The sequence below is a fragment of the Ovis aries genome, chromosome 23 (assembly GCF_016772045.2).
Source record: "Ovis aries strain OAR_USU_Benz2616 breed Rambouillet chromosome 23, ARS-UI_Ramb_v3.0, whole genome shotgun sequence".
NCBI lineage: Eukaryota > Metazoa > Chordata > Mammalia > Artiodactyla > Bovidae > Ovis > Ovis aries.
The window spans coordinates 4,329,327-4,400,908 of NC_056076.1; the positions used below are offsets into that span (position 1 = coordinate 4,329,327).

A 71,582-nucleotide genomic window follows, 5' to 3' on the forward strand; every position below is an offset into this window, starting at 1 on the left:
AAAGAGCTGCTGAAGTGTGTCTTGTGCATGAGTGGCAGGAGGAATTAGAAAAGGAATAAAAAACGTAATGATGTTTGCTTATTTTGGCTTTTTAGTAGAAGAGTGAGTGCTTTCTACAGTATATTTCACCTGAGGAACTTCAGGAGTAGAGTTGGTTTTCTAAATGTTTATTAAAATTTCTTTGCTGGAGGGAACATCAGGAAGTTTGTAAATATCTGAATTCCTTTTAATTTCTTAGATTTGTTTCTAAGTTTGCCTAAATTTACTTCACCTTGGTGGAGATGGAAATGATATCCCACTCCAGTTCTTGCCTGGAGAATCCTATGAACAGAGGAGCTGGGGATTGCAGTCCATGGGGTCGCACAGAGTTGGACACGACTGAAGTGACTTGGCACACGCTTCACCTTGGAGCACTTGCCATGTAGGATGTTTCCTTATACCAGTGTTTTAAAGTAAGGAAGTCTTGTTTGATAATAGCATTTGCTAAAATCTGTTGATTGCTCTTTTTGTGCCAGACCCTGGCTAAACATTTTATAAGCAATGGCTTAGAGAGTTAACTGATTAGGTCATAGTCATGCATCTGATAGGTTACTAAACCAGGAATAGGATCCAGGTCACGGGCACCAAAGTTTTGTTTTAACCACTTCTGGAGTTATTCAGAACTGGCACTGAAATCTGAAACAGTCTTGACATTGGATTATAGAGGCAGTCGTCACTGACACACTGCTCTGCCAGAGTCATGCGGAGATTCAGCAGACCTGGGAACTGTTAGGGTACTGGTATACATAACCTGATTTACTGTTTTTAAAACATTTGGACAATTATAACACTAAATGCATGTATTTGAAAAGAAGAAAAATCCCAATTCAATAATCTAAACTCCCACCTCAAGAAACTAGGAAAAAAAAGAAACCCAAAGCAAGCAGAAGGAAAGACTCAATAAGGAGCAGAAATTAGTGACCAAAAAAAGAAAAACAGTGGAGAAAATCAGAGGCCAGAAGTGAGCTCTTTAAAACAAATCAGTAAACCAACAACATTGTAAATTAACTATACTTTTTAAAAATTTATTATTTTAAATTATTTATTTTAATTGGAGGCTAATTACTTACAATATATGGTGGGTTTTGCCATACATCGACATGAATCAACCCTGGGTGTCCATGTGTTCCACCATCCTGAACCCTCCTCCACATCCCTCCCCACCCCATCCGTCTGGGTTGTCCCAGAGCACCGGATTTGGGTGCCCTGCACCATGCGTTGAATTTGTACTGGTCATCTATTTTACATACGGTAATATACATGTCTCAATACCATTCTCTCTTATCGTCCCACCTTTGCCTTCTCCTGCATAGTCCAAAAGTCTGTTCTTTACATCTGTGTCTCTCTTGCTGTCTTGCATATAGGGTCATTATTACTGTCTTTCTAAATTCCATATATATGTGTTAATATACTGTATTGCTGTTTCTCTTTCTGACTTACTTCACTCTGTATAATAAGGCTCCAGTTTCATCCACCTCATTAGACCTGACTCAAATGCATTCTTTTTTAATAGATGAGTAATATTCCATTATGTATATGTACCACAACTTCCTTATCCATTTGTCTGCCAATGGACACCTAGGTTGCTTCTGTGTCCTAGCTATTGTAAAGTGCTGCAGTGAACACTGGGGTACATATGTCTCTTTCAATTCTGGTTTCCTTGATGTGTATGCCTAGCAGTGGTACTGCTGGGTCATATGGCAGTTCTATTGTTTTTTTTATTTAAGGAATCTCCACACTGTTCTTCATAATGGCTGTACTAGTTTGCATTCCCACCAACAGTGTAAGAGGGTCCCCTTTTCTCCACACCCTCTCCAGCATTTATTGTTTGTAGACTCTTTGATGGCAGTCATTCTGACTAGCGTGAGATGGTACCTCATTGTGGTTTTGATTTGCATTACTCTGATAACGAATGATGTTGAGCATCTTTTCATGTGTTTGTTAGCCATCTGTATGTCTTCTTTGGAGAAATGTCTGTTTAGTTCTTTGGCCCAATTTTTGATTGGGTCATTTATTTTTCCGGTATTGAGCTGCATGTGTTGCTTGTATATTTTGGAGATTAATTGTCAGTTGCTTTGCTATTATTTTCTCCCATTCTGAAGGCTGCCTTTTCACCTTGCTTGTAGTTTCCTTTGTTGTGCAAAAGCTTGTAAGTTTAATTAAGTTCCATTTATTTATTTTTGTTTTTATTTCCATTATTCTGGGAGGTGGATCATAGAGGATATTGCTGTGATTTATGTCAGAGAGTGTTCTGCCTATGTTTTCCTCTAAGTTTTATAGTTTCTGGTCTTACGTTTAGATCTTTAATCCATTTTGAGTTTATTTTTGTGTGTGGTGTTAGGAAGTGTTCTAGTTTCATTCTTTTACAGGTGGTTGACCAGTTTTCCCAGCACCAGTTGTAAACAGACTGTCTTTTCTCCATTGTATATTTCTGCCTCCTTTATAATTTAAAAAGCACATTGGAAAAAAAAAAAAAGAATTACATATCATAAGCAAGTAGGGCTTATTCCAGAGATGCAAGGCTGGTGCAGTATTTGAAAACCAAAGCATTCCATCATGTGAAATGGATAAAGAGTATTTGGAATGTTTGGGAACTTGTCTTCTTGGCCTTGCATTCCTACGGAGGAGGTAAGCAAGGGGGTAGGAAACCAACACTAGCAGCAGCGAGTGGAAAGAACTGTGCTGTTTCCTGGAGGATGACCTACATGTGTAATCCATTGTGTCGTTCTTTTTGGAAGTAAATACCATTGCTGAAAAAGGCCTTAGCAAAAATCAGACTAATTTTTTTTTTTTTTTTTTTACGTGCTGGAATTCTCTCCCCCGCCTTTTAAAATAGAACATTTGTAAATCTTCCTATGGATGCTCAGCTGGGGAGGTACTGCTCCAGACTCTGTTCCAAGAGCTATCAATCATTTGGAATTTACCTTAAACAATATACTGGTGAGAAAAGACAGAAGACACTAATACAAGTACTCGCCTAGTCAGGGGTGAAGACAGAGTAACTTCAGAGCCACCGACGTCCTCAGAACCTACACTTGAGGCCGCTTTTGCTTTTTTGGAACAGTTCCCGGGTTTTGTTTTGTTTTTCTCCTGAGAGAATGGGGCAGTTCTGGGACGGGAGGGGATGGGTCAAGCAGTCCTCCGGGCAGCACACTCGTCCGGCGACGTCCACCAGGTTGCTCTGCATGTCTGAGGCCCCTACACTCGCTGCGGAAGGACTCTGTTACAAATTAACGAACGCCCAGGTCTGACCGGATTGGGAAACCGCGGCGATTTTGATGTGGGGTCGCTGCCCTGCACAAGGTGGACTCTGCGCGGGTCACCCCGCCTGGTCCACGCGATCCCGGACGCCCAGACCCCGGCGCCACCGCCTTCGGAGCAGACGCGGGGAAACCCCGCCCCCCGCGCTCTCCTAAGCTGTGATTGTGAAGGGCATCTTCTGCAGCCAATCAACACCCGCTCACTGGGCGGGGCCCACCGGGTTGGTGGAGAGTGTCGGGCGGGGGCGGGGCCCTTGAGCGACAGGAATTCTGGCCAATCGTCGGAGGCCGTACTTCGGCCACTCCCCTCCTCCGTGAGGACATTCCTCCCCAGGAGCCGAGCCCGGCAGCTGGGAATGTCCCAGGGCGAGTTCGCAGAGACGCCCGCTCTTCTCCGTCCCGCTCTTCTGCTGCTTTTAGGGCCTTAAGTTCGCTGCGTTAAGAAATGGCCGAGGAGTCCAGCAAACCCGTTAAGTACTACACCCTGGAAGAGATCCAGAAGCACAACCACAGCAAGAGCACCTGGCTGATCCTGCACTACAAAGTGTACGATTTGACCAAATTTTTGGAGGAGGTGAGTTGATGCAGGCAGGATGCCCACCGGGGCTTGAGGGGCTCCCTGCCGAGACTTCCCTTGTGTGGCGGGATTGATCTGCGCACGACTCCGCGTGCACACCTGAGTGTGCTCACCCGCGCGGGAGCACCGGGCTCTGCACACCTGGGAGCACTCCCCTCATCCGCACGCCTGTGTCTCTGCCTCCCTCTGTGTGTGCGCTGCCTGAGTGCACACCTGGGAGCGGACCCCGAGTTTGTACCCCTGAGTCTGTGCGCCCGCGTTGTCACCGGAGGCTGCACCTCCGTGTGCGAACACCTGGGGGCGACCGGAGGTGCATAGGTGCTGCGGCCAGGTGAGCCAGTCTCGCAGCCCGCGGCGCGCCCTCTTGGGGCGGGAGCCGCTTCCCGGGAACCTGCGCGGGCAGGTGGGAGAGCCCCGCTTCGCACTTAGTGGGGAGCAAAGTCGCACGTGGAGTTGAGGGCGCAACTACGGGAGGACTTTTGAAGGTCCTTTTTATCTTGAGTTTGCATAGGCCAGGTCTTCATCTAGGACCAGGGTCGTGCGACTTCTTATTCCTGGAGTGGATTCCTAATTGGAGCCGGTGCCACTCCACCATCCACGCCCAGTCACCCGCTGTTCACCTAGAAGGCGCCCAGTGATATTTAAGGATGAGGCGCAGTATTGGACTCCTGCGAGGGGCTGGGGTAGGGGTCGGGGGTGGGGGTGGGGGGCGAGTGGCAGTGAACAGACAAGTGAAAAGAGCCAGTGCGACTTCACCCTTAGGCAGCTTTGGGAATTGTAAAGTAGCTGGGTAACTTGCAGGAAAACAATCCTTTGCCTTGATTCTTTGCATTGATTATACTTTTTTGCAATAAATTCTAAGGGGTTTTTGTTTGCTACCTCTGACTGTTTGGTCACTGTGTGGGTGTGTTGGGGGGAGGTTCAGTCATAAAAATTTTTTTTAAACAATTTTTTACTGGAGTATAATTGCTCAATGTTGTGTTAGTCTCTGCTGTACAACCAAGTGAATCAGCTATATGTATACATACATCCCCTCCCTCTTTTCTTAAATTTATTTTTACTTGAAGGATAATTGCTTTACAGAATTTTGTTTGTTTTCCGTCAACATGTAACACTCTCCTTCATTCCCCCAGACAATAAACGGGAATGTTTAGTGATGGGAATTCTTTACTTAGTTTGTGAGAAAAATGAAGATAGAGGCTTGATCTGAGCTGGATCACAATTTGTATCAAAATACATTTGTTTGGCAGAGAATGCTTAATTTTTTTAAAGGTTGAAGTTGTCTATTAGTAACATATTTTACTGTTAAATTGTTACCAGGTGATGTACCAGAAGATAAAATAGTGTCTTGATGTGGTTAAGAGTGGTTTATAGCAGAGGGTCAGATCTGTCCTATCCCTTCTGCTGAGAAACAGAGCTTATTTGCTATTAGAATTTCTTAACAGTCTTGTATCGTAACATCAGGCCTAATGGATGCCAGATGTCTACTTACAACTGTTCCTTCCCCATTCCCAGGGGATGTATAATCGTGGGATTTTAAAATCCAGTGTGTATGCACTTTATTGGTGTCTAGAAAAAAAATAGTATTTATCAAGTGAAAAAGTGAAAGTGAAGTCGCTCAGTTGTGTCCGACTCTTTGTGACCCCATGGATTGTAGCCCACCAGGCTCCCCTATCTATGGAATTTTCCAGGCAAGAGTACTGGAGTGGGATGCCATTTCCTTTTCCAGGGAATCTTCCCAACACAGGGACTGAACCTGGGTCTCCTGAACTGCAGGCAGACTCTTTACCGTCTGAGCCACCAGGATATTTTATTTAATGAAGTGTTTGCCATTTTTTCTTTTTTGTAGAGTCTGTCGTGTTCATTACTGTCTCACTTACCAGACGTCAGTATCATCCCCACCCCCTCACCCCCTTCCCCAAGACAACCAAAAATGTCTCCAACTCTTGTCAAATGTCCCCTTGGGGATAACAAAGTCACTCCTAGTCGAGAATCACTGCCCTAAGGTATATCTTGCCTGACTTTTTTTATGGATACATTTCTCAGAAGATAAGAGATTATTAAACTGTACTATAAACCATTTACTTTTATATCATTCTTATGAGGCAGAAAAGGAATTGCACAAAGTTTCTAAACAAAACCAGAAGAGCTACAGACCAGCTTCTCAGTGGGTGAATTAGCTGACAGCAAATTCTGTTTCTTAGTCAGTTTTCAAGACTCTCTTTAAAAGGAGCTTGGGGAGAACATCTCTCAAGAAAAAAATGTGATGAATTGCATTTATCACTAATATTTGATAACTAATACTTGTAGCTAGGTAACTCAAAACTACTGTTTGTAGTGAGATAAATAAAAACAAATTTATAGCAGTTCCTGTATACCAACCTTTCTTAATTGCTACTTGGTAAATGCTCCTTCAGAGCGTATTACCTACCTGTAACACAATTTAGTCAGTTCAGTACACAGAAGAACTGTACAAAAAAGATCTTCATGACCAAGATAATCACGATGGTGTGATCACTCACCTAGAGCCAGACATCCTGGAATGTGAAGTCAAGTGGACCTTAGGAAGCATCACTACGAACAAAGCTAGTGGAGGTGATGGAATTCCAGTTGAGCTATTTCAAATCCTGAAAGATGATGCTGTGAAAGTGCTGCTCTCAATATGCCAGCAAACTTGGAAAACTCAGCAGTGGCCACAGGACTGGAAAAGGTCAGTTTTCATTACAATTCCAAAGAAAGGCAATGCCAAAGAATGCTCAAACTACTGCACAATTGTACTCATCTCACACGCTAGTAAAGTAATGCTCAAAATTCTCCAAGCCAGGCTTTAGCAATACATGAACCATGAACTCCCTGATGTTCAAGCTGGTTTTAGAAAAGGCAGAGGAACCAGAGATCAAATTGCCAACATCTGCTGGATCATGGAAAAAGCAAGAGAGTTCCAGAAAAACATCTATTTCTGCTTTCTTGACTATGCCAAAGCCTTTGACTGTGTGGATCACAATCAACTGTGGAAAATTCTGAAAGAGATAGGAATACCAGACCACCTAACCTGCCTCTTGAGAAATCTGTATGCAGGTCAGGAAGCAACAGTTAGAACTGGACATGGAACAACAGACTGGTTCCAAATAGGAAAAGGAATACGTCAAGGCTGTATATTGTCACCCTGCTTATTTAATTTCTATGCAGAGTACATCATGAGAAACGCTGGACTGGAAGAAGCACAAGCTGGAATCCAGATTGCCGGGAGAAATATCAATAACCTCAGATATGCAGATGATACCACCCTTATGGCAGAAAGTGAAGAGGAGCTAAAAGCCTCTTGATGAAAGTGAAAGTGGAGAGTGAAAAAGTTGGCCTAAAGCTCAACATTCAGAAAACTAAGATCATGGCATCTGGTCCCATCACTTCTTGGGAAATAGATGGGGAAACAGTGGAAACAGTGTCAGACTTTATCTTTTTGGGCTCCAAAATCACTGCAGATGGTGACTGCAGCCATGAAATTAAAAGACACTCCTTGGAAGAAAAGTTTTGACCAACCTAGATAGCATGTTAAAAAGCAGAGACATTACTTTGTCAACAAAGGTCCATCTAGTCAAGGCTATGGTTTTTCCTGTGGTCATGTATGGATGTGAGAGTTGGACTGTGAAGAAAGCTGAGCACCAAAGAATTGATGCTTTTGAACTGTGGTTTTGGAGAAGACTCTTGAGAGTCCCTTGGACTGCAAGGAGATCCAACCAGTCCGTTCTGAAGGAGATCAGCCCTGAGATTCCTTTGGAAGGAATGATGCTAAAGCTGAAACTCCAGTATTTTGGCCACCTCATGCGAAGAGTTGACTCATTGGAAAAGACTCTGATGCTGGGAGGGATTGGGGGCAGGAGGAGAAGGGGACGACAGAGGATGAGATGGCTGGATGGCACCACTGACTTGATGGACGAGAGTCTGAGTGAACTCCGGGAGTTGGTGATGGACAGGGAGGCCTGGCGTGCTGAGATTCATGGGGTCGCAAAGAGTCGGACACGACTGAGCGACTGAACTGAACTGAACTGAGTGAGGTGAATGAACCTAGAGCCTATTATACAGAGCAAAGTAAGTCAGAGAGAAAAACAGACATTGATATATTAATGCATATATACTTGATGAACGTGAGTTTGAGTGAACTCCGAGAGATGGTGATGGACAGGGAGGCCTGGTGTGCTGCAGTCGATTCATGGGGTCGCAAAGAGTCGGACGCGACTGAGCCACTGAACTGAACTGATACATGTATATATGGAATCTTGAAAAATGGTATTGATGAACCTGTTTGCAGGGGAGAATCGGAGACACAGACAACGGACTTGTGGACACTTGGGAATGGGAAAGAGTGGGACAGGCTGAGAGAGCCGCTTTGAAACATGCACATCACCATATATAAAACAGATGGCCAGTGGGCATTTGCTCTTTAACACAGGGAGCTCAAACCTGTGCTCTGTGATAACCTAGAGGATGAGGTGGGAGGTGGTAGGGAGGTTCGAGAGTGGGGGGACATATGTATACCTATGACTGATTCACGTCTCTGTATGGCAGAAACCAACACAACATCAAAAAGCAGTTTCCTCCATTAAAAAAAAAAAAAAAGCCTACCTTGACTTGAGTTTGGAACACCACGACCCTCTGGTACTAACATCATTCCTTTTGATCAGTGGTCCAGAATCTGCTGAGTTCTTATTGTGGAGACTGTGGAACTTGAAAGAGATACCATTTCTATTCTCAAAAGCTTCCGTTTGAGGAAGCAGCAATAACACAGTAAACAATGCAGTGGGCAGGGATTTAAGCACAGAAAGCTGTGCTCTATCGGCCAGAGTCTAGTTCAGTGATGGGGAGTGACCCAGGGTGGCTGTGTGAGGTGTCAGGCTTGGGCTCTGGTGAGTAGGGCCTAATGTCAGCGGTAACAGATGGGCTCCCAGAGCTGGTCTGGGTTAAGGTAAGAACCAGGCCAATGGCTGTGCAGCGGGACCTCTCAGAAGGGTGAAGGCGTGCGGTGAGGAGAGAGGCTCGCCAGCCCGTTGAGCTGATCATCGGCAGTGCCGACCTTCCCAGAACTTTGGAGGGGCCAGCTGTTCTATCTGCTGTTATCACTGTTTTCCCTTCTGTGTCCATCTCTGATTAATGCCGTGTCATAGTCTCTGGCTTCCTGCCCCCTAGCCCAGCCATCCTAAGATTCCCGTGACTTCCTGCATCTTAAACACACATCTCATTCAGAAACCTGCAGGGTGCCCTGCTGGTGTTTCACTTCTTCCTCCTCCTCCTGTTCCATCACTTTATTATTCCAGTGCTGTTTAATTCCATCCCTTCTGAAACAAAGAGCCCGGAAGATCTGTTTCTCCCTGCTTGCTCTGCTCCCTTTCTTTGTCATTTAAAACTCCAGAAATTCATTAAAGTTTTGCATGTTAACTAGAGAATATTCTCTGTGTGTGTGTGTTCAGTTGCTAAGTCTCTCAGTCCAACTGTTTTGTAACCCCATGGACCTTAGCCCGCCAGGCTCTTCTCTCCATGGAATTGTCCAGGCAGGAATACTGGAGTGGGTTGCCATTTCCTCCTCCAGGGGATCTTCCCAATCCAGGGATTAAAACTGCAACTCTTGCGTCTCCTGCGCTGGCAGGTGGATTCTTTACCACTTAGCTACATCAAAGAATATTTTGCTTTCCCTAATTTACCCAAATATGAAGGAAGTTTGTTTTTTGCCTTCCTACCTCTAAAGGGGACTTTCAGGCTTTATGGGCTAGATCTCCTTATATATCATAGCTTTATGTGCACGTGTGCATTCAAGTTGAGAAAGTACGTACTGCGATGCATGGAAGGGAGTCCTAGTCTGTGCCTGCGCTCTCTGTCCCTCATGTGCCTTATTTAACATAAAACAGCAGGATCGCGATGGTACCAACTTCTAAGGGTTAAGATGAGAATTAAAAAACATAATGCTGGTTAAACAAACAGCACGACGCAAGCATGTGGTCTGCACAGGAAATGCAAACCCCTGTACCCGCACAAGTCATGTGTGGGCATGGCTTCTGTAGCATCGTATGTAGCTGAGTGAGAATGTGAGATTGTAGGTGAAGGTGTAAATTTGGCACGTGATGTTGAATTGAAACAAGAGAGTGTTATGAAAGTTATACCCTCTGGTCAAGAATACCAGTGAAGCTTCTAAGTTGTGCATTGAGCTCCATCTCCTGGAATAATAGTCTTATAAAGCTGTTTTGTTTTCCAGAGAAGAGGAGACGCCTGAGAGGGCGAACTGGCTCGCGTTTGCTGGCAATCTGAATAGCAGCAGGCGTTTAGTTACTATCTGATACTGGCTACCACATTATGAGCCTCGTTGCCCATGTATTTTGAAGAAGGTGGTTTGTGTTTTTTCAATTCTGATTTCTAGTTTTTGAATTTATATTTGTGAAGTTGAGTCTTGTCATTTCTGATTGTGTTGTTGGCGAGGTTAATGATTATAGAACTTTGGGGCCAGGGAGAGAAATGATTTACTTTTCCCTTTCTGCAACTGAGGCAATAGCATTTATCCAGGTTTTACCAGTACTGTAGAATAGGAGAAGAAAATATGACTTAATAGATGGCAGTAATATTGCTTTCAGTTCAAGTCATTACATGTTTCATTTATAAAACAGACATCTTGAAAAATATTAAGAAGCATAATACTTAGTGTCAAGTTGCCCCCCTTCCTTTACATGATCAAAATGGAAATGTTTCTACAGAATGTTTCCTGGTGAGCTTGGGGCTCTGGTGCTCTGTTTCTGCACCTTAGATGTTCTTTCACAGCTTTCTGCCTCACGGAGCTATCGGCCCCTGACTCACTTCTGCTTTTGGAGTCTTAGGCAGTGTTCTTTATAGCAGGTTTTGTTTTAGGGACTTACTTTTGTGGTTTTCCTCGAATACGGCTACCCACTTTGCAGAGACAAATGGTTCCAAGCCTGGGGGTGTCCAGGAACAGAGTGTGGATGTGGGTGCTTACAATTCAGTGTCTTTAATTTTGAAAAACACAAAAGACCCTACATCTTTACCCTTGGTAGGACTGTCATATTTAATACTAAAATCCTTTGCCTTTTTTCAAGGAAGTTTGATAATACTCTGAATCTTAGACTATTAAAAAGCTGCAGTTGCAAATATGTCTTTGAGTATGAAACAGAAAGGTTATTATTATCCAACATATGTAGTTTAGTAAATAGAACTCAGAAAATGTGAAATCCGTAGGAGGGAAATATAAAGGGAGCCCTGGTGGTAAGGGTAGTGTAGGCTTCTTGGTAAACGGGCATCAGAGCCTCAGCTCACATGGTGGTGTGAGCCTGAGGGCAGGGCCTCCTGTATAGTTTCTGCTTGTGTCTGTGGAACTTTCTGGTTCCTCTGAGAAGAGGACCCAAGAGTGCTTGTGAGGCTACTTTGTTTTGAAACAGTTAAAAAAAAAAAAAAAGGAAACACTTAACATTGTTGACTTCTGGTTTTTGTTTATCTTTAAGATGGATGGAAGTTCTGACTAAGAGAGAACAGATTATGCCAGCCAGTTTAGATAAGTCAAAGAATAAATAATGCTCATTTCTACTTAGTACAGATGTCTATTAAAAGTCCTTGAAAGCCACAGAAGACAGCCAGTAAGTGCCAGTTATTATCATGGAGTCAAAACAGCCCATCGCATTAGACATTCATGGGAAGGTATTTCGAGGGGTTGCGGGTGAGGAAAGCCAGATCTAGTCCTGGTATTATTTTTGAGGTGACCTCAGGCAAGGCAGGTGAATACTTTAAATCATTTTCTGCATTCCTCCGTGGGGAATATCCTGCACCTGCCTGTACTTCAGATTTGTGAACACTGGAAGAAGAATGTGCGTGAAAACACTTGGAAAAGTATGTTAATATTTCACTTAAAGTTTTCTTATGAAATAAGTGTCATAATTACTTTTTGTTCTGCAGTAGGACCAATATTTACTTAGTAGGAACACATCTCAGAATTTACAATGATGTGCTCGCTTCAGCAGCACATATACAGAAATTACAGTGTTCGCTAATAAGTAGAAATGGTTCAAAATGCAAATATTCACTAGGAGTATGTCTTTCAGCGACTCAGTCATGTCCGACTCTTAGGGACGCCATGGACTGCAGCACACCAACCTTCCCTGTTATTCACCATCTCCCAGAGTTTTCCCAAACTCATGTCCGTTGAATCAGTGATGCCATCTAACCATCTCATCCTCTGTCGCCCCCTTTTCCTTGTGCCTTTAGTCTTCCCCAGCACCAGGGTCTTTTCCAGTGAGTCAGCTCTTCACATCAGGTGGCCAAAGTATTGGAGCAAAGTATAGGCCTGAGGTAACAGCAGACTAGCTCAGGATTTAAGAAGCAGCGGCTCAAAGCCACAGTTTTGAAGTCGGTTTTCTTGGAAACATTTGCTTCCCTGTGTTTATTTGCGGGCTGCTTGCGTCTTGCATGGAGTCGTGAGCAGGGATCAGGAGGGTGAGTTGGAGAGGTGGGGCTCAGTCCATGCTGGGCAGGGAGCAGGTAGCCTGTGCTGACGCTGGGAGGATCTGGAAGCTGTGTGGTTCAGGGAGTGGGTGGCCTAACCACCTAAGGCGTCAGGCGTCCCTGTGCCTGGCGTGCAGGCCGGCAGCCGGTGGCCCTTCTGTGGTGAAGGCCCTGGCTTGTCAGTGTCAACCTGCTTCTGCGAGGGCCTGCTCTTGCTAACCATGGGCAGGCTGTTCACTGAGCTTCATGCAACTCTATCACATGGCCAGGACACCAAACAGATCCAGCCTGCTTTCAGAAAGTGTTAAGTCATGCTAGTCCTCAGTGGGTTGATAGTGGCAGAGGGGACACTTCCAAACGTTGGCTGACCCTCAGTGTGTGCTTGATAGAACTCTCAATGCTCCTTGTGTGTACACCTCTCCTTCACACTGATACTTTTACTCCTTGAAACCTTCCTTTCAGGTTGGTGGTGGTGGTCGTGGCATTCACATTTTTAAAGCAGGTTGGTGGTGGCGGTGGTAGTGGTATTCACCTTTTTAAAGGATAGAAAAATGTGGCTTGGAATGTTCAGTAACCTGCTCAAGACATTCCACCAGTGACAATCCAGCCAGGGTTTAAATCTGGGACTAGGACTCCAGTGATTTTGCTAATTCTGTGATTAGGGTGTGAGGACTAAGGTAACTAGTACAGCTTTAAAGGAAAACAGCCATCCAGTTGGTACACAGTCGCTGTTATTTGCTTGAGATTTCCTCCACAGCAACTGCTATCCCGGTGTTCTCCGTAGGAAGCATGGAGAAAGTGAAGGAAAGTTGTGAAAGAATAAAAAGAAAAGCTTTGTAAGTCAAAAGGCAAAAATGTGCTTTTCTCTCCATCCCTGCTGTCATTTTACCATGTCGCCTTCTAGAAGGTGGCGAAACCAGCCATTCCAGGTTTCCTCAGAGGAGTTTTTTAGTAGATTCTGGGAGAGTCTTCAAGGATGACTCCTCGTATTAGGATTTGCTCCTAACAGATGACTTCAGGATGATCTTAAGAAGCCGTATTATCTCAGTTAGGAAGGAGATTGTTGGGCACGGGTGCAGAGGCTTATTGTTGTTCTCTGGAGGCCCTCTTAAGTAACTGGCCTGGAAGGGCTTGTCCTGCATGGAAATCGGATGCGGCTTCTGCTCTGATAAAGCCCTTCTGTGGGTTCAGTGAACACCCTGCCCGCCCCTCCCACCCCCTTGCTGATCCTCTGCGCTCTGGGTGGTGCCGTGTTTCCTTGACCGCCAGCAGCCCCCCAACACACACGTGGCTCCTGGGGGCCTTGGGCAGGCTTCTCCCTCCTTCCTTCACCATTTCCTGTCTTCATCCTCCTTTCTTAGGACTCTATTCTTAGACTGTCTTCCCTTTCGGAGCACGTGTCCTGCGACCCTGGTGGCTCAGTCGGTAAAGAATCTGCCTGCAGTGCGGGAGACCCAGGTTCAATCCCTGGGTCAGGAAGATCCCCTGGAGGAGGGACTGGCCGCCCACGCCAGTATTCTTGCCTGCAGAATTCCATGGACCGAGGAGCCTGGCGAGCTGCAGTCCATACGGTCGCAAAGAGTCAGACACGACTGAGTGACTAACGCTTTCACACTTTCACTTCCATCACATCAGTTGTTGCTTTACGAGTTTTCAGTTCAGGTAATTCTTAGGTTGTTATTATATGAAAGGATGTAATTTCTGGAAGGACATAAAGAGCTTCATTTTCTGGAAGCAGACTGCCCTTTCTCTCCCCGGTGCATGTAGAATAAGGTGCCACCCCTCTCCTGGTGCAGGGATCTCAGCTGTTGCATTACCACTGCGTCGCCCTCCGCGCCTTTCTGTGTCCCTAACAAGTGGGGCTTGTTTCTGCCCAGAGACTTTGCATGGCTTCCCTCTGCCTGGTGCGCCCTCCTTCATCACGCACTGCAGGTCGCCGCCCAGTGTCTCTTCCAGGCATGGGGATTTCCTGCCTCAGCCTGCAGCGTCAGAGAGTCCCGGGCTCTGTGTTTTCCACTTTGCCTCAGCTGACTCAGCCAGGGTCATGACTTCAGCTGTGCTGACAGCTCCTGGATTTCTACCTCCAAGTTACAGAGACCTCCCTCCCTCCTATACTCTGGATTCTTGCCTCCGAAACCCACTTCACGTCTGCACTCAGATCTCTGCCACGCTTCTCAGACCCAGCGTGTTAAAGACTGAGCTGACCTTCCGTCTCACGGTGTGCTCTGCTGCCACCTTCCCCGTCTCAGTGATGATAGGCCCATCTGTTTGCGTCCTGTGTGATCCTTTTGTCTCTCTCACACCCACACCGTTTCCCCGGAACATTCTGTGAGCTCTGCTTGTATAATGAAGTCAAATCTCACTGGTCTGTCTTCTCCCCTGTGCTGTCTTCCTGCTCTGAGCGCCATCACCTCCTGCTTGGCGGCCTTCACCTCTGACTTTTACTGTCTTATAGTCGAGTGCTATTTAAAGACATCAGATCATGTCCCTTTCCTGTTTAAACATCTTCAGGGGCTAATTACACCACTCAGTTTACAACTTTGGATATAGCTGCAATAATCAAAAAAGTGTGGTGCTGGCCAGAGAGACATGTACACAGATGAGTGGAACAGAGTAGAGAAAACAGAAATAGATGCGCACAGATGCTTCTGACTTTTGACAGAAATGCAAAAGCAATCTGATGCAGGAAGGACAGCCTTTTTAACAAATGGTGCTGGAACAATTGGACATCAGTAGTCAAGAATATAAATCTTGACCCAAACATCACACTTTGTACAAGGTAGATCATAGATCTAAATATAAAATTTTTAAAACGTTCAACAGACTTAACGATTAGGCAAAGAGTTCTTAGACATAACAAGGAAAGCATGATCCATAAAAGAAAAAGTGGATAAATTGGACTTCATAAAAATGAAAAACTTCTGTTCTTTAAAAGACACTGTTAAGAGAATGAAACGTTAGAGGCATTGACCAGGAGAAATCTTTTTCTAATCTCATATCTGACAGAAGATATATTTAGAATATATAAAGAATTTTCTAACTTCAACAGTAAGGAAACAAATAATCCAAATAGAAGAATGGCGAAAAAGACTTGAACAGACATTTCCTCCAAGAAGACATATGAATGGCAAATGTGAACGTGAAAACATGTCCAACATCACTGGCTGCTGTTGCTGCTGCTGCTGCTGCTGCTGCTAAGTTGCTTCAGTCGTGTCCAACTCTGTGCGACCCCATAGATGGCTGCCCACCAGGCTCTGCCATCCCTGGGATTCTCCAGGCAAGAACACTGGAGTGGGTTGCCATTTCCTTCTCCAATGCATGAAAGTGAAAAGTGAAAGTGAAGTCATTCAGTCGTGTCCGACTCTTACGACCCCATGGACCGCAGCCTACCAGGCTCCGCCGTCCGTGGGATTTTCCAGGCAAGAGTACTGGAGTGGGGTGCCATCACCTTCTCCGTCAGTGGCTGTTAGGGAAATGCAAATTAAAACCACAGCTACTACAGCATACCTGTTGGATTGGCTACAGTAAACAAAAAAACTCCAGGTAACCCAGATGCTGGTGAGGGCGTGGAACTCCTAAACTCGTCTTGCATTGCTGGTGAGAATACAGAGTGGTACAGACACATTGGAATCAGTGTACACATTTTAAAATCTATGCCAAATGTAGACTTACTATGTGACCCAGCAGTAGCCCTCCTTGACATTAGTCCTAGAGAAAGGAAAACTTACATCCACATAGAAGCCTATATGCAGATCCCAGCAACTAGAACAATGCTGGCACAGAAAGAGGACTCGACACTGATTAATTGAACGAATAATTAAAAGTCGATCAGTATAAATAGATGCAGAATGGCTGTTGGGCTGGCAGCTTTACTTGTAAAGCCCCAAACTGGAAACAGCTCACAGGTTCCTCATTGGATTCCTGGTTAGACTGGTAGATTGTGGAGGGAATACCCCAAACTGGAAACAGCTCACATGTTCCTCAGTGGGTTCCTGGTTAGACCGGTAGATTGTGGAGGGAATACCCCAAACTGGAAACAGCTCACGTTACTTGGTGGGTTCCTGGTTAGACTGGTTGACACGTGGAGGGAATACCACTCAGCAATAAAAAGGGAACAAAGCACCCAGTGGCTCAGTGCTGTAGAATCTACCTGCTGCTGCAGGAGACGCAAGAGATGCAGGTTCGATCCCTGGGTTGGGAGGGTCCCCTGGAGAAGGAAATGGCAACGCACTCCAGGATTCTTGCCTGGGAAATCCCATGCACAGAGGAGCCTGGTGGGGTACAGTCCATGGAGTCACGACGAGTCAGACACGACTGAGTGAATAAACCACCACCACCAAGGCGTCTCCAAGGCCCTGCGTCACTTGGCTCCCAGTTGCACCTGGTTCTGCCTCTGGCGTCTCACCTTCTCTGGCTGCCGGCCCATCCTGCATCACACATGCTGATGCCTTTGCTCTTCTGTGAACTTGTCGGCACCCCTCCCCCATACGGAAGGTTATCCCCCAGATCCCAGCAGGCTTCCTCCTTCACCTACTCCGCGAGGCCTCTCCTGATCCCCGTTTCCCACCAGCCATCTCCCCAGCCCCTTGCGTTCCTGACCCCACCACCCTGCTCTGGTTTCTCTGTTTCCCTATCACCTTCTAACATGTCTAATTTACCTATCGTGTGTGGCTTATCTGTCTCCCTCCACTGGAATGTATACTCGTGAGGGCGGGAGTTTCTTTCTGCTTTATTCCCTGGTTATATCCTAGCAACTGGAACAATGCTGGCACAATAAATATTTATTGACTGAATAAGTACAAGTTTATAAGTGTAAAATATTAGAAAATCAGTGCAGAATGGCTGTTGTTCTAGCTTGCATAATTGCCTGACAGCTTGTTTTATTTCTCTCTTACCTCGAGTTGCCTGCAGTAGCCATTTAAAAAAAATTTTTATGAAAAAAAAATTTTTTTACGCTAGGTGTAAAAGCTAAGTCCGGCCTGAGGGTCTGGAGTTGAGGAGGACTGGTTCCGCCCTCAGGCCCCCTCTCGGTCCACCTTGGGTCTCAGCTGTCGCCTGTGCCGTCCTCTCATCTTCTGGCCGTGGATGGATTCCATGGATTCCATGGATTCCAGGTGGATCCCAGAGGAGACAAAGGAACAGCCCCTTCTAGATCGTGACCCATCTGCCGCTGGGCTCTCAGCCTCAGTGGCTTTGCTTGTTCTTACGAGGAACGCTGGGTTGAGTCAGCTCACCCAGCACGTGGTGTGTGTTTCAGTTCCTCTCCAGGTCTCAGTGTCCCCTGCTCTTGTCCCTCAGAGGCAGACGTGTCCCTGCCCCATCCTCTACTCCAAGATCATGACCTCTCCATCAGGGACTTTACGTTCCCTTCAGGGGCCAAAGGAGTTGCTGTGTCTCCAGTGAACTCACTTAAATTACCGACTGAGACATGTTTAGTGATGGTAGAATTAAAAATATCAGTCCAGGCACACTGACTATATGCCAAGTCACCTCTGATTCATGGTAAACCTGGGGCCACACATTTGCTGTCTCAATGCTAAAAGTAACCATGAATGATTTTGCTTTCTTTTCATTTTTTCAAAGAGAGAAACTAATAGCAGTATATTCCCAGCTCACAGCTGGTTGCTTATCTCTCCTCATCCTGATGACCTTTAAGAATTGTTTCATGCAGAAAATGTTCTTTGTCCTTAAGATACATAGTTTCTGTGAACTCTTGTCATTGGTTCTGTGGCTCAGTTGGATTAAGTCAGTTAATTATTCTGTGGAAATCTCTTGAAGGGCAGGATGGAAAGAAGGGGCCTCTTGGGGTTTGGGGTTTGTTGCTGGACTTGAGTTTGCAGGGTCTGGGTGCTGTGTGAGGTCTGTGCAAGGCTCTTTCTGGTAGCATTGAATGGCGTGGTGAGGAAACGGAACTAAGCTGATGTTACTGGGACGCCAGGCGTTCTGCTGGTTACGTCGTTTAATCTCCGAAGTTTAAGTGGGAGAGGCATTTCATAACGGAGAAAAGGCAGCTCAGGAAGAGCTGGTACTTGCCTGGGTCGCTCTGCCAAGACATGGCGGGGCTGGGCCTTGAATCCGGCTTCCTCTGCTTCCAGCTCAGGCGTCCTTCCGTAGCCCGTACTGCCTGCCTGGGCTTAGGGGCTGAGACAGCTGAAGACCAAACCACAGCCACAGTGCCGGGGCTTGTGGACAAACGGGACCGCGGGAGGGTCTGACTTAACGTTTTGACGAGGGACTTGGGAAAGTGTTACTTATAAAGTGATTGGCAGGTGACGTGCTTGAGTTCCTTTCTAATTGCCTGCACCCCCCCATCCAATAACAAAAACAAATGAGAAGGTTGTCACGCAGGGTGTCTTTATTCAGAATCCAGTTACTTACAGTACCTGCAGTTCCTCCAAGTGCCGCTGTGTCTCTCTCTGGGCCTTTGTGTTCTCCGTTTTCTTTGCATGGACCATCCCCCACCCATTTCCCCTTGCAAAAAACCACCAGAGAACCGTCCACTCCAGAGTGCAGGCGGCCCCCGGGGGCCCGCTTCTCGCCTCAGGTCTAGGAGCGCTCAGCTCTCCCTCCTTGTGTCCTGGCTTGGCACCTGGCGCTTATGCTGTTTAGCTCTCGCTTGTCTGCAGGTCACTGCAGTGTGACTCCCTGAGGGCAGGGGCCATGACTTACCCACCTTGGAAACGACAGAGCCTGGCATGGCGCTTGGCAGATGTTTGAGTGAGCAGGCACGTCTCATAAGCCAGCCGGGTGAATGCAAAGATGGATTTGTATTACATTTCATCTCTCATCTTCAGAGTGAAATGAGGAGAATTACTCCTTGGAAGAAAAGCTATGACCAACCTAGACAGTGTATTAAAAAGCAGAGACATTACTTTGCTAACAAAGGTCTGTCTAGTCAAGGCTATGGTTTTTCCAGTAGTCATGTATGGATGTGAGAGTTGGACCATAACGAAAGCTGAGTGCCAAAGAATTGAAGCTTTTGAACTGTGGTGTTGGAGAAGACTCTTGAGAGTACCTTGGACTGCAAGGAAGTCCAACCAGTCCATCCTAAAGGAGATCAGTCCTGAATATTCACTGGAAGGACTGATGCTGAAGTTGAAACTCCAATACTTTGGCCACCTGATGTGAAGAGCTAACTCATTTGAAAAGCCCCTGATGCTGGGAAAGATTGAAGACAGGAGGAGAAGGGGACGACAGAGGATGACATGGTTGAATGGTATCACCGACTCGATGGACATGGGTTTGGGTAAACTCTGGGAGTTGGTGATGGACAGAGAGGCCTGGCGTGCTACAGTTCATGGGGTCACAGAGACTCAGACATGACTGAGCGACTGAACTGAACTGACTGAATTCAAATGATGTCTGAGCCTCTGGCCTGGGGCTTTGCAGTGAGAAGCTGCACAGAGGACCGGGGCAGTGCGGACCTGAGGGCCGGCTCCCTCCCTAGTCCCCAGGGAGCAGAGCCGCACAGAGGTCTGAGGGTCCCACCAGCTTGAGGGCCATCGCCCTCTACCTTCTCAGAAAAACAACGTCTAGAATTGATAGGGAACATTCAGCTATCTTGTTATTTATTTTCTAAATCTTATATAAATTGATTGCACTCCAAATGATTGTTTTCATTTTTGGCTTAACTGTTGAAGATAATCTCTTTAAATAATTTTTTTTTTTTTTTTTGCCTAGTCATTGTTTATAGATGGTCTGTTTGTGCCACCTTTTCTGGCAGTGTTAAGTGTTTGGATTGAAAGGTCCTGTTTAAACTCCAGAACTGGTGGATCCACATAACATTTACATGGAAAGGGTTTTGCTGCTGTTGTGTGTGTTTGTGCTCGGTTAAGCAAGTCCTGAAATGGAAAGACTTTGACCCAACTAGTATTGCAGTGTGAGTCTACATACCCCGTGGGGCTTTTTTTTTTTTTACTGAGAAAACCTCGCAGCCAGATGGAGCCCTGAGATAGAGGCAGGTCTGTCTTTGTAGACTTCCTTAGTTGGTGAGGCTGAGGATGGTGGGTTCCCTGATGGCTCAGTGGGTAAAGAACCCAGCTGCCAATGCAGGAGACACAGGAGATGTGGGTTTGATGCCTGGGTAAGGAAGAAAGAAAATAGTTACCCACTCTAGTATTCTTGCCTGGGAAATCCCATGGGGAGAGGAGCCTGATGGGCTACAGTGGGCTGTACTGCCTGTGGGCAAAGCACACACGACTGATCACATACTCGGGATAAGGCATGGAGTTCCGCAGCTAAACCAGGCCACGTGTCTTCTTGGTGAGATTCTTGGAACTTTGGTTGTGAATGAAGCTGGTCGTGTAATTTCTGTCAGTGTGGAGTTAACCCTGATAACCTTGCTATCTCTCCTAAGAGAAGCAGTCCCATGAACACTTCAGCTCCGCCTGCACTGAGTACTTTTTTCAGATCAAACAAATTCTTACCAGTGGAAGTATTTGGAAAGAGGTAGGGTGCATGGGATCATGGCTAGTCTGGCTTTGTAAGTGAAGGGTAACATGCTGGTCATCTGGTTTAAGTGTTTGGGTAACTCAGTGCTGTTTACCTGAAAACACTGGTGTGGCACTGTTAATTAAAGGTGAAGTGAGACTCTAAAGTAGCACAACATTGTAAATCAACCATATTTAAATTTTTTAAAAAGTGAGAATCTGAGCTTGTTTCTGTTGGCATTGTGCAAAGGACTATAAATAAGGCTTAATTCATCATGGATATTTGGAGCCCAGTGAAGAAAAGTTTACCAAGTTTATAGTATTTTCTTCCTTTTTGAGTTCATTCTTTAGAAATCAAGGGATACCCCTTTTAGATCATTGAGTACTATACAGACTCTGCCAGGGTCATTAATTCGGGTGACCAGGTCATGGGGAAGGGTGACCTCTCCTTTCCGTTGGCCATCTGTCATATTAACATATTGAGGGTTCCTTTGTCACCTGTCCTCCAACTGGAATGAACTGTCGGTTCCTTGATATTCATTTAACACTTTGTTTTCTGCCTTATTTGCATTCCTCTCATTTTTGTACATTTGGCAAACCCTTGACTTTGATACATCCTCAAATTCAAAAGTACAGTTACAACTATATTATTAGGTAAAGTGTAACTGAAAAGCCTAAGAGACCACTTCCGACCTTTAGTGATTACAAATGGGAGGCTAAAGCCATAAAACATTTGTTAAATTAATGCAAACCAAAGTTCTGTATGAGATGGCAGTTTGTATTACACTGTCATCATAGAGATAAGAACTTCCTACTCTGACCCTGTAATGCCCAAGGTTGGTACAATGGTCAAACAGGTCATTCTTGATCCTGAAACCTGCCACAGAGAACAAGAGTGGTTTGGTCCGTGGTTGTCTTCAGCTGTTGCGGTGGCCTCTCCTTGAACAAGTCCGTTGGCAGAAGCTTTTTCTTCCAAGACAGTTTGGTTTGTGTTGAGCTCCTCCTCTATCCAGCGACCCTTAACTATGGGCCTCCCCACCTTGAAACCAGGCACTGCCATGGCTGTGGGCGCCCCTTATGCCATCGCTTCTTGTATCATCACCATGCAGAGAGGCACCCTTCTTCACAGACGGAGCTCATCTTCACTCTCTGTCACACACACACACACCACACACACACACGATGAGTAAGTGCTCATGTCTTTCACTGCAAATGAAATCCTTTTCAGTTTCCACCTAGGCTGTCCCTGTCTCTTGAAAAATATTTGCATTGTCCGCAGCTACACTTTCTGGTATGATAGCTAATAGACAAAAAGTGTCTACTTAAGTTTGCGCTTAGTCACTCAGTCATGTCTGACTCTTTGTGACCCCATGGACTGTAGCCCACCAGGCACCTCTGTCCATGGGGTTCTCCAGGCAAGAGGACTGGAGTGGGTTGCCATGCCCCCCCCCCTCCAGGGGCTCTTCCTAACCCAGGGATCAAACCCTGGTCTCCCACATTGCAGGCAGATTGTTTACCGTCTGAGCCACCAGAGAAGCCCTGGTTGGTTTAGTCGCTAAGTCGCATCTGACCCTTGTGACCCCATGGACTGTAGCCCGCCAGGCTCCTCTGTCCATGGGATTCTCCAGGCAAGAACACTGGAGTAGGTACCAGTTCCCCTCTCCAGAGGATCTTCCCGGCCCAGGGGTCGAACCCGGGTCCCCTGCACTGCAGGCAGATTCTTTACCACTGAGCCACCAGGGAAGCCCTGCTGTACTGTACTTCCTGATTTTTTCTTCCCCAAATGTGACTTTAAAAAGCCATCTGTCACTCACACGAAAACGGAGCTTTTACCACAGTTGTAACAAAAGACGCGGCATCAGAAGTCAGTTGAGAATTAGCATGCTGCTCTGTGACGTGAATGAAGGGAGCTGGGGGAGCGCTGGCGGTAGCGAGGTGCCCGTTCACTCCCACCTCTCGGGGAAAGGGGTTAACCTCCTGCTTCAGCAGTGATGCTTGCTGCTGCGTGCTTAGGCCCTGTCGGGTCGCTCGGGTCACTCAGGAATAGTCAAAACTCTGAGGCTTTATCAGTGAAGGCCAAGGTCTTTCCTGTTTTTTTTTCCTTCAGCCTCAAATTCATTGTATGCTTTTTCAGAATCCAATCATGTCGATTTTTCGTGTACTTTTGGGTGTCCCACACAATGCTTTGCACATGGTAGTCATAAATATTTTGATTAAATGGATGAACCTATTGGAAGGGCAAGAATAGAGACACAAATAAAGAGAGCAGACCTGTGGACACAGCGGGGGAAGGAGAGGGTGGACACGCTGAGAGGGTCACCTGGGTGTGTGTGAACTAGACAGCTGGTGGGAAGTTGCTGTGCAACACAGGGCTCAGCCTGCTGCCCTGGGGTGATCTGGAGGGGTGGGATGAGATGGGGCAAGGGTGGGATGGGATGGGGCCTGGAGCGGAGGTTCGAGAGGGAGGGGACAATGTTGTTGTATGGCAGAGACCAGCACAGCATTGTAAAGCAATTATCCTCCAAATAAACATTTTAAAAATGAATTAAACAGTAACTGAATATGAAATTACGTGTTTTCTGAATGGTATGAACTATCGTATAGTTCAGGAAAAGGAAAGGGGTGTGAACGAGAAGAGCTGCAGTGGGGAAGCTGTCACTTAACCAAGTTGTATGTACTGGTTCCAAGACCAGTGTGTACTCAGCTGTGCATATTGCCTTCCTTTAAAATTACAGGCATTTCTGTGTATCTGTCAGGTGTCAGGCACTGAACGAGGTACGGGCAACAGTGATGAGTGAGGCAGACAAAAGCCTCCATCCTCCTGGATCCTGCAAGTGATTGATAAAATAGAACATGAGGATTACGAAGTGCTGTGCAGAAAAGTGCAGGCGGGGGCTCGGGACCACGGTGTGGGGGGGACAGGGAGGGGCTGGGGCCATGATGTGGGGGGACAGGGAGGGGCTGGGGCCACGTGTGGGGGGACAGGGAGAGGCTGGGGCCACGTGTGGGGGGACAGGGAGGGGCTGGGGCCATGGTGTGGGGGGACAGGGAGGGGCTGGGGCCACGTGTGGGGGGACAGGGAGGGGCTGGGGCCATGGTGTGGGGGGACAGGGAGAGGCTGGGACCACGGTGTGGGGGGGACAGGGAGGGCTGGGGCCATGGTGTGGGGGGGACAGGGAGGCTGGGGCCACGTGTGGGGGGACAGGGAGAGGCTGGGGCCATGATGTGGGGGGACAGGGAGGGGCTGGGGCCACGTGTGGGGGGACAGGGAGGGGCTGGGGCCTCGTGTGGGGGAAGAGGGAGCGGCTGGGGCCATGGTGTCGGGGGGACAGGGAGAGGCTGGGGCCACGTGTGGGGGGACAGGGAGGGGCTGGGGCCACGTGTGGGGGGACAGGGAGAGGCTGGGGCCATGGTGTGGGGGGACAGGGAGAGGCTGGGGCCATGGTGTGGGGGGACAGGGAGAGGCTGGGACCACAGTGTGGGGGGGACAGGGAGGGGCTGGGGCCATGGTGTGGGGGGACAGGGAGGGGCTGGGGCCACGTGGGGGGGACAGGGAGGGGCTGGGGCCATGGTGTGGGGGGGACAGGGAGAGGCTGGGGCCATGGTGTGGGGGGACAGGGAGAGGCTGGGACCACAGTGTGGGGGGGACAGGGAGGGGCTGGGGCCACGTGTGGGGGGACAGGGAGCGGCTGGGGCCATGGTGTGGGGGGGACAGGGAGGGGCTGGGGCCATGGTGTGGGGGGACAGGGAGGGGCTGGGGCCACGTGGGGGGGACAGGGAGGGGCTGGGGCCATGGTGTGGGGGGGACAGGGAGGGCTGGGGCCATGGTGTGGGGGGACAGGGAGGGGCTGGGGCCACGTGGGGGGGACAGGGAGGGGCTGGGGCCATGGTGTGGGGGGACAGGGAGAGGCTGGGGCCACGTGTGGGGGGACAGGGAGGGGCTGGGGCCACGTGTGGGGGGTTTAGGGCAGACTCTCTGGACGGGCAGCTTGGTGAAGGTCTGTGGAAGGCTGACGTGAGCAGAGATAAAGGAATCTCTTCAAAGTCTGGAAGACGAGCATTCCGCGGGAGGTGGCTTTGAGTTTCTGAGACGGGGAACCGTCTTAGCAAGTCTGAGAGCCAGTCCTCAGGCCGTGCAGCTAGGACTCAGGCACGGCCCTTGGAGGGTGTGGGAAGACGTGGCTCTGTGCGGTGGTGGGGGTGTCATCCTCAGGCCGTCACTACGGTGTCTGTGTGGCTTTTCTCCTTTCCCTGTTACCTCCCGTGCTTCCACTCTGACCAGCTCCCCTGCACTTGGCTAACATCCGAGCATCCTCATGGCATGAGGGCGTCAGGAGAGTGGACTGTGGGAAGAATCGAGGCGCAGCAGCAGCGCAGGCAGGGGACGGTTGTGGTCGTCTGTGCAGGAGGTGCTGGTGCTTTGATCGGCAGTGGTAGCGGTGGAAGTAGGGAGCGGAGGTTAGATTCTCAGTATGCTTTGAAGGTGGCCAACCGAATTTGCTGACAACGGGAATGAGAAGGAAAGAGGAATGAAGTTTGATTTCTAGTTTTTGGCTGCAGCAATCAAATACAAGGGCTTCCCAAGTGGCTCAAAGATAAAGAACCCGCCTGCCGATGCAAGAGACCTGGGTTTGATCCCTGAGTCAGGAAGATCCCCTGGAGGAGGAAATGGCAACCCACGCCACTTCTTGCCTGGGAAATCGCATGGACAAAGGAGCCTAGTGGGCTACAATCCATGGGGTCGCAAAGAGTCAGACACGGCTGAGAAACTGAGCTCACACACACAACTGGATGCATGGTGGCAGTGTTCACGGAGAATAAAGATGGAGAAGGAGTGTGTCTGGGGGCAAAGGACAACATTAAGCTTGGGTTATGTTATGTTCAGGGTGGTCCCTGATGTTGCGTGCATGGGCAAGTAGGCTGTTGCAGGTGGGAGGAGTCTGGGATCAGGAGCAGCCTGATGAACTGCATGTACTGGAGAACAGGTGATGTTCTGGCTGGGAGACCAGGTATGATCACCAGGGGAGCGCGTCCAGATACGAAGGGAAAGCGCCAAGGACTGAGTGCTGGGGCTGAGATTCCAAGAAGGTCAGGAGTGGCCAGCAGAGTTCAAGGGGAACTGGGAGAGCCTGTTGTACTGGATGCCACGTTAAGAAAACATTTCAAGGAGCAGAGATCCCCTGCTGGCGTCCCCAGAAGTACTGATGCTGTGAGTGATAGGAAGCTGATGGTGATTTCAGTTCCGGTAGCCACCATCCTGTTTATCCCACAAGAATTCACCACGTTTTTGTGAAAGTGTCCTTAGGAATGGGTAAAGGTTGTGATAATTGATGTCTTCTGAATTATGGACTATGCCGGTCTTTCATCTTTTAAAGGCTATTTTGTATTTATTTCCCTGCAAATAACTCTTAAAGACAAAAAGGGCGCAAAAAAAACGAAGGCTGTTCTGGTTATTTTATTGATATTCCCTGGTTTGTATCTGGAGATTCTCTTGTGTTATCGGTGCACGGTGGTACCTGGTGACCTGATAATAAGTAGCGATTTTATAGAAGGAGATACAGAGTTACTGGCTCCCCAGATGTGTGGACACAGTGAGTGCGGGGCCAGGGGAGGTGCTTCAGGAAACAGTCCACCCCCTAAACCTGGTCTCCTTCACTCACCATGATGTCTGGCACACCGTGGTGTCTGGCACATGGGGACACTCGGGATGTGTGTGTGGAGTCAGTTAACCTTGCTTGCGTGTGCTCAGTCATGTCCAACTCTTTGTGACCCCACGGACTATAGCCTGTCAGTCTCCTCTTGGGATTTCCAAGGCAAGAAAACTGAAGTGGGCTGTCATTTCCTTCTCCAGGGGATCGTCCCAACCTAGGGATTAAACCCATGTCTCTTACATTGGCAGACAGATTCTTTACCACTGTACCACCTGAATGAACTTTTGTTTATTCAGTCATTAAGTTGTGTCCAGCTCTTTGCAGCCCCATGGACTGCAGCATGCCAGGCTTCCCTGTCCTTCACTATCTCCCAGGACTTGCTCAAACTCATGTCCATCAAGTCGGTGATGCCATCCAACTATCTCATCCTCTCTCGTCCCCTTGTCCTCCTGCCTCAATCTTTCCCAGCATCAGGGTCTTTCCCAAAGAGTCAGCTCTTTGCATCATATGGCCAAAGGATTGGAGCTTCAGCTTCAACATCAGTCCTTCCAGTGAATATTCAGGGTTTATTTCCTTTAGGATGGACTGGTTTGATTTTCTTGCTGTCCAAGGGACTCTCAAGAGTCTTCTCCAGCACCACAGTTTGAAAGCATCGATTCTTCCCATATCCTTAATAGGACCCAAAAGTTAATTAACTCGTGAGTGAAGCCAGCCACACAGAAGAAACAGCAGTCTGTGAATTTGCATAATTTCTGGGTGTAGTCATTTTGTGTCTCCCACATCGTTGCTTCTATACCTCTCAGGCTGTTCAGTCCAGTTCAGTTCAGTCGCTCAGTCGTGTCTGACTTTTTGTGACCCCGTGAATCGCAGCACGCCAGGCCTCCCTGTCCATCACCAACTCCCGGAGTTCACTCAGACTCACGTCCATCGAGTCCGTGATGCCATCCAGCCATCTCATCCTCTGTTGTCCCCTTCTCCTCCTGCCCCCAATCCCTCCCAGCATCAGAGTCTTTTCCAATGAGTCAACTCTCATGAGGTGTTGACTCGCATGAGGTGGCCAAAGTACTGGAGTTTCAGCTTTGGCATCATTCCCTCCAAAGAAATCCCAAGGCTGATCTCCTTCAGAATGGACTGGTTGGATCTCCTTGCAGTCCAAAGGGACTCTCAAGAGTCTTCTTCAACACCACAGTTCAAAACCATCCATTCTTCGGTGCTCAGCTTTCTTCACAGTCCAACTCTCACATCCATACATGACCACTGGAAAAACCATAGCCTTGACTAGATGGACCTTTGTTGGCAAAGTAATGTCTCTGCTTTTGAATATGCTATCTAGGTTGGTCATAACTTTCCTTCCAAGGAGTAAGTGTCTTTTAATTTCATGGCTGCAATCACTATCTGCAGTGATTTTGGAGCCCCCCAAAAATAAAGTCTGACACTGTTTCTACTGTTTCCCCATCTATTTCCCATGAAGTGATGGGACCGGATGCCATGATCTTCGTTTTCTGAATGTTGAGCTTTAGGCTTTAGACTTTTCACTCTCCACTTTCACTTTCATCAAGAGGCTTTTTAGTTCCTCTTCACTTTCTGCCATAAGGGTGGTGTCATCTGCATATCTGAGGTTATTGATATTTCTCCCGGCAATCTGGATTCCAGCCTGTGTTTCTTCCAGCCCAGCGTTTCTCATGATGTACTCTGCATAGAAGTTAAATAAGCAGGGTGACAATATACACCCTTGATGTACGCCTTTTCCTATTTGGAACCAGTCTGTTGTTCCATGTCCAGTTCTAACTGTTGCTTCCTGACCTGCATATAGGTTTCTCAAGAGGCAGGTCAGGTGGTCTGTATTCCCATCTCTTTCAGAATTTTCCACAGTTGATTGTGATCCACACAGTCAGAGGCTTTGGCATAGTCAAGAAAGCAGAAATAGATGTTTTTCTGGAACTTTCTTGCTTTTTCGATGATCCAGCGGATGTTGGCAATTTGATCTCTGGTTCCTCTGCCTTTTCTAAAACCAGCTTGAACATCTGGAAGTTCACGGTTCACGAGTTCACGGTTCACGTATTTTGAAGCCTGGCTTGGAGAATTTTGAGCATTACTTCACTAGCATGTGAGATGAGGGCAATCGCTGTGCCCAAGACTGAAAAGACTGTTTGCGGATGAACAAACAGTGTTTGTTACTGCCACAACCTTGGATTTGCATGAGGAAGCTTCGGGTTGGCTTTCAGACTGAACTAGCTTGCACCTCCAGGGCAGCTTCCCACATCTGAGTAGATTCCTGTGTCCCAGTGGAAGACTAAAATAAGTGTGGAAATGCACACAAGATGTAATGTTGTCGTTTAAGAAGTCATATTAAGGAAAGATAGTCAATGACATTGCAAAGTATTGAACAAAAACGCTGGATAATATTTATTGGTTATATTAACACATACATTAACACTTATTTTTCAAAAATTATATGAGATAAGTACACTATTTTCCCAAGTTCACATAGTAACGCTAGGCAGTACTGTCTCTGTATATGTTATAGTCTCCTTTTTTAATCTAACAAAACTGTATGCCTTAGGTATGATCATGACCTTCTTTTAAAAATTATTCATACATATGTGTATATATCTGGAGGAGGGCATGGCCACCCACTCCAGTATCTTGCCTGGAGAATCCCATGGACAGAGGAACCTGGCGGGCTACAGTCCATGGCATTGCACAGAGTTGGACACGACTGAATCGGCTTAGCCTGTGTGCATGCACATGTATATGTATATCCAGTCTTCTCTAGATGCTGAGAGTATGGGTGATTTAGGTGATTTTTATTTTCTTTCTTGTGCTTTCCAATATTTCTATACTGTAGATGGATAGGTTTTACGAGTAGTAGAGAAAAAATTAAGTAAATTTCTTTAGCACTAGATACGTCTAAATGGTAGGAGACATAGATTTCACAGTAATTGTCCACCTTCTGCAGTCTTTGTGCTTCTGTGCCTTCCGTTAGTGGGAGAGATGAACAGCCTGTAGTCAGTCAGGTACGGGAGAACCCTCTTGTTCTGTAACTGGGCACTTGTGGGTGATTGGCTCAGGGCAGGGTGAATTTGATCTAAGTTTTTACCCCTGCAGAAGTGTTTAGGATGACGTGAGCAAGCACCTCCTTTTCTTTGTCTGGGAGCCCTCTTCCCCAGCCCGAGAGTCTCTGGACATCTCCAGCTGTGTCTGTGACCAGCTGCCCCTGCCAGTCCTGGGTCCCTGCATGGCGGCTGTCCTGGGTTGCACCAGTTAAAGCAGCTGGGCTGCTGAGATTCTGCAGGAGGCTCTTTCCGCCCTGTGCCCTATAGAACTGGGCTCTCTCTTCTTTGCCTCTGTTGTTCCCTGTCAGTCACATGTCCCTATGGTACCTCCTTGAGCAGGTCTCTCCTACACATGTTTGCATTGCTTTTTCTTCCTTCTAGAAAATGAGTTTGTCCAGAGGCAGGGGATCTGCTTGACTGGACGTTGCTGTACTTGCCAGGCATACAGAGCACTTTTCAGAGATGAATTGTCTTGGATGTAGTAAGTCCATGATTAGATGAAATAAGTCAAAGTTGAAGGTATATGAATAAATTGAAAACAGATTGGCTAAATATTGAGAGTCTGCCTGCAATACAGGAGACCTGGGTTCGATTCCTGGGTTGGGAAGATACCCAGAAGTAGGAAATGGCTACCCACGCCAGTATTCTTGCCTGTAGAAAGCTGTGGACAGAAGAACCTGGCGGGCTACAGTCCACAGGGTCACAAAGAGTCAGACACAACTGAGCAACTAAAACTTTCACTTTTGAAGATTGAGAAGAGTTTTATGGCAAAGCAAAGGGGACATTCTCGAAGGATACAAATGTGTACATAATGCTTTGGTTGCCATATGAATAACTGCGAAATGAACACCTTACTGTTGGAGAAAGTTTTTCTGTACTTCCAAGTAGGAAATTGAATGCAAAGGAATTGTTTCATTTAGGAACAAGTTACACCCCCACACTGTCACCTATGGTGGCCAGAATAGCCTTTTTGGTTAAGTGAACCAGCCACTTCCTTTTAACTCATTTGCCTGGAGAAAAATATTCATTTTTCTCTCTCTTCTTCAAACAGCATCCTGGTGGGGAGGAAGTCTTAAGGGAACAAGCTGGAGGTGATGCTACTGAAAACTTTGAGGACGTTGGACACTCTACAGATGCTCGAGAATTGTCCAAAACATTTATCATTGGGGAGCTGCACCCGGTAAGTACCTTTTGGTGGGGGGCGGGGCTTGTTTCTCTTTCAGGCTATGGTTTGACCTTATTCAAACCTTTAGACTTGCATATTACAAAATATAACAAGGAATAAAGCAAAAAGCAATTCCTCCTGACTTTAGAACAACATTTCATCAAAAAGTAAACTGACCAGAAATTTCTTTGCACTCCCTGGTTGCATTTTTCTTGAGCACTCTGAACCCTCTCATCCAGGGTCATGTCCTGGTGACAATGCATCCCAGACTCTGAAGTCCCCTGAGTAGCAGATTTTAGAAAGTGGGGTGTTGGCCCAGAGTAGTGTCATTTTTATTTTTTTCTTTTTTGACCAAAATACCTTTCTTAAGAAGCCCGCTTCTTTTTTTCTTTCTTTATATCTATTTAAACAAAAATTTTAATAAATAAAAGTTTTAAAAATAAAATAATGAAAAATTAAAATTAAATTTTGAAAAATAAATATATAAAAAGAAACTCCTTTCTACTTTTGTTAGTTTGAGGATATTTTAATTGTAAAATGTGATTTAGAAATTTTTTAAAAGATCAGCTGTTAAATGAATAAACCCTGGCCTTCTGTAAAGCCCACACACAGTCCTCATCCTTCTCACTCTACCTGAGACCTTTGAGAACATCTCCCTTGGTGCTAGTCCATGGACTGACTTTGGGAAAACAGAGGCTTATTTCAGCTTTTCTATAAACCCAGGGGTGTAATAGAAGTTGAGGCCCTTGTGCAGCATTTTAAAAGGTGCACGTGTGACTGCGCTCATCCATCAACCAGCGTTGCCAGGAACTTTGGAGATGTGCAGACCTGGAGTGTGGAGCAGGCAGGCGGGGACCCCGCACCTCCGAGAGGGCGTGGATCTCCCCTCTGAGCCTGCCTGTCTCCTCCCCCGTCTCTGGACACGGTACCAGTGGCCCACCTGAAGGGGTGGAGATGCTGCTAGAAGTGGGCCCCAACTAGGAAATAACATAGCAAAAAGCCTCAACCCCAGTGAGCACACCAAGAAACCGTATAAAAAACACCCCGTGAGAATGTGTGTTGTGTCTGGTTGCAGCTTCTCGTAACGGCCGCTGTTGAAGGAGGGTTGAAGCAGGCTCTCTGGGGAGGGCCTGGAGCTGTCTTAGAGAGGTTTCCATTGAGTGGGGAGGTGGGGTTTTGGGTGGTAGGAGATGGTGCTTTGAGAAAGGCAGCTTCATTTCCCAGGAAAGTTTATTCACCCACATGTTTTCATCTTTATCTTCATATTTTCCCGAAGTGATGTAGGTTTATGATAACTGGAGAGGCCTGCCCTTTAAATGCTCCCTCCTGTCCTTATTCTTTCCCTTCCAAAGCTCCAGGGGTTGGAGCAGGTGAGTTTTCAGTCTCCCTTTTGGACTGCTGAAATTCTGTGGTGCTTGACGTCCCACCTGCGTGTTTGCCTCACCTGTGATCAGCCTTTGTCGTTGAGTTGCTAAGTGATGTCCAACCCTTTGCGACCCTGTGGACTTGCAGCCCGCCAGGCTCCTCTGTCCATAGGATTTCCAGGCAGGAATACTGGAGCGGGCTGTAATTTCCTTCCCAGGGCGTCTTCCTGACCCAGGGATCAAATCTTCATCTCCTGCGTTGGCAGGTGGGTTCTTTACCACTGAGCCAATCACCCTTTTAATACACTTTATTTTAGATGGAAGTTTGAGTAGATTATGACCCTACAATTGAGAGATCAGGAATTCACTGAGTATACCTCACAGATTGCACACCCATACACATATATACACACACCTGGAAGGGAGTTTCAGAGGACAGAAAGGAAACATCTAATTAAATCTCAGCTGCTCCCTGAATTACAGATCAGAATCTGAGTCTAATAAATGTATATACAGATCAGCATATAAATATGACTACCACAAACGCTGTTTTAAATTTTGGAACTCTAGATCACAGTATGTCTCAGCACTTTAAATTGTTGTAGTAGGATGGACCAAACCGGGTATTTAATAACTTAGGTTCAACCTAAAATGCTAATTATTGAATAGCAGTTTTTAAAATGTCAGTAAAAGTGAACACTTCAGAAATGGTTTTGTAGATGTTTTTCCTTTCATAATGGGCTTTATTTTTTTATTGCAGGATGACAGATCAAAGATAACCAAGCCTTCGGTACGTGTGACCATCTCTAATATCTCGGTGGCTACGTTATCTTCGCTGTATTTCGTACCTGTCAAACTGGAGGGCAAAGGTCATTTACTTACCTGAGACCAGCACAGGTCTTTCTAAGTTAGATGAATATGTATCCTGTTGGCTCAGCAAAATTTTTGTCTGTTTAGATCCTCAGTATATTTTATTAGGATAGCTTTATGTTCTCCTCATAAGATTGTCAATACTTAAAATAACATTTCCATCATCATTATCAGCAGATGACTTTTGAAGGGCTACTTCTACTTTTTATTTACATAAGTAGCATTGTGCTTCTGAACTGAAACATTTGACGAAAGTCTTCTTTTCAGAGAACTTAAAATCTCAGTAGAGTCTTCATACTTAAACCTATAAGGTGTCTATCAATGTCTTCTTCATCTGCACATCTCTGGGACATAGTAGGTGTTCAATAAATATTTATTGGTTGAATTTAATGCTAATTAAGTAACTTTTTGATGCATTTTTCCTTAGGAAAGGAAAATAATTCCAGTAATGTTCATTTTATGCCCAGGTTCACCCGCCCTTCTCTCTGAGCTGATCAGCTCATTTGTATGACTTAGTACCTTCTTTGAGGCTCCCTTTTGGACTGCTGAAGTTCTGTGGTGGCTGAAGTCTTTTGCTTTTTCTTCAAAGTCTGGCAGGGAAGAAGTGTAATTTCTCCTGTTAGGTGTTCAGTATATTATCTTGGCACATATTATTCAGCTATAGTAAAATGAGGATTTGGTAATGCTCATCACCTGAACTTAGAACTGATATAGATCCAGCCATATCCTGAACCACGATTCCTGCCAGCAGAAAGCACCAGTCCGAGCTAAGGTCTCCCACGCGATTGCTTTACTCCCGAGAGACACGCTCTTTGCTCCTCTCGAACAGACATGGCTTTGCTTACTGCAGAGCAGACCTGGCGGGGTGTGGGGCTGGAACCTGCTGGTTTTCGAGGCCAGAAGCAAACACATGGATACTTTCCTAGATTTACCTTTCTTGTGCTTATAGCTTACTGGAAAAAGAGAGCTCTTTGTTGTGTCTGTATAACTATCCATCTGTTTCCAGGTTGATAAACATACACTGTGGTCTGAATTTTTGTAATGCTGCCTGCTTAAACTGTTTGAATTGTGAAATAAGATGCACCAAAGAGTATTAGCTTGAACCCACGAGAGGGAAACAGATTAAGTTGCCAAGTTAAGGTATTTGTGTTAATAAATACAGAGACAATGCAGTTTTAAGTGAGCAAATCCAGATCTATCAATTTGACATGGAGGATATCAGTAATGGCAATACCTACTGATAGGTTTCTGTGGTTGCCATCTTAAAAGCTTTGCTACATAACTGAGTTGATTGATTCTCAGGATATCATAGGGGAGCTCCTGGACCTACCAGAGAAAGTGTAAAGAATGAAACTCAACCTTGTTCCAAGCTTTGACTTTGTTCAAGGTCACACACTGTGGAACCACTGCTAGCACCCGTTTAAGGCGTGGTGCTTGTGAGTCTCTCAAGCCTCTGTAGGCTCCGATCTTTGCATAAAAGGCATCACTCCATCAGCAGTATTTTTAGGGGAGCCTTCCAATGAAGGAATGGGTTTAGTCAAATGAACTTATAAATGATTTACATGAGCTTTGCATGAGAGCTTATCACGTGTTGATTTCATTGCTCACCTTTTCCTACCTGAAGCTGAACCCCTCAAGTTCACTGTGGGGACAGGAGGAACAGCCTATAATAAAGACTGCAGTCTTTCCCCCGTCTTCTGACAGATCTGTCAGTTCAATACCAAAACCCAACTGGGGCCCAATGCTAAGTGGTGATTCAAACTTGTCTTAACGCTGAAGCATCCCTGGGTTATTATCTAAAATTCGTATTGTCTTTTACAGTGCAGCTCTTTAGAGGATCTTCGTTGTTGCTGGTGGTGACCACACCCTAGTAGTGCATTCCACCCATGGTAGCAACGAAGGTGGAGGAAGGCAGGCCAGCGAGTTTCCATGCAGGGTTGTTAGCACGTTTGGTGCAATGCATGTGCTGGGCGTGACAAAATAACCTCTATTCACTGTTTCAGGCTTAGCTTTCTAGTGTGCCAATAACACTTCACCTTAAATGGACTATTGCATTTGTTTCAGGACTGGTTATGTCTTTGTACGTCTCTAATAGCTAAATATTTTCACGTTGTCCAGTTACCTCTTGTAATCCTTGTTCATTTTATTTCCCTATACAAAATGTGAAAACTAATCTTGCAGTAGTTATGAATACTTTTGTAGTGTCTGAGATTTAATGTTGCTTCAAAAGATAATGACTGTGACGTTTTCTATTTGAATGACTGTGTTTTTCCCTCCTCCTGTGTCAGGAATCTTAAAGGCCATGTCTCCAGGTTGGTGGGTGTCATAACTGCTTTGCCTAATTTTCCCCTGAAAGGTTTCTGCCTTTTTACTGGAATGTCTTTAATGCGCTTTGCTGTATATAGCATTGCCTTGCTGCAGATCACTGAACATTTGCTAATGCTTTTTTATCTTGTGCCTTGGGAAACTACAGCTGCATAATTTCTGTCTACCTTCCTGTGAGGCACTAATGCTTTGCTGGTGTGGAGCTTCAAGAGTGCTTCTTAACAACTTTTCAAGCCCGAAAAAGCTTGCATCCTACTTGGCCTTGGTTACCCCATTGTTTGGGGCAGACTGTGTCTTCCCAGAGCCATCCGCAGCTCATTTTCATGGTATTGATAAGAAGAACCTCTCTCAGAAGGTGTTGGAAGGTAAACCAGGAGGCAGCTGTGAATGCCCCTGGCGTCTGAGGATTTCTTGGTGGGTGACGGTGTGATGTCAGCCTGTGAGGCCGCCAGTTTTTGTTTTTTTCTAAAAAAAAAAAAAAAACCTGCCAGAGTTAAAGAAGACTAGGAAAGGTGGTCCAGACTATTACAATTTAAATGCCACTTCTTTTGTTTTTGTTTTTGCTTTTTTTTTTTGGTTGACACTTATTAAAATAAAATCTGGGTACACTTACTTCTATGAGATTTGATGAAATAACTGATGTATTATTGAACATTTCATTACTGCTTTTGAAGGATGAAGCTGGTCTCCTTAAAGATGATGATACATTTTTTGTATGTATAAATGATACCTGTGTTCAGTTTCTACATTAAGCATTTAAATGTCTGTCACGTACCGAATTAGGTAGCCTATTAATTTTTAACATTTTCTTGAAAATTTTCGAGGTTATGTTCGTAAGTAATTTAAATAGAGACCCTTCTTAAAATTTTTTTCTTCGGAAAAAATGGTGAGTTTGGGTATATTAGTGAAGATTATGATGTCATTTTCCCTTCAGACTTTTTTTTGGAAGAATGCATTGAATAAGACTAATGAATTGAATAAACTGTTGTGATCTTGTTTTAAAGCAGGTTATAGTTAATTGAATGAATGTTCAGATGTTCCCTTTAACTTCCCTTTTCTTGTGTTTCAGGAAAGTATTATTACTACCATTGATTCTAATTCCAGGTATGTGGTAGTTTTCTTTAAAAGTATGACTGATCAGAAGGCTCCTAGAATCAGAGCTGGGCTAGAGGGTCTCTCCTCACACCCAAGGCATCTCTGTTGCTCGAGCTCCCGCCATGCTCCTCTCTGTGGACAGGTCGGGGTCCTCTCCACTTAGCATCCAGACTACCCAGGGCCTTCCTTCCTAAACTGTCAGATGGCTCAGACATTTCAGACAACCCCGCATCTCACCCTGCTGACGCATCTACCTGGAGGAACAGAGCAAACGGTTCTCCCCACTGTGAGCTGGACAACCTTTCTCTCTTGAGGCAAACATTCCATTTCCTTCCTCACTTGATATGTGGCCAGTTTCTTAAATTGTCGTGACTGCATCTCCCTAAGCATGGTTCGGTTTTCCCCTTGTCCCTTTTCTAGTCTGTGCTGAAGTTGAACCCAGTGACCCAAGTATAGCCTGAGTCACTTGTTCTAGGCTCTTGATTTCGTCATATAGTTTAAGATCGTATTGATAGCTCCCAGGTGGCTCAGTGGTAAAGAATCTGCCTCCCAGAGCAGGAGATTCAGGTTCAATCCCTGGGTCGGTAAGATCCCCTGGAGGAGGAAATGGTAACCCACTGCAGTATTCTTGCCTGGGAAATCCCATGGACACAGGAGTCTGGTGGGCTGCAGTCCACAGGGTTGCAGAGTCAGATGCGACCTAGCACGCACAAGATCATCCTGACGTTTTTGGCAGTTCTACCACGCTGACTGATGGACTGCCATCAAATACACTTTTTTGGACCCAAGCTCGAAGCCACACACTTCTGCCTGTTATATTCTGCCCTAAGTTTGCTGCCCCCAGGCTGCTCATATTCTGGTACACTGCCCGCAGTATTTCCTCTTGCTTTACCCTGTGAAATGTCCATCTCCTCCTAAATGGAAACTGAAAACCTACCAAATTATACTCGTAATCCTTTTGCAATTTAAATCTTGATTTCGAACTTGCTGTTTGTGAAGAGTATTAAAGGACAGGAAGTTTATGGCAGAAACCGTCACGTGTGTGTCAGCTGTTACCTGCTCTTTCTCCAGATTCTAAACACCATACATTGATTTCTGTTTTCTAAGAAATTATAAGTTCACATCTGTATTAATGATCTTTCCAGCCCTGCCCCTGATTAATCTGTCGTTTATAGTCGATCAGTGTATTGGGACTGAACAGTATATAAATTAGGGATTTATATTGTGAATTCACAGCTATGGACTGCAGATGTAGTCATTTGGGTATGCTGTTTCTTAACACGTTAAACCTCCTGCGCACAAGTAGCGATTAGATTTTCTAACCAGAATCACAGAATGTTGAGCTGTGGTGCTGGTAGCAACCTTAGTAACCCTGTGCTTCACATCCCTTAGCTTTGCAGCTCGGGGCACGTGATTTGCCCTTGGCTGTGGAGCCTGCTGATGGCTTTCTTTAAATGAGAAACCTGCTCTTCTGCTTCGCAGTTCAGTGCCATTGTTAACTTACGGACGTACCTAGATCAATACCTGTTTCCTTTTCTGAGCTTGTGATATGAAACCCAGAACTGATGTCCTTTGATAAGTCACTAGTCCTTGGTGGCATCTGTTGAGGGAGTGATTGATAGCTGTTTGTATAAATTCATAGAAATAGATCTAAGTGGGACTGGGAGGGCATTCCGTTTCTTATAAGGCTGGAAGGGTGGAGCAGTTGTCTGGTATACCAGGACATGTGTTATACCAGGACTGTGGCAGACTCACTTCCCTTTTAGCGATTTAGAGTGAGCTTTTCATCCAGAAAGGTTAGAGGGGTAACAGAACACTCCCCGGTGACTGTCATGGTCAGGAGACGGAGCAGAGTTTCGAGTCTCCTGCGTGGAATATCACGCAAGCGTCATTGTTCTTTCTTTCCAGCTGGTGGACCAACTGGCTGATCCCAGCCATCTCAGCGCTGGTTGTAGCCCTGATGTATCACCTCTACACTTCGGAAAACTAAATACGTTCTCAGAAGCCAATGGAAGAAAAGACTGCGTTGGTCCAGGGAGAAAGAAGCCACCACTCTTAACTTCGACTGACAAACCCTTCACCTGAAAATAATCTGAATACACCTATTTTCCTTTCCTCCTACATCTGACACAAAACAAACCAAAACTGTTCCATTCTTTCGACTACTGAACTTCTAGAGTGTGCCTTCTTAATTCATCAACTTTGTTTTGCTGTTCCGTCACTACATCATTTGCTTATTGTGGACATGATCTTTTAAAACATACCACCATGCTGAGCTGTCTGTTGGGTATATAATTGTCGTTAGTGTTTAGAATCTGATTACTTGGCGGTTGTTTAATGCGCTCATCTTTCAGACCCAAGTTGTCCGAGGTAAGGAGGGGTGTCCTTGGGTCGTTTCTTGTGCTGCTTCATCTAATTGAATGATCAGATTTTGCATGTTTCTAGTGTAGGGTTTTTTTTTTTTTTTAGGAAGGCCCGGAAATAGTAGCTTAAAGATTTCTAATAACTGTTCTACAAAAAAACAATCGAATAGATGATAAAAAGAGAAAGTGGCCTACAAGACCTAGAAAAGATAATCTATCTCGTCTTTGATTAAAAACACCAGCAATGCCAACAAGAAGCCTAAGAACCACTAGAGAACATTGCCCCGCTGTCCCATCTCTGAGCTTAAACAGTTTGCACAAAGATTCTGATTGCACAGAGATTCTCAGCTAAGTTTCTCAGGTTTTACAGACTCTCCTTCAGAAGTGAAAACTGCTTTTCTGCCCCCATAAGGAAATCTTGATTCCCTAATCTGGGGATTTTTTTGGGGGGGTGGGGGGCGGAATCTAATCAGCATTTATAGAGTATTTTCTTCTACTACATCAAAATACACATTTTTAAGCTCAGACGAAAGTTTGATTGAGGTAGACAACATTGTGGGTCACAATTCAAAGAGAAGAAATCCTACAAAGCATTTTCTCAGACTGCAAATCAATGAAGCTAGGCAGTAATGAGAAAAAAAAAAAGCTGGAAATATTTGCAGGTGGAACAACACACTGCCAAATAACATGTGGGTCAAAGAGGGCCCAGATAATTTTTAAAATGTCTTAAACTAGTGATTCACTAATTTGTACAAACACACACTTGAGATTATGGGACATTCGGAGTCTTGATTTTTGAAGAAATTTAGCTCTAGTGACAGGCCCGGGGGAACTCTGGTGTGACTCTGACTCAACCATCCCATTCTCGTTTATTCTCTACCCTGTGCTTTTTTTTCCCCCTCTCAAAAAACGAGAGATGAATTTATAGACTCGAAGTACATCATAGTTAGCGATGATTGTCCATTGGCATGCTAGCTGACTGACGAGCCATGGCACTCATCAGAAATATCTCAAGCACATTACAGCAGTTGTTTGAATTTCAGAGCATACACAGATTTTTATAATCAATGACATGTACCACCCTCTGCCTCTTTTGTGATTGAAAGTTAGAGTGAATGTTGGAGGGCGGTGGGCGAGGTGTCTGTATCACGTGGGAAAATGCCTGGCAGAGGACTCCTTTGTTCAGATTTTAATAAACATATTCCTGGAACAAAACTCATGCCTCTCGTGATGGACTTGACGCGCCCGCCCTCCCTCTGCGTGTTGGTACATCCACAGACAAGTCAGCAGGCTCTGCTGGAACGTTCCATCCTGACTGTCACGGATAGGTCAGCCAAGTGAAAATAACCGTGGACCTTCACCCTGCTTTTTGATGCTACCTATCAAGGGTTTCCACGTCGAGTTCCCCAGTTCTTCCTCTGGGGTAGCGGAGCAGTTGGTTCACAGCTCTGGATGTGGTTTTGAGCATCATCATGAACGGTGTGGGTGGAAATAAACAGTATAACCAAAGCGATTGAGGCAGGACCCTCACCCTCACCCCCAGCCCCATAGCTGGTTCCTGTGAAGCTTGAAATGACCACCAAACTCACACTCCAGTGAATTATTTGTATGTCCTTCATCTGGATCTCTTAGAGAGAAGCTTGTTTTAAATTAGGATGAGGATGAGATGCTTGGCATGGGAAATTTGGGCAGAGTGACTGTGATTGCAGCATTTACAGTTAAAAGCTGTGTCCTGTCCATGTGCAGAATCTGAAGCTGGGTTGCCCCTGCTTCCAGACGCCTCTTTCTGCTCTGCCCTGGCTGCTGGGTCTTTACTGTCACCGTATCTGGAAGCACAGTTTGGTTTGGCTCCGTATCCGGGTGGGGAGCTCTGGGACTGGGGGTAGTCCACAGTCGCCCTTAGAGATCAGGGTCCACTCCTGTGCCACCAGCGTTAGCAAAGACAAGCTTTCATATCACCCCTGCCCTCTGTGAGCCTGATCACAGCCCTGGGAGGCATGGGCATGGAAGAGCAGATGTGATGGCAGGCATCGGGCTGGACTTAGCCGTCTGCTGTGTCCAGCTGCTGGAAGGGTGGGCAGACGGGGGGAGGGCGACCAGAGAGAAAGCTGTTTTATGCAGGAATCCTGGCCTCAATCTCTAGAAACTAAAAAGCGATTCAAGGGATTCCCATGGTGACTGGAGGAGGGGCAGGGGGCTCACCTGGAGGCATGGTTTGTAATCAACAGTTGTTTGAGAATCTGAAAGATCTCGCAGTCATTCTCTAAATTCTAAAACATAAATCAGAGTCTTAATTTGTCTTTTTGAAAGTCAAACATGAACCTCCATCAAGACAGAAAATGAATCCCAAGTTGTGGGTGGGAATGATGCATCTCTCAAGGAAAGTCCTAAAAAGTGGAGAAATAGGTAACCTTGCATTTTGCTTCTGTCCGCTGTTGCCTCATGCCAAGTATCTTCCTAGTTATTCCACTTTCTTAGTGAGGTTGATGATGCAAAGAACCCTTAAGTCATGATAATCACCCCTGTGAACTTTGGAGGCAGAATTTCTTAAATAAAGGTTAGCTGTTAAGGAGGGTGAATGGGCAGCAGGTCTTTCTGATCCCATGGTCAGTCTCTGCACCTGGTGGTATTTGGCTTTTCCAACTAAATTTGGCTCAAGTTTTCAGGTTGTCGGTGAAACAGTTATACTTCTGGGGTAGGGCTGTGAGTGGACTGCACCGTTCCCTTAAAGAAAGAAGTGAGACAAAAAAATTTTTATTTTTTTACAGTTTCATTTGTTTTTTTATTTCTATTACTACAAAAATGCTAAAATTAATGGTGAATGCATGCTTGCATTTATCTATAGGTTCAATATGTAGACAATAAAAATTTTCAGTCAAGGGGAAGTACAATTAATTTTTTTTTTAACTTTACAATATTGTATTGGTTTTGCCATACATCAACATGAATCTGCCACGGGTGTACACGTGTTCCCCATCCTGAACCCACCTCCCACCTCCCTCCCCATACCGTCCCTCTGGGTCATCCCAGTGCACCAACCCCAAGGATGCTTGGAGACAAAATTTTAAAACACTTATTTATATTTATTTATTTGGCTACAACACATCTTAGTTGGAGTTTGTGGGATATAGTTCCCTGACCAGGGATTGAACCCAGACCCCCTGTACTGGGAGCTCAGGGTCCTAGCCAGTGGACCGCCAGAGAAGTCCCAAGTGAAACAAACTTGCTTATATCTGCAGCTAACATCCTCCAAAAAGAGGATACAAAAGGCACAACTGCAAAAATTGTTTACCTTCAATCCAAATAATTTAAGAAACCATTAAAATGACATTTTAGATAAGAAAATTCTATTTGTTTTGATACTCTTAGAGCCATGGAGGAATTCTGATAATAACAATTAGAAAAGTTCTGGTAGAAAGAATTTAAAATTCACATGATATGTCTAAGTAACATTGATCCTGTGGCGAACATTCAGTCACTTTGTAAACTCTTGTTTCATTGTCCTTATATTTTATTCCTAGCAATTTATTTCACCTTTATGATTATGCTTGTCAAGTGATAGCTCTTCACGAAGAAGTCATCTGAGAATTGTCAGATGGACATATTTAAAACAAGTCATAGCATTGCTCTCACATTCACTTTCTCAGTTAGCCAGTTCAACAACACAGTAGAAGCTTCATAATCACCTTGGAAGAAAACACGGGCATAGCTCTTGATGATGTTGGAGTAGGTGATCATTTCTTAGATAGTGATGCCAAAAGCACAAACTACAAAAGAAGAAATAAACTGGATCTCTTCAGGATTAACAACTCTGTGTTTTAAAGGACCCCATCAAGCAAGTGAAAAGACTACACACAGAATGGGGGAGAATATTTGCATATCATATATTTAATAAGGGACTTCTAAAGAATTCTTACAATGCAATAAAAGATAACTCAGTTGAAAAATAAGCAAAGGATCTGACTGTACATTTCTCCAGAGAAGATGTACAAAGCCATGAGCACATAAATGAGTTGATTTCAACCAGCATTAGTCATTAGGAAATGGGAGTCAAAGCCGCAATGAGATACCACTTCACACTCACTCGGAAGGCCATAATAAAAAAAAATCTGATGGTGGCAAGTGTTGACAAAGATACGGAGAGATTGGAACCCTTGTGCATTGTTGCTGGGAATGTAAAATGGTGAAACACTGATGAAAACAAGACGGCAGTTCCTTAAAAAGTTAAAACATTCCTATGATAATTGGAAAAGAATATTAAAAAGGGAATTATATATAACTGAGTCACTTTGCTATACGATAGAAATTAACACGTCGTAAATCAATTATGTGGGTGTGTGCTCAGTCATGCCTGACTCTTTGGGACTCCATGGATTGTGGCCCGCCAGGCTCCTCTGTCCAGGGAATTTTCCAGGCAAGAATAGGGGGTGGGTTGCCATTTGCTACTCCAGAGGATCTTCCTGACTGAGGGACTGAAGATATATCTCCTGCATCTCTTACACTGGCAAGCAAACTCTTTACCACTGTACCACCCTATACTTCAGTTTAAAAGAAATTAAACATAGAATTACCTGTGACCCCAAAATTCAATATGTTCAATAAAATTGAAAACAGGTACTCATACAAAGGGACTTTCCAAGTGGCACCGTGGTAAGGAATCCACCTACTAAACAGGAGACATGAGTTTGATCTCTAGGTCAGGAAAATTCCCTGGAGAAGGAAATGGCACCCCACTCCAGTACTCTTGCCTGGAAAATCCCATGGACAGAGGAGCCTGGTGGGCTACAGTCCACGGGGTCACAAGAGAGTTGGACACAGCTTAGCGACTAAAACAACAGAAGACTCATACAAAAGCTTGTACATAAATGTTCATAGCAGCATTATTCATAATAGCCAAAAAGTTGAAACAACCCAAGTATTTGTTCATCAACAGATGAATGGATAAAAGAGGTTTTATATCCATGCAATGGAGGATTATTGGATGATAAAAAGTGCTATGTGTGTTACAACATGGCTGAATCCTGGAAACAGCACGCCGAGTGAAAGTGGTCACAAAAGGCCATACTGTGTATAACTCCATTTCTATGAAGTGCTCAGAACAGGCACATCTATAGAGACAGAAGGGGGTTGCCTAGGGTTGTGAAGTGGGGAGTGACTGATAATACACATGGGGTTTCTTTTGGGGCTGATGAAAATGTTCTAAAATTGATTAGAGTGATAGCTACACATATCTGTGAATGTATCAGTACTAAAAAACATTGAATTATGCAGTTTATAGTGGGTGAATTGTATGGTGTGGGATTATAATATAGGTCAATAAAGCAGTTATAGAAAATTCAGCGCGGGGCCTCCCTGGTGGCTCCATGGGAAGGAATCCCGTGGACATGGGTAATGCAGGAGACATGGATTTGATCCCTGATTCGGGAAGATCCCACATGCCGTGGAGCAACTAAGACCGTGAGCCACACCTGTTAAGCCCGTGCTGCACAAGAAAAGCCACTGCGACGGGAAGTCCGTGTGCCGCAACTGGAGAAGGCCCGCACAGCAGCGAAGACCCCGGACAGCCACAAATAAAAAAAATTATATAAAAAAATTCAGCACAAACAGCCCTTGTTGCTCAGTCACTAAGTCCTGTCCAACTCTTTACTAACTCAGGGACTGCAGCCCACCAGGCTCCTCTGTCCATGGGATTCTCCAGGCAAGAACACTGGAGTGGAGTACCACTTCCTCCTCCAGAGACTCTTCTCCACCCAGGGATCGAACCCACATCTACCTGCATCTCCTACAGTGGCAGGTGGATTCATTACTGCTGGGCCACCAGGGAAGCTCAACCACCTTCTGCCTCCAAGACATTGGTCCCTTCACGTGTCTGTCGTCTTGGAAGCATCCATCTGCTCATGCCAGCTTTGGGAGTCACTCGCGTTGCGCTCACACACTGCATCTCTTCCTGAAATCAGCAGTCTGGTAGAAGTGGCCTCTTGAAAGATGTGGGGTGTGAAGACAGAGAAAGGACTCTTTCTTTTTACTTAATATTTTGTTCTCTTATGTTTTCTGAATGAAAATGTTTAACTTGTGCAGTTAAAAATAAGAAACAGCTCTATTGGTCTGTCTGTTCTCTACTCAAAGCCACCTCCCTTCTCTTCCTCCAGCGTCCCCACCTTAGTGCAGACCTCCAGCTCTGCTCTTCTGAATGTCTGCTGCAAAAGCTCCCTGTCTTTTCCCGCTACTAGTTCTGTTCCATGGTGTATCCTTTAAGCCTTGTCCAATTCATGGGACACAGGAGGTATTTGTTTAACTAAACTGATTAACTAACTGACTGATTAACTAAACTAATAAATGACTGAAGTCCCTTAGCTGGTCTCCACCTCACATCTCTGTTTCTAATCTTTTGTTTGCTTTATTATGTTATTCTAAAATACCACTTTGATGTCACTCTTGCACGAAAGCTTTAGTGATGGCGCTAAGTCTAAGGCAGTGCTGAAGGCACCTGGTAGGGCTGCTCCTCAGCCTGTAAGGATGTTAACTTTAAGAACTGCAGCCAGAAGGCTCCCAGTTTTGTATACTGGAGCCCAGGTGCGTTTTTGCTCAGATGTGCAGTCGTGACTCCAGGGACCTGTAGCCTGCCAGGCTCCTCTGTCCAAGGGATTTCCCAGGCAAGAATACTGGTATGGGTTGCCATTTCCTCCTCCAGGGCATCTTCCTGACCCAGGGATTGAACCTGCATCTTCTGCGTTGGTAGGCAGATTCTTTACCACTGAGCCACCAGGGAAGCCCAGGTATGTTCAGGCCCTAGCAATTTTTCAGCAATGACAAGATGTGGAGAAAGGTGTTATCTGACAAAGCACTGATATTCTTAGCATGTCGGAACCAGTTGGTCAGTGAGGCTAGGTTAGTACCTAGCCCTGGAGCCTGTCCCAAAGATGGAGGGTGAGGGAGGCTGGGAGGTTATCAGGTGCAAACAGGAGGGCAAGGCTGCTTACACACCCAGAGGTCAGGGAAGTTCTGTGCTCTTGGGGCTGAGTTTGATTAACTTCTGCTAGTTACTCTTTATCTATGCCGAGCTGCAGTATCTCATGACTTCAGCAAAGTCACCCCAGACCTAAGCCTGTAGACTCTTCCAAGCTGGTAAAGTTTACTTGGCAGTAAGCCCTCCCTAAAAGCCTCCCTTTTAACAGAAAGCTGTAGGTTTTAAGGGCCCCGAGTGACACTCTCCTTCTGGGAAAACCGTGATTATTTCAGTATTCAAGACTTACCATGAGGTAACGAGAGAAAGCATATTTCTCTTTCCTCTTGGTGTGAGATTGGTCACTCATCTACCCCTAGACACTGAAACACTGGCTATCTCATAGGAGAATTCCCAACAGATACAACTGGGAACAGCTCAATGTTTTTGGCTAAAGTCTCTGGTGGTTCAGACAGTAAAGAATCTGCCTGCAATGCAGGAGACCCAGGTTTGATCCCTGGGTCAGGAAGATCCCCTGGAGAGGGGGAGAAGGGAATGGCTACCTACTCCAGTATTCTTGCCTGGAGAATCCCATAGACAGAGGAGCCTGGTGGGTTACAGTCCATGAGGTCACAAAGAGTTGGACGCAACTAACACTTTCACTTTTCACAAATTAGAACAAAACGCTTTAAGGGAAATCATTGCCTTTATCTCCAATGCTGTGACTGCTTATTATGTTTCAGAATAATCTCTCTGCTCATTATGCCCATTCTTGATTGGTTCTTTACTTTTCAAGTTCAAACTGGATTCCATAACACTTTCATCTCTCTCCTCATGAACCTGCTCCCACCAGAGTCAGTGTGTGCAGCCCTCTTCACTTACATCCCTCTTCTTTTTAAAGCTGAGTCGTGTCCGACTCTCTGTGACCCCATGGACTGTGGCACCATCTCCCAGAGTTTGCTCAGACTCATGTCCATTGAGTTGGTGATGCCATCCAACCATCTTATCCTCTGTCATCCCCTTCTCCTCCTGCCCTCAGTCTTTCTCCGCATCAGGGTCTTCTCCAGTGAGTTGGTTCTTCGCATCAGGTGGCCAAAGGACTGGAGTTTCAGCTCCAGCATCAGTGCTTCCAGTGAATATTCAGGACTGATTTCCTTTAGGATTGAGTCGTTTGATCTCCTTGCTGTCCAGGGGACTCTCAAGAGTCTTCTCCAGCACCACAGTTAGAAAGCATAATTTCTTGGGCATTCAGCCTTCTTGATGGTCCAACTCTCACATTTGTACATGACGGCTGGAAAAACCATAGCTTTGACTATTCAGACCTTTGTCGCAAAGTGACATCTCTGCTTTTTAATACACTGCCTAGGTTTGTCATAGCTTTTCTTCCAAGAAGCAAGTGTCTTTTAATAGGCTTTTAACTATAGCCCCGGAAACACAATTCAAGTGCTTCCAGTAACACAACCCAGACCTGTCTCTTAGGAGACCAGCCTCATCCTTCTCCACAATGTGATATGGGTAGGATTGACACAATTCCTAAATCCAGGATGATTAATTTTCTTGAGCTAAAACAAACAAACAAAAAATCCCATCTCTTGTCCACAGTGGGAGAATATTTTGCACTATCAGAACCAAAGAGGCAGGAGAGCTGTTTGCCAGTGATAATGGGAAAGGGAAACTCCTTCCCTCCTCTGTGTGTGTTGTCAGAAGAGACTATTTCTCTTCTCCTGAATGACGGATGCAAAAGTAGATGTCATGGGCTGCTGTAGCCATTTTGGCATCGTGAGGTATCTTGGGTCCTACTAGGGTGGAGACTCATGAGGTCTGGAGCTGAGCCTGTCGCCATGGAAGAGAGATTTAAAGGACTGAGAAAATCTGCATTCTTAGAGACACTGGCTGAGCTGCTGGATCGTGCCTCTCTTTCAGATCTATCATGGGCCTTTTCTTGAGGTCGGAAGCCTATGATACTGCTGATAAATTGATAGATGTTGACCTATAAGAATGGCAGTTTCTTTTGGTTCATCCTGAGAGTTGACATTCATAAATCCCTTTGAATGTCTAAGTCAGTCTGAGGTGAGCTGTAGCTAAGACAGGCTGGAACTTAGAGCCTCACACCGAGGAGAAGCCGGGCGCTGACCACCCCAGGACGCCTCTGTGGCGCTGTTGCTGCTACTGGGCCCCCTGCTGCTGACACCCAGGTGACACAGAGGTGCACCAGTTAGCTCTGTAGCAGCGATGGCCACAGGCTGCTTGGCGCACGCCCAGGTGGGCAGACGAGGGGCAGGCTCGGATTAACCGACCCCAGGTTTCTGAGAGTCCCTGCCCAGGAGAATTTGATTCAGAGCGGATCTCAGCCCAGCTCAGCGACTTGGAGCAAATTCACTGGCAGGAGTCCTCCTCCATTTGGGGAACGTCCTCAGACTCAGAGGGAGAGGGGGACGACAGCTATCTTTGAGGAGAGTCGTGTCTGCCGTGAATGTTACCTCCTCTTAAGTATCTACGTGGCTAAAAGCAAGCATGCATGCGTGCTAAGTCACTTCAGTCGTGTCCAACTCTATGACCCCATGGACTGTAGCCCACCAGGCTCCTCTGTCCATGAGATTCTCTAGGCAAGAACACTGGAGTGGGGAGCCATGACCACCTCCAGGGGATCTTCCTGACCCAGGGATCGAACTTGCGTCTCCTGCGTTGGCAGGCTGGTTCTTTACCATTAACACCACCTGGGAAGCCCAGTTGAAAACAAGTGCCTTCTGGAAATGTATTAGGATGGAGGGCGGGGCTTCCAGGTGCCCGCAGCTGTTTGGATTTTTCAACTCTAAGTGAATATTTGGGAGAAGCCAGATGGGATTTGGGTGCAGTGAGGTAAGTCAGACCAACGCCAAGCTTGCTGGCTGAAGGAAGGTTTTGTGGGTTAGACCGTGCAAGCTTCGGTCTAGACAGTTGATCGTTCCTCCCCATATTGCTCAATAACATGAGACCATAGTTAATTAGTATTATTAGCCCATGGTGTTTCCTCGGGGAACAAGCATTTGCTCAAGTGGGGGAAGAGGAACTGGTAAGTCAGTCTGCACACCTGCTGCTCTCCCTTCTCGTGTGTCTGTTTCACTCATTCCTCCTGACAGCGCCTCCTCCATTCCTGGCCAAGCTGTAGGGGCCCCGGGCAGGTGGGGTACCCTGCGGGGCGCGGCATCCTGGGCCTCTTCCCCCCGCCCTCGCCGGGGTAGGAGCTGATGTCCAGGCGGGACGACGCCTGCTCCATTAGCCAAAGAAGCGAAGTCCTGTGATTTTCTTGGTCCAGCTGAGGTCTGTGGAGGCTCTAGTGCTTCTTGCTCGTCCAGTCTTCAGAGGGTGGCTTGAACCCAGCCACAGGGTGAAACGCATTGTTGACAAAGCCTCCGAGCCCAGACGATTCATATCAACGGTTCTTTGGATTCGCGATTTCATGGTTCTTTCCCTCAAGGCAGGGAGATTGAATTAAACTCGTGTATTAGTCGAAGATGGTCCCCTTGCCCTCAATGACCTCAGGCTGTCTGTTTCTACACTCTGTCTCAAAAAAAAATTGCCTATGCTCCTTACTGAGACAAAGCACACAGGAGACAGCCCAGCTTGCTGGTGCACTTCCTGCTAGGCAATCTCTTCATTGCCAGGGCTGACGACCAGGGGGCTATTAAAGTCTTTAACTACCTTATTCCTGTGCATCGTGCTAAGTCGCTCAGTCGTGTCTGACTCTTTGTGACCCCATGGACTGTAGCCTGCCAGGCTCCTCTGTCCATGGGATTCTCCAGGCAAGAGTACTTGAATGGGTTGCCATTTCCTTCTCCAGGGGATCTTCATAACCCAAGGATCGAACCTGTGTCTCCTATGTCTCCTGCACTGGCAAGCAAGGTTTTTTGTTTTGTTTTGTTTTGTTTTTTACCACTAGCGCCACCTGGAAAACCCAGTTTATTCCTAAGGAGTCAAAACAAAGAATCACACAGAATTATACTATTTAAGTGAGAGTCAGATTCCAAGCATCTCTCAGTGTTCCCCTTTCCGAAGCAGAGAGGTTCCCAGAATTCAGCAGTGTTTGATAGTCATATGAGATGAGTCTTCTCATTGTAACTTTTTCTCCTTAAAGGCGGAACCAGCTCCTTCCCTTGCATGGCTTAAACTGCCTTTGATTCTTGTGTGGGCAGAAGAGAAGAAAATGATGTATTTAATACCCAGTGCGCCTGATTTAACAGTTGGCCTTAAGTATAACTAAATGAGAAAATAATAAAGCGACCCTGCAAACTGTAGCCCGCCAGGATCCTCTGTCCATGGAATTCTCCAGGCAAGAGTACTTGGGTGGGTTGCCATTTCCATCTCCATGGGATCTCCCTGATCCAGGGATCAAACCCAGGTCTCTTGCATTGCAGGCAGATTCTTTACCAACTAAGCCACCAGGAAAGATCCCATATATATATATGTAGATAAACGTATATTAATGTTATGTATGTGCGTGTGTGTGTGTGTGTGTGTGTGCGTGTGGGTGCGTGTGTGTGTGTGTGTGTGTGTGTGTCTTTCTCCCAGCTGCCGGGGCTCGCTGGCTCTGATTGCCTTGGTCCGCAGAATCATCACCCTGTCTCTGCCCCCATCTTCACACTGCTTTCCATGGGTGTGTCCTCCCAGGCCATCTGGAGAGGACACCAGCCACACTGGATGTGGGGCCAGCCTGCTCCAGCTTGACCTTGCCTTGACTAGTTGCTTCATTTCCAAACAAGTTCACACTGGGGGTTAGGGCTTCAATATATGCAGCTGGGGAGAAATCACCGCACCCCGAGCCGCTGGTAAAGTTAACATTGGGCCAGAATTTCAGGGAAAATGTGACCCACGGCCCACGTTTTTAACTTTTTAGAGCAGAAAAGTAATGTCCCAGAAATTGGTTTTACCTCTCGTTGGTGGAAGAAAAGCAATGAAAATGAAGTGGCTACTGGATCCAGACGGGCTCGTCTGTCCTGGGAAAGCGGCACCGGGGCAGCGTCCAGAACCAGCTTGTGCAGGCACACGGCCGGAGGCAGCCAGTCCGGACATCATCTGGAGAGGGGGCTTTATAAAGCTCTTTAATGTGGGGAGTTAGGAGGTCATCCGACTCCTTGGGCTCTGTCTGCTCCTACATGTCCTCATGAAAGGCAGGGGAGCCGAGAGCAAGGCCAGGAGAAGCACAGGACCCTGACGTGAGCTGCGATGGAGAAACGGCTCCCAGGCAAGCAGGGGCACTGTGTGCTTTGCACGTGGTGAAGCACAAGGACCCGGCAGTGATGACAAAGTGAAATTATACCACAGTTATCGCAGCTCAAGCATGCAAAAATGGAGTCAGACTGCCCCTGAGTATCTGGACTCAGACACGTCTCTGCACCACTGAAAGCCTCAGCCGTCTTCTATGAACTGTACCAAGGACACCACCAGTCACACCTGCCGGCTGCAACCTGACAGTCTCCAAGTCCCCTCTTGTAACTCTGCAGCCATTGCAGCCCCCCACAAACCCTGGCTTAACAAGCACCCTCACTTCTTGCCAGATCCTATGATAATTCTTGGTAAATAACTCTTGTAACTGAAATCTTGTGGGTTTTGCCTTTATAGACTTTCCCTGCTTTTTTTATTCTGGCAGAATGCGATCCAGGTGCTTCTTGAACTTGTGTGTCCATGGCTGCAGTCCTAACAAACTCTAAAAGCAAACACCTTTCCATTTCAATCAGGTCTCAGTTTCTGAAATGTTGGTTAACAGTAGATGGGCGCCCAGAACGAAGCCCTGTGACCATCATGGATAGTTTGGGCCTCGCGTGGTTTCATCAGGGTCTGCGGTTCCTTCTCAGTTGAAAACCTCTTCCCTGCTTGGCAGTGCCCTTCCTTGCCTTCCCAGGGCACATGACTCAGCACCTTCTGGAAGGAGAGCTTGGCCAAAGGTGCTGCGAGGCTTGTGGGCAGAGCCAGGCAGGGCTATGGGCACACCCGCTCTGTGCAAGCGTGGTACAGGTTTGTGTCAGCTCCAATCCCAAGGTCACTAGTCAAGTGATCTAATTTTCAGTCTTTACCTGGGAAGAAGGGGCATTTGCAATGGATGCGACGCTGTATAAATAGAGCCTCAAGCTCTCTGCTGAGTCTGTGATGAACAAAGATTTAGAAGTCACACTTCCTCACAGCTGGAGCTCCCCTGGCACTGTCACTGCCAGCACTGGAGCAGACTCAAACAATCAGGCCTCATCCAAACTTCCTTTCCACTCCAGGCTGACTCTGCAGGGCAGGAGCTGAGTCAGGGCGTGTCAAAGAGAAGGCGGGGGAGTAAGTGCATGCGATGGGACAGGGGCTGAGAGCCTGGGGCAGGATCAGAGATGACTCTAGGGGACCGTGGCTCCCTGTTTATTTCTGACCACTGCCTCCTTTTGTGCTGTTATTTGCCCAGTGAGTTTGTCCCCAGCCCTTGTCTTGACTTCTGGACGGTCTGCTTTACGTTCCCCACTACAGATGCTGGGAGGACCTGTGTGCCTCTGCTAACTGTCGGCTACCGACTCTGCAGATCATGGATGCGCCCTCCCGGGTTGGGGATCTCTGTGTCCAAACTGTGGTCCTGGTTGCAGAGCATAGCCCTAGTGCTTCTTGGCAGCAGTACACTGCCGCCTCGGGGGTACTTTGGACATGTGCGTGGGCCCTTTCTGTCTTCTGGCAAAACTGTCCTCAAGCATTTAATGTATTGAAATAAATGTTACTATTTTATTATGAACTGCTTCCATTTTATTTTCCCTTCATATTAGATTGAGGTTGTTATGAGAGTGTGTTAAGTGCTATCATCTAGGAATTACTTCAGACTAAGATAGCATCACAAAATCTTAGTTTTAAAAGGGTACATATGGGGTCTGATTGGAGAGGGAAATAGTGACCCACTCCAGTATCCTTGCCTGGGAAATCCCATGGACAGAGGAGCCTGGCGGCTACAGTCTGTGGAGCTGCAAAGAGTTGGACACGATGTAGCAAAGAAAACAACAACTTGGGGTCTGATAGCATTGAGAAACTGTAACTCCCCTGTCTCCTAACATATAAATATAAATCATTTCATTTCAAAGAACGATTGCATCTTTCCTCACATTTCCGATGTTGACCCTAACTTTGAGACGCCTGTCAGGTTTTGGGGAGACTCTCCCACCAGAATCGACATGGAAGTGGTGAGCCCGTGTTCATGCACAGTGGATGCAGATGAAAGGTGCAGGTGTGGGATGTGAGACGAGCTCCTTGCAGCCCCTCTGCTGAGCTCAAGTGGGGAAGAGTGCACCCGGGGAGCCGGGTGAGCCAAGAGCCTTTGGCAGAGACTGCATGCCCGTTTGATTTTATCTTATCAGCCAGGTGTTTATTTGCTCTGGATTTCTGCTCCGTCATCTAGACCTTGGATAGAACCCTTGGTCACGCATTATCATGACCTCTGGTTCAGAGTGGGTGTGATTTGCTGGACTGGGGAAGAGCCGTGGACAGATCTGGTGCAGAGCTCCGTCCCTCTGCTACACGGCATTCTCACATTTGCATTCCCAGAGCCTTCTTGCTCGTTTCTGCGTGTTTGGGGCAGTGATTCTGTGGAGCAGCATGTGTCAGTCCCTGAACTGAGCGCCCCCTCCCCTTTGTGACGATCCGGTCCCTGCGCCCCCGTGGACACCCACACCCGCGGTTCTCAGCCGCTTGAGGACGGTGCTTGCTTCCTCCCCCCCTTGCCCCAGCGACAAGACTCTTGGCTGGCAGGAATATCACTGCTGGTCATCTCGCCTCCCCGGGAGTGCCACAGGCGCATCCTTGGGTCACCTTTCCTTTCTCCACATCTCTCCACAGAGCAGAGTTTGTGTCAAAGTTTACCCCGTGCACACGAGGTCGAGGTGCTGCTTCCGTGAACCACAAGCTTCCTTCCTGTTGGTCTGAGGTTCAAACCACCCACGACGGTTCTCTTAGCTCCAGGCGTCCCTGATGGGGCAGCCCTGCGGGGTGGCCCCTCTACCGCCGCCGCAGAGCCTGCCTCTGAAGTGCACGATTCACCCTGACAAGCCTGTGAGGAGGCGGGAGCCCAGGCAGTCCCCGGGTGGGCGTGCAAGTCCTTGGGGTGGGTTCCAGCATTTCTTCCGTGCCGTCTGCGCCTGGCGGAAGCAGGCGGCCATACGTGCCGTTTCCTGACCACTGCCTGCTGAGCATCACGCCTCCGTCTTTTCACTCCAGCCTCTCAGCAACCCTGCCAGCCCACTTAGCATCTCACCAAGAAGGAAACGGAGACTCAGCAAAGCTCAGGGACTTGCAGGAGGTCGCTCAGCTCGGAGGACCCACGCATGTGTGTCTGACGCCGTCGCTCTGGCTGCGCGCAGGCTTCCGGGCCCGGCTCTGCTCTCGGCATCCTGCCCCCTCCGGTTCCCAGCATCTCTGTGCTCCTTCCACCCTAGCCTGGCTCATAGGAGCGCGTACATTTATTCTTTACTGGTAAAGGAACCGTGATGAGCTGCTTTCTAGAATAGTGGCACCGTAATGACCGCCAGATCTACAGTCCAAGGAGACACGAAAGAGTCGGACATGGCTTAGCGACTAAACGACAACAAAAGACCTCCAAACACTGGCGGCCTGGAGAATTTCATACGTCGGTCTGGATGGGGCAGATGTATGATTTTAAGTTGTGGGGGGCTTGATAATCTGTACTTTGTTGTAGCGACACCTGTGTGCTTATTTATATTGCAATTATATGTGAGAGAAGAATGTGATGGGTTAAAAGCTATGTCCTCCAGAAAAGACATGTTGGAGCCCAAAGCCCCAGCACCTGAGGATGTGACTTTATTTAGAAATAGGATGGTTGCAGATGCCATTGCTGAGATGTGGTCTACTGGAGCAGGGTGGGCCCTAATCCAGTACGATCAGTGTCCCTCTAAGATGCTCTCAGGGAGACAGACCAAGGGAGAACGCCTTGTGCTGGTGAAGGGAGAGAGAAAGCGATGCAACCGTAAACCAAGGAAGACAAACGCTGCCGCAGTCTCCCGGGCTGGGAGCGGGCCCCTGCCCTGCTGGGCTCCGACGGGGCACAGCCCTGCCCACACCTCAGGTTTGGACTTTCGGCCCTCAGTGCTGCCCCGCAGTCCGTGTCTGTTGTTTTCAGCCCCCTTGGCGTGTGGCCTCTTGTGACGAACATCTCCAGGAAACTAGATCATGGGAGAAACGGGGCGGTGCCCGTTGTGAGACGCCGGGTTAAGAGAGGCCGACCTGCCCTGGTTCTCCCACAGGGTAACCGGTCATGCGTGTCTGTGTGCCCGCGGACCTTGCCCTCATAGCATACCCAGATATTTAAACAGTAAGAAAGATTCAAGTAAGCCTGTTAATTAAATAAGAATGCACATTGAAAGGCAATCGAAAGAGCATTCGGGTTTGTTTGAAAGGCTGTAAAATGAACTGAGGTGTGTTTTTGTTTGTTGGCGATAAGAATGGTGGTAATGTGATGCTTTCTGTAATATGACCCAGCAGAGAGAGGGCAGAGGATCAGAAATGCAGGCTGGCAGCCACATGGTGGACGCCCATGGAAAGGCCGTCCCTGCATAGCTTTGGAAAAGAGGACTTGGGCTTTCCTGTGACCAGTGTGCACCAGTTCCTTGGTGCCCACCTGTCAACTACCCACGGGGACTGCCTTCTCTCAGCTGAACCCACGTCAAATTCCTAGAGGCATTTTCCTGAGTTAGGAATGCCTCCTTCTTCCTGCTCCTTTGTCTAGGCTTTTCTCACCTGCTGAATGGCCCCCACAGGCCCTTTCGATCATATTGCTTATCACCATGTCACCCACTGGGTTAACCACGCACCGGGTTGCTGGGTAATTTCTCCTGGACTAAATGTTTCTCGTATATTGAGTTAATTTGGCAATCGGCCATATCTAAGACATGGGAATTTCTATATGAACTCAGTTTCTTCAACAAGTAAATGGGATTAAAAAGGAAGGAGAACTATTATGGGTTAAAATACTCTTAAGAGATAGACCCGTCATGTTCGCTTAGATTTTAATTTAGATCAAGTGTGAAAAGACACTTTTGAGATAACTGGAGAAGATTAAGCATAGACGGGGTGTGTGTGCTGTGTTCTGTCGCTTCAGTCACGTCAAACCTCCGTGGACTGTAGCCCGCCAGGCTCCTGTGTCCATTAGGGTGGGTTGCCATGCCCTCCTCCAAGGGAGCTTCCCATCAGCTGGATACGATTAGATAATTAGATTATTGCTTTTTTTGTTGTTGGAGATGATAATGGCGTTGTCCTTAATTTTGGAGATGCATGTGAAAATATGTCTAAAGGATGCTTTAAAATTTTCTTGCCAGAACGTATGGGGGGCCAAGTGGTGTGGACAAACTAAGAACAGTGGGTGAGGCCACACAGGTTCTTGCGTGGTTGTGTGTGCTTGAAATTTTTCAAAAGACAGTGGTTTAAAAAGCACACATGAACCATGTGATTTTTTTTTAAGGTTTTCAAAATAACATTGATTTCTTAGAAGTTAACGCGTGCACAATAGGAAACCAAACAACACAAGAAGCAAAAAACAAACTCATTCATAAGCACAAGCAGTTTACCATTTGCTGTGTCCCTCTAGGTCTCACTTGTGTATTTTCACAGCTAAGCATCCATTTTTATGTTATTAAGACCGTACAGTTATGGATCCTGCTGCTTCACATATCATGAATATTTACCACCTCAAAGCCCCAAAGCTGTGAGTATCCTGATAACTAAGAGTACTCTTGGAGCTAGATGTAGTCCAGTCCTTAATCTGTGAAATGCTGGAGGAGGGGTAAGAGGAAGACGAGGGGAAGGGCTCTTGGCTAATATTCCCACATCTAGAAGACAGTTTAAGGCTGCAACCATAGGCCTGTGTGTGCATTTTTGTAAAGTACCTATGTTTATTGCAGACAAGGGCCACATGCTCTTTGGTGCCAGGCTGCCGCAGACCGTGCGTGGGCATCCTTGAATTCATCTCATCGACATGATGGCAGAGCGCTCCCCGTGGTTTCCATGAAGGTCCCAGAAAGTTCACTGCTCTGTTTTTTAGTTAAAGTATGCTGGTGGCTTGCTGTCCAGGGTCACGGGAAAGATTCAAACCCTAGTGACCCGTATGGGGGTTCAGATGTTGACAGCCCCATCCTGGAGGGACGTTTGATCCTGGCGACACCTGCACAGAGGTGCAACCTTTGCACCGGAAACCCAGTTTTTTTATCACAGTGTCTATCGATTTTCTCCTCTTCATCTGAACTCTAGGACTCTTTGTTCCTGGTAGAGAACTGTGTTTTATGACGCCAGTTCTGATGAAAGCTGACCCTTGGAAAGGACTTCCCTAAGATAGGGATGCACGAATTTGTCCAGTCATGCAAGACACTGTTGAGCACTGTGTCCACTGAAAGACCTAGAACCAAGTACGCCTCGGAGCAATGGGCACACCAGACCTACACCCAGACCTTGGTGTCGAGTACTATTTTCCACCAAAAGGAGCCAGCCGGACACCTTGTAGAAATGGCTGATGTCAGAGCTAGGACGGCGTAGATTGCATGAGTGTGGGGTACCATATGCCACAAAATAAGGAGCATTAAAAATCAAGATGGGGCGTGTTGAAAGGACATGGGAGCCGACTTGATGGGATTTCATTGGCCAAATCTAGCTCAATTTCAGCAGCCAATTAAGCACAGTGTGGCTTATTAACCATTTAAAAAATAGCAACCTTCAGGCCATAATGATAATTAAAGGATAAATAAATGGGAGAGAAAGGAGGGTTACAGGAATGCCCAGTGCTGGCTGGTGATGTCTGAGGAGTGTCAGCCATGGGCCATTGTGTGCAGCCGTCAAGGTAAAGATGGACTCAGGCAAGAATTCCTGCTGGATGCTGAGTCTCAGAGGAGGTTTGTGAGGATCAGCCCACGTGCACCCACTGCAGGGGAACCAGTGGGGCCATGTGTGTGTGCTAAGTCACTCAGTCGTGTCCGACTCTCTGTGATCCCATGGACCAAAGCCCCCAGGCTCCTCTGTCTGTGGGATTCTCCAGACAAGAATACTGGAGTGGGCTGCCATTCTCTCCTTCAGGGGATCTCCCTGACCCAGGGATCAAACCTGGGTCTCCTGTGTCTCCTGCACTGGCAGGCATGTTCTTTACCACTAGCACCACCTGGGAAGCCCGAAGAGGAACCATGCTATAGGAGAACTGGGTGACTCCTGACGGGCATTGTCAGAGAGGGGCCAGAGGCCACCGCACGTCTGCGGTGAACACAGCATTGCTTATGTGGCTCACCGGCCAGAAAGGTATCCAGCCCTAAATGAGAGCAATTCTATTCAAAAGGGAGGAGGAAATTATTCTTCAGAAATGCAATACCTTAAAAGATTTTTTTTTTTAGCTGCTGGAATGTTCCAGGGTAAAGGTGACTAAGGACACACGGCAGATGGATGAAGTACCAGATTCTGGGTGGTCGCTGTGCTGGAGGGTAAAGTGCCATAAAGGGTGTCGGGGGTCTGTTGGCAAAATCAGAACCCGAATGGCGCCCTGGCAGGCGAGGTGGTGGCAGAGAGTGTGTCTTCCGGTGGCTGCGGGATGTCACGGTGGGCCTGGGTCTGCTGTGTGCTTGCCGGAGCTGCCGCCAGGAGCCAGGACAGCCCTGCCCAGTGCAGGTCTGCACCCCACGCCCCCCTCCTCTGACCCCCCTCCTCGTGTCTCTGTCCTTCCCAGCCAAGCCCCAGCCAGGCCGCTCTTCTTCTCTAGGACTCCCTGAGCCGCCAAAAGGTGCAAGCTGCTCACTCTTACCTAGCAGGTCGGCCACCGGTTGGTGAGCTAAAGGATATTTTCTTCTAGCACATTTGACATTTCTTTAGTGAGTAGTTAATGACTTGCTTCCCTGGCTTTGTTTTTCATGAGGGAGTCTCTTCTTTCGGGGTCCTGGGTTCTCAACATATTTGTTTCTGAAATGGCATTTCTGATGCAGAAAGTGTATATAATCGGAGTGTGTGGTTTTCGTTAATAAAAGGTGTCTTTCAGCAATGTTGCCATCACTGGACCAGGCTGCAGCACCCCTCCCTTAGGGAAGCCAGGAAAGCTGGCACCCATCCAGGGAAGCGGGGGCCTGTGCTTTCTGGAGAAGGGCTGTGCATCACAGCAGATATTCACCAGTGAGGAGGCCTCCGTGATACCCAGGTCTTTGTAGAGGCCTGGGGCTCCCAAGCCTAGGAAGAGCAGAGGGCAGAGGGCAAGTATCTGGCCATATCCTCCCAGCCTCCCTGGCCGCTTCTCCTTGGAGCTGTCGGCTCCCTGCGTTCTCTGCCTCTGGGATGTTCTCTGGCTCTGCTTTGGACCGCGGCTGGCCAGCTGGTGGGCAGGCTCGAGTGCCTGGGAGGCGATCTCCTAGGAGTGGCTCCGTCAGTGAGGGCTGGAGTGGGTCCAGCACCTCCCCTTCCTCCTCGTGGCAGGGGGTGGTGCTGAAGTGTGCCCCATGCCTCGCTGAGCCCTGATGCCCGCGCCCTTCCCTGCTCCACTGGCACAGCCTCGGCTGCCTGTCTGCCCTTGCCTGGCTCACCCCCCACATGCGCTGCTTGTTCTCGTGGGCTTGTCCCAGGACCGACCTCCTGGGACCTCCTAGCCCAGTTTCAGATTACAGGCTTCGATGGCAAAAACCCAAGCTCACGAACTCAAGCTCCATCCAATCTGTGTCTGTGCCAATGTTCACTGAGTTGATCTTTTCATTTTCCTTTTTAGAAATAATCTTCTAGACAAACCACTCAATAAAATCTTAATTCATATTTTAAAAGATACCCTAGGGCATATTAACCTACTTAAGAAACATTTCTGAGTTAAAAGCAAGGATGAGAGCTTCCCTGGTGGCTCAGGAGTGAAGAAATCACCTGCCAACGTAGGAGACATGAGTTCGATCCCTAGTCTGGGAAGATTCCACATGCCTCAGGGCACCTGGGAGTCACCACCACTGAGCCTGAGCTCTAGAGCCCAGGAGCCACCACCACTGAGCCCATGTGCACAAGTGTGCCCTCGAGCCCACGCCCAGCAACAGGGGAAGCCAGCTCAGTGAGAAGCCCGCTCACTGCAGCTAGAGAGCAGCCCCAACTCCCTGCAGCTAGAGAAAAGCCTGCAGAGCAACCAAGACCCAGCACAGCCAAAAGAAATAAGTAAAGCCAGAATGTTCATATTAGCCTTTTATACAGTGCTAAGGCATAATGCTATGTAATATTTTATGACGACAAGCCATCTGTAAATATTCTTCCAACAAATATTTTAGGAGTTATACTTCTCAGCTGTGGGGTTATTAGAAATCGATTTCAAGGACTATGAATTTGTCACATATATTGCCTGGTGGGTGGAAGATGTCAGCAGAACTTGACCACGTGACACATCACCCTTGGAGCTACAGGAATCGTCAGTCTCTAGAAAGCGTGATGACTGACCAGCACCTTCCGCTCACTGGTGCTTTCATCTATTGAGCATGTATTTTTTCAAGTGCTGCTACCTGTTGGAACCACTCGTTTCTAGAGACCCGGAGCTGTGAACACCTAGCACAGGTGGTGGGCGGGTGCAGGCAGGGAGGGCGTGGGACCCCTGCGGTCACAGACACTTGCCCCGTGTTCCGACAGAGCCCAGGACGAGAGCCAGACAAGAGATAAATACATGTGCGTGACACGTAGGATTCAAAGTACTGTGTGCTTTCTTCCCAAATGAGAGCCTGGGTTGTCCCAAGTCTGGTTTCTTCTCAAGTTTTTCATTTGAAGTCCCATATGTCACAGTTGGGATTGATATTTCAAGCCCTCTTGCGACACAGCTTGGGCTGGCGCAATCGATCATTCACAGGGGGGCCTGGTCTCGCGGGCCATCGGGCCAGGCTAGAGGTCTGTTGCCTCATCGTAATCTCCTGGGCTTCAAATGAGAGCACACATCTTTTTCTTGGCAACTGGCACTGGTTGAAACAGGAAGGAGCGCTGGGCTTAGGAGCAAGGAGAGGCGGGTCTTCAATGTGCTTGACTGTGCGACCTTGGGCAGCAAGCTACGCCCCTCTGTGGGTGCAGATTTCTTCAGTGGCAGAGCCCGGGGTGGTGATGAGCGCACCTTATTGCAGAAGAGCCTGTGTAGGAAAACATGGCTGACAGGCCTCCTCTGCAAAAGGGAAGAAATGCCCACTTAAAATCAGGAATCAGCGCTGCGTCAGCCTTTGAATGTAACATTCGAGACTTCTTTCTCCTAAGATAGACAGTATGTCACTTGTAGGTGGCTCCTTATTAGACGAGGTCACTCTAAGACCTCTTGCAGCTTGAAAAGTTTGATTTCCCCCACCCCTAGCCCCCTGTCTAACCTCTGGTAGTAGCGATAGTTTTGACTTCTTGGAGATACTTGGTATGTCTTGAAAAGATATGTAGAGGGTTTCAAAAGAGGTGCTTGAAATCTGTTTGCCAGGGCAGAGTTCTGGATGCACCTGTGAACTGGAAGGTGTGTGGGCGAGGGGGCCAGCTCGTTCCAGCTCTGCCCGGAGCAAGTCCAGCACTCCCCTCCTAGGTGGACTACAGGGATCCACCAGACCCAGAACCTCACATCGGGGGTGGTGACCTCCTTATCTGACATGGGTATTTGCTTGTTCGATCTTACCTTTGTTGTGTTTTCTTTGCCCTTGACATTTATTCACATTCAGTGGTTCTATTTACAAGTCCAAGAGTTCGTTCAGATGCATCACGGCGAGTCCTTGGGGTTGTTGCCCATCAGAGCCCATTTTGTGAGCACGACCTGCTTTACGTACCTGGGTTCTACTCACCCTAAGCCTGCCGTGCAGGGTACTGGTCCTTGGCAGTTTGCGCTCTCAGATTTCTTCCTCATATGTCCCCTGTTCGGCTCTGTGTCACTTGAGGCTGACCCCGACTCCATTTCCCAGACTCTCAAACTAGTCAGTCAATCCAAATCAACACTAAATACTCGTTGGAAGGACTGATGCTGAAGCTGAAGCTCCAATACTTTGGCCACCTGATGTGAAGAGCCAACTCATTTGAAAAGACCCTGATGCTGGGAAAGATTGAAGGCAGGAAGAGAAAGGCACAACAGAGGATGAGATGGTTGGATGGCATCACCAATGCAATGGACATGAGTTTGAACAAGCTCCAGGAGATGGTGAAGAACAGGGAAACCTGGCGTGCTGCAGTCTATGGGGTCTCAAAGAGTCAGACACAGCTAAGCAACTGAACAAAAAGAGCAGAAAGGTGATTCAGTCAGTAGGGACCAGGGTTGGGGGACTGAGCAGGAGGAAGGGACAAGCTACAGGGGCTTTTCTCCCCGTGTTTCCTTGGGTCTCAGGCAGTGGCTGCACTCTTTCTGGCACTGGCTTTCTCTTGGACAGGCCTGCCCTGGCTCCCACCTCTCTGGGCTAAACTGTCACCTGTTGTTTGAGTCGGGATGCTGGTTGAGTTCAAGGGTTTGGGATACAAACTAGAGGCTACGTTCCACTGACGTGCAGTAATAATGGTCACGCAGATGGTGCTGGAAAGCTTCTGAAATGACTATCCAGTTCTGAGCTGGAAGTCTTGGGTTAGGCACAAATCCAAGAGGTCACTCAGAGGTCAGCATCAAAACAACAGTTCATTTCTTGTAGCCACAAGGCGGGCCTGGCTGCCGATCAGGCCCGGTATCTAATTGTGTGGGCAGCAGAAATGACAACCAAGACTTCCCTGGGGGGTTGGTTAGTGGTTAAGAATCTGCCTGCCAGCGCAGGGAACACGGGTCAGATCCCTGGTCGGGGAAGATTCCACATGTTGGGGGTCAGCTAAGACAGTGAGCCGTAACTTACTGAGCCTGAGCTCCAGAGCCCCCGCCCAACAACAAGAGAAGGTGCTGCGACGAGAAGCCCTCCAGTCTCAGCTCGAGAGCAGCCCCCACTCGCTGCAAGCAGAGAAAGCCCGTGAGCAGCAATGAAGAGCCAGCTCAGTCAGAAATAAGTGAATAATATTATATTTAAAAAAGAAAACCAAATGACAACCACAGTAAATCCCTTATGTTAAATTCGTGGCATTAGTGGGGAAGAGGAGGGCCCCTGGGATTTGGGAGGGAGACAGCTAAGTGGACTCAGCTAAGAATCCGGACAACCCCTTCTCTGATTCCTCCAGCCTGTCTCACTAGATTTCTCCCTGTCCGAGGAAAGCAGTCCTGTATAAGGACTGTGTGCTGAGGTCTGTTCTCACCACCTGCCTTTGCCCCCAGACCTATAACCCCAGTGCGTCCCAGGATCTTTGTTCCCTGTAAATGCTTGTCAAAGTGTCTCTACTGCAGAGAAGATTCAGTAATCAGTGAGCGAGATGGTCTGTGCTGTGGACCAGCCTCCTCCTCCAGCTCTGAGGAGGCTCAATGGGCCAAGGGAACAGAGATGGAGGTTTTCGACTGCTCAGCACAGACATCCTCTTTCTCAAGGCAACCTGGGTACCACCACCGCCAAAGGCCCAGTCTGCCAACAGGACAGCCATAAATGGATGCCATTGCCTGGTAACTGGAGGGCAGGGATGAGAGGCATTGCCGGAAACCCAGCAGTGAGTTAGTGATGTTGTGCTCCTCTCATCATGACTGGTCCTTCATGAACGGAAAGGCATCCTTTCTGGGTATGGGTCTGTCCTCTTTGAATGAAATGCTTGTGTGAACTTCAGACACCCCTTGCCCACGGTCCTGGAGCCCTGCATTGGGACCATCCTCCTTCCTGGTGAAGACATGTAGCCCTGGGCTCCTCTCTTCTCACCCTTCAGCCGACCATCAGTGGCCCTGAAAGAACAGAGCAGCCTGGCAGGCAGCCCCTTGGGAAGCTGGGTACCATCCCAAAGGACATGGCGGATGTCTTAAGCCAGTGGATGGGTTGATGATGCTCTATGGCCCTCAGTCTGGGAACCACAGGGTGGGACGTAATAACCCACAGAAGAGTTCTTGCTTTCTGTTCTCACAGCTTTGAAATCTGCTGGTTTAGATGGTTCAGTTCGCATTTCAAGAGGGAAAACGTCCAACAAGTGATAAACTGGGATAAACCATAATGGAAAAGACTATGAAAAAGGGATTTCTGTGTGTTAACTTTATATCCTGCAACTTTACTATATTCATTGATTAGCTCTAGTAATTTTCTGGTGGAGTCTTTAGGGTTTTCTATGTAGAAGATCGTGTCATCTGCAAACAGTGAGAGTTTTACTTCTTCTTTTCCAATCTGGATTCCTTTTATTTCTTTTTCTTCTCTGATTGCTGTGGCCAGAACTTCCAAAACTATGTTGAATAGTAGTGGTGAGAGTGGGCACCCTTGTCTGTTCCTGACTTTAGGGAAATGCTTTCAATTTTTCACCATTGAGGATAATGTTTGCTGTGGGTTTAGCATAACATTCTAATCAACTAGACGTCAATACAATTTTTTTAAAAAAGGAAGGTGGGCTGCGTGAAATTGGACATTACCTCGATCGCCACCCAACTGTCTTGAATTCCTTGTGCCACTCAGGGCTGTAGGTCACATCTCCCCTGCATCTGGCCTTACAGGAGAGATTCCAGATAAATTTCCTTTATCTGCCCGTTCATCAGCTGAGAAGGTTTGAAGGTGGATTAACACTATGGTTCCGTCACCTGGGGAGGAGGGTTGAAATTAGGAAACTATTAATAAGTCTTAACATGAAAATACTTGAATGCAAAAGAGAAAGCAGGTCAACGAGTAATTAGCAGCAGCCGGTGTTTAGAGCAGAAATGGGGAGAAGGCAGGCACTTCTATTGGTTCATGCTTCTGTTAGGGTTGGAGGGAGGCAATCTGCCTGCAGATCGGGAGACCCGAGTTTGATCCCTGCGTCGGGAAGAACCCCTAGAGAAGAGAATGGCAACCCACTCCAGTATCCTTCCCCTCGAAATCCCATGGAGGGAGGAGCCTGGTGAGGTTTAGTCCATGGGGTCGCAAAGAGTCAAACACAACTTAACAACTAAATAACTTGGAGCCAGACTGCCTGAGCTCAGAAGTTGGCCCTGTCTCTCAGCAGGCGAGCTTAGGCAATTTGTACAGACTCTGTGTCTGAGTGTCCTATCTCATAGAACGGAGGTGGTAATGGCTCCTACTTCCTAATGTCACTGTGAGAATTCGGTGAGTGAGTTCATGTAATGTGTCTGGAGCATCTTATTGTATTTAGTGGGGATTCAACAAATGTTAGCTCTTACCTGGGTTTTGGTAGTAAGGTAATGTTCACATAGGCACAGATTCTGGGCTAGAATTGTAACATGTTCAGATTGATGAACTCTAAATAATGAACCATAGTTTAGAAAATAGTCCTTGAGAGTATACATGAGTTACCTGTGATTTTTGTTTGTGTGTGTTCTGAACGTGGTACATGCCCTGTTTTAACAGCTTTGTCGAGGTATAGTTCACATGCCAATAGATGCTCTATTGAGAGTGGAGAATATTCTAAATCTGGAGTCCTGGCTAAGATCGCAATGATAATACCATTATTGGACATGCACATCTAAATACAGAATTTCTTTTATATATCATTTCCCACAGTTAGAACTATGCCTGGTTATTTTGATATATAATGGCATTTTCAAAGGTAATATGAATGACACTGCAAGCCCTAGTTCAATTACACATTTGGTAGTAATTCACCTTTATATCTCTCCTATGAAGATCTTTTATTTCTGAGTGCTTGCAGCATAATCGGGCTTCCCAGGTGATGCTAGTGATAAATAACCTGCCTGCCAATACAGGAGACATAAGAGATGCTAGTTCGATCCCTGGGTCAGGAAGATCCCCTGGAGAAGGAAATGGCAACCCACTCCAATATTCTTGCTTGGAAAACCCCATGGACAGAGGAGCCTGGGGGGCTGTATGAGAGTCAGACACGACTGAAGCAACTTGGCACGCACATAGCGTAACACAATTATATCACCTTCCCGATGAATGTTTATAAGAAACTAAGTAAAATAATTATTAAACGTTCAGCATTTTTATGATCAAATGTGGGTATTCATTTTCTTAAGCTACTTTTGCTTCTAGCACTGGGTGGAATTGAGCAGACATGAATAGGGATGATTTCACTGTTCACTGAACCAAACTAATGGGTCTCATCTTTCCCACTTTTTAATTTCTGCCATTTCAATGACATGCTTCCATCTTTTGATTATATGTCATGGACTTGGAAATAATATTCCCATATCACACAAATGGTATAGTTTTTCTGATAGATGCCATTTCTCACTCTTCCATACCGATTTATTTTTGGTTGACAATACTCAAGATCTTAAGACAATTGCTCTTTGGAAAAGCAAAACTAAATGTCTCACAAGTCAGCTCCTGCTGATAACACCCTGGTGTCAATGAACCTGCTACTGTCCTCTGCCTCCTCCTCCCATTCCCCCAACCCTGCTGCCCTTTGCCTGGAAGGACTTTATAGAATGGATTCCCAGCTACTTAGTCATAGCCAGTGAAAGATAAGTTTTTTACTAGTCTCACGACTCTGAGAAAAAGTGAGTTGCTCACTCACTTAAGCATGTGAGCTTTTAATCTCCAGGAAACTTAAAAGTGCTCTTAAAACTTAAAACCATGACCAACTACTGCTTAGTAAGTTTTGTCTAAAAAATAACATATCAATAAGGTCACACCCTACCTCACTGCACCTCACTGTCACTCTAATGAGTGACATTACTCATATTAAAAAACTGGAAAATATTTAAAATATGATTTAAAAACTCTCTTTAATTTCACCTACAAAGTCTTAGACCTTCCCTGATGGGAAGAAGAATCTGCCTGCAACGCAGGAGACGCAGGAGACCCGGGTTTGATCCTACAATCAGGAAGATCCCCTGGAGAAGGGAATGGCTGACCCACTGCAGTATTCTTGTCTGGAGAATGCCGTGGACAGAGAGAGAGGAGCCTAGCGGGCTATGGTACATAGGATCACAAAGAGTCAGACACAGCTGAGCGACTGAAACACTCTTCCACAATACATGTTTAATAGCACCAGCTGATAGAACATAACCGATCTTGGATGTTTTAGAGTATGGGTATTATGCCTTTGTCTCCTTCTTACAAAGGAGAAGCTGGGTGTCAACTGTCTCAGTCACTCGGAGGAAGAAACTGAAGTTCTGAGAGGCAAAGTCACCTAATGGCAGTGTAAGGAGGCTCCCAGGAAGGGCCAGTTCTCCTGAGCAATGGATCCTCAGCCCTGATCATAAGCCCTGAAATACTCTAGGTATGCCTTAAATGCCTGGTAAAGGAAAGGTATTTTTGAATCCCCGGTCTCAACATAGAACACTCTTGAGTAAAAGGTACAAAAAACTGAGTTATGTATGATCTGACCCCCAGAAGTTGTCTTAAAAAAACAGTCCCCCAAATCAGCTTACTTACTTGTCACTTGGATACCCATGTGATGGATGTCTGTGCCTTGCAGGTGAGAACCATCCCCACCCTCACTCAACAACTTGCTACTCACTTGGGGGTGGTCCCCCTCCCCCTGCCATTCCCATTCCAACCAACTGTCTCTGGAAGAATTGCTGGGCTCCCATTAAGGCTACACATGGCTGTTGTTGTTGTTATTGCTGTTCAATCACTAAGTAATGTCTGACTCTACAACCCCTGCAGCACACCAGGCTCCCCTGCCCTTTACCTCCCGGAGTTTGCCCCACTTCGTGTCCACTGAGCAGAAGACGCTATCTCACCATCTCATCCTCCATCATCCCCTTCTCCTGCCTTCAATTTTCCCCAGCATCACAGTCTTTTCCAAGGAGTCAGTTCTTCACATCAGGTGGCCAAAGTATTCGAGCTTCAGCTTCAGCATCAGTCCTTCCAATAAATATTCAGGACTGATTTCCTTTAGGATTGACTGGTTTGAACAGTCTTCTCCAGCACCACAATTTGAAAGCATCAATTCTTCACTGCTCAGCCTTCTTTATGGTCGAACTCTCACATCTGTATGTGACTACTGGAAAAACCATAGCTCTGACTATACGGACCTTTGTTGGCAAAGTGATGTCTCTGGTTTTTAATACACCAACTAGTTTGTCATAGCTTTCTTTCCAAGGAGCAAGCGTCTTTTAACTTCATGGCTGCAGTCACCATCCACAGTGATTCTGGAGCCCAAGAAAGGAAAATCTGTCACTGCTTCCAATTTTTCCCCTGATGGGACCAGATGTCATGATCTTGGTTTTCTGAATGTCGAGCTAAGCCCAGGCCATCTCCTAGGACGTTCTGCTGAGGAGGAGCCGGTCACCTGTGGGAGGGGTCATGACCTCCCTACCATTTGGCTGTTCAAGCCTGGATTCCAGGGCTTTTTCAGTTTCTTTTGTCCCTAAGCTTGCTGATCTGGTTCCAGACATTCGAAGCTAAAGCCTGACTTGCACAAGATTAATTACACAAAGTGTCAGTTTATTCCTGAACAGCACCTATGCATGCATCCAGACACTCCAGAAATGAGTTAGCACTTGGGAGGTGAGCTGATACTGGGGGGTGGGCAGGGGGTCTGTGCTGTGCGGCACCCTGGCTGCAGGGCCTCTGATAACCCTGGTTCCCAGGCCTGCATCGCTTCTCACCTTCCCGTGAGCCCTTCTCTAGAATCTGTGCTGCTCACCATCCTCCTAAACACGTTTCCTAGTGCAACCACAGCCTTCTTAATTTAGACGTATTTTTCAAACATACTTTAAATTGTTTTCAGCTTTATGGCAGTGCAGTTGATGAGCAGAACTGTTAGATATTTAAGTGTACACAGTACTGACTTGATATCCATATACACTGTGAAAGGCGTCCCTCATCTAGTTAATCCACCACCACCTCATGTATTTATCTTTTGTGTGTATGAGACCATTCAAGCCCTACTCTTTCAGCACATTTCAATTATACAACAGTGTCGTTTAGTGTGGTCAGCATGTTGTACATTTGATCCTCAGAGCTCATTCATCTTATTAGCTGAAAATTTGGACCCTTTTAAAACCAACCTCTTCTTATTTCCCCCAACCCCTGGCCCCTGACAACCACTTTTCTGCTCTGTTTCTGTAAGTTTGACTTTTTTGTTTTTGATTCCACATATACATGACACCATGCAGTATTAGGCTTAGACTTTACTTAACGCCCTCAAAATCCATCCATGTCGTCACCAACAAGTACATGAAAAGGTGCTCAGCATCACTAACCGTCAGGGAAATGCAATCCAAACCCCAGTGAGATATCACCTTACACCTGTGTGGATGAATACTATCAGAGAGAAAAGAGGTAGCAAGTGACCGTGTGAATGCAGCGAACAGGGAATTCTCGTGCGCTGCTGCGAGAATGTAGATTGGTGCGGCGACTATGGAAACAGTGTGGAGTTTCCTCAAAAACAAGGATAGATCTGCCGTGCCAACTCTGGGTATGTATATATACCCACAGGAAATGAAAACAGGGTACGGAAGAACTGTCTGCACCCCGTGTTCATGCCGTGTGAGGCACAACAGGCCAGAAATGGAAACCTATTTTTCAGGGGATGAATGGATAAAGAAAACGTGGCATGTATATACATACAATATTCTGTTACTGTCCAAGGGTTGGACACAACTCAGTAACTAAGCACACAGCACACAGGTGCACACACGATATGCACACACATAACATAGAACAGATACATAATATATAACACACGGCGTAACATATATAATATGTAACATGAAAAGCGAAGTGAAAGTGTTAGTTGCTCAGTCTTGAACGACTCTTTGTGTCCGCATCGACTGTAGCCCACCAGGCTCCTCTGTCCATAGGATTCTCCAGGCAAGAATACTGGAGTGGGTTGCCATTCCCTTCTCCAGGGCATCTTCTTGGCCCAGGGATCAAACCCAGGTCTTGTGCACTGCAGACAGATTCTTTACCATCTGACCCATGGTGGGTATAATAACACATATTATATATAATGTATACATAACACATATACATGATATATAATAAATATATTACACATATATAATATATATTATATACATATATAATGGAATATTATTCAAGCATGAGAAAGAAGGAAATCCTGCAATTTGTGAAAATATACATTTTTATATTCAACTATTTAAATTGCATTTTAAGTGAGATGATTGCTTCCTAAAGATATATAAGGAGATGTTAAACTTATCTTTCTTAGATAGTTTTCTTTCAGAAATATTCTCAGAAGATACTTGATCTTTTTCCTGATATGTAGATACTTGCTAATTTTCTTCTCAGATTGGTTCGTGGTTAAACCATTTCCAAACTCAAAGGGATCTAAAACTCCAACTTATTTGGATGTATTCTTTAATAGAAACTCGATATAAGGACTCTTGCCTCATCAGTGCATGAGAGCCACAAAGCTAAGCTGCCCCATTTAGAGATTCGCCTGTGGCCTGAATTTCAGTAACCTCACAGTCGTGGCTTTTTGCCTCATGACTTTTGTTCATAAAAGAACTTTTCTTTGGGGGAAACTTTCACAATTATAAACTGTTTAACTGCCATCAGCTTGCCGGGGCGGTGGTGATCTGTGGCTTCTGTGTGAAAGTGTTAATCTCTCAGTTGTGTCTGCCTCTTCATGACCCAGTAGACTGTAGCCCGACAGGTTCCTCTGTCCATGGGATTTTCCAGGCGTGAATACAGGAGTGGGTTGCCATTCCATTCTCCAGGGGATCTTCCCGACCCAGGGATTGAACCTGGGTCTCTTGCCCTGCAGGCAGATTCTTTACCATCTGAGCCACCAGGGAAGCCCCAAGTCTTGGACCCCTGCTGCCCTGGAAGCCAGCACTTGAAGAGATCATCGGGCCAGCATCCTTCGTCTTACAGACCTGTCACTGGAAGCTGGGAGGGGATGAGCCCCAGGTCCCTCTGCCATCACAGGAGAGGACAGTCAGCTCAGTAGCTTCCTTCTGCTCATCTCCAAACTCCCCACCAAGCTGGCCAGGACTTGGGCCAATAGAAACATCTGGCCACCAGCTCCAACCTGGACTCTCTCCTGTAGGGAAAGCGGCAGGGGAGAAGCAGCCGGCAGCTGTATGTAACTTGTGCATTTTGAATGAGATTGCTCCAAGCCTAGAGCTCTCGCCTTTGAGTTCTCAAGGCTATCAAAGTCCTTCCTGAAAGCATTTAGAGGCCCAATCCCTGGGGAACAGGCAAGAAAAGGAAGTTGACACTCAGTAAACATTTAATTACGCAATCGCGGTTAATCCTCACACCCAGCCTGTGAATCAGGTCACTGCATGAATTTCTCACGGCTGCCATAACGAAGTGCCCTAGGGAGGCTCACTCTCAGCTCTGGAGGCCTGAGTCCTGAATCAGGGTGTCTCAGGGCCAGGCTCCCCCAGAGGCTCTGGGGAGGTTGCTTTCTGACTCCGCTTCTGGTGGCAAATCCTGGGTGACCCTTGGCTTGCAGACACATCACCCTGGTCTCGGCCTCCTCCTCCCCGTGTCTCTCCATCTTCTCTTGTCATAAGGACACCGGTCGTTGGATTCAGGGCCCTCCCTGATCCAGCCTGACCTATCTTAATTTACATGTTAATTACATCTGCAGAGACTCCATTTCTATATAAAGCTATATCCTTTTGGGAGACACAACTAACCTCAACAGGTGAGTAAGCCTCTGAGGGCTCCCCTGCTGACTCACTGGTAAAGAATCCACCTGCAATCCAGGAGATCCACATTCAGTTCCTGGATTGGAAACATCCCCGGAAGAGGCGAATGGCTACTCACTCCAGTATCCTTGCCTGGAGAATTCCATGGGCAGACGAGCCTGGCAGGCTACAGTCCACAGTGTACAAAGAGTCAGACACGACTGAGCGACTAATGCTTTCACCTCACTTACATTAGACACTTAGGAAGAAAATCAGGATATCTATGCATTTGAGTTTTGTGGACAAAGATAGAAGTGGCACCTTCGGCCTCCCCCCAGACCCCCGGCCGCAGGAAGACCTGCCCGTATCCTGCTTCCCAATGGCCCAGAGCGGAAGGCGGAGCTCCGTCCCATCCACCCAGCCTCTG

At 46.8% G+C, this 71,582-nt stretch overlaps 1 protein-coding gene across 2 annotated transcripts; it reads left to right on the forward strand.

Moving 5' to 3' along the window:
• The first annotated feature begins 3,647 nt into the window (after nucleotides 1-3,647).
• On the forward strand, nucleotides 3,648-39,899 carry CYB5A (cytochrome b5 type A (microsomal)). 2 transcript variants are annotated; one of them, NM_001166191.1, is made up of 5 exons: nucleotides 3,745-3,873; nucleotides 30,554-30,682; nucleotides 32,792-32,821; nucleotides 36,296-36,330; nucleotides 38,230-38,311. In NM_001166191.1, the coding sequence occupies exons 1-5, from the start codon at nucleotides 3,745-3,747 to the stop codon at nucleotides 38,309-38,311; spliced, it is 405 nt and encodes a 134-aa protein (NP_001159663.1). The 2 variants fall into 2 exon arrangements, with proteins under 2 accessions (XP_060261167.1, NP_001159663.1); XM_060405184.1 differs by having other exon boundaries at nucleotides 3,648-3,873; nucleotides 36,296-39,899.
• Nucleotides 39,900-71,582: the final 31,683 nt, after the last annotated feature.

Coding starts and splice junctions, on each gene's coding strand:
- CYB5A (XM_060405184.1), top strand. CDS start 3,745: ATGGCCGAGGAGTCCAGCAAACCCGTTAAGTACTACACCCTGGAAGAG. Junction 3,874..30,553: donor TGACCAAATTTTTGGAGGAG/GTGAGTTGATGC, acceptor TTCTTCAAACAG/CATCCTGGTGGGGAGGAAGT. Junction 30,683..32,791: donor TCATTGGGGAGCTGCACCCG/GTAAGTACCTTT, acceptor TTTTTATTGCAG/GATGACAGATCAAAGATAAC.